The sequence below is a fragment of the Argiope bruennichi genome, chromosome 3, assembly GCF_947563725.1.
Source record: "Argiope bruennichi chromosome 3, qqArgBrue1.1, whole genome shotgun sequence".
Lineage (NCBI taxonomy): Eukaryota > Metazoa > Arthropoda > Arachnida > Araneae > Araneidae > Argiope > Argiope bruennichi.
Genome location: NC_079153.1, coordinates 20,632,305 through 20,704,393, shown reverse-complemented (window position 1 = coordinate 20,704,393; position 72,089 = coordinate 20,632,305). Strand labels below are relative to the sequence as shown.

Here is a 72,089-nt window from a genome sequence, read left to right as displayed (position 1 = left end):
CTGAATAGGTAGTTTGAACGCTTTTTTTGACGACAGAATAGAAGCAAAATGTGACTTTGAACTACAGTTGTAGTCAGATGATAATATACCGAATTTTGTTGACTAAGCCTTTTCATTTTTGAGTTATTGTATTTTGACGCGCATTAAACAGACAGATATTTAACCGCGTAACTGTTCTGTCCGAGTGCCATACGTACATCGATTTATCGAATTTTGATAGTTGTGAGCTAAAAAATAAACCATTTATAACAATTATAATACATATCTTTGACGCTAACCTTTTTACAAAATTTTTCCTGAATAGGTAGTTTGAACGCTTTTTTTGACGACAGAATAGAAGCAAAATGTGACTTTGAACTACAGTTGTAGTCAGATGATAATATACCGAATTTTGTTGACTAAGCCTTTTCATTTTTGAGTTATTGTATTTTGACGCGCATTAAACAGACAGATATTTAACCGCGTAACTGTTCTGTCCGAGTGCCATACGTACATCGATTTATCGAATTTTGATAGTTGTGAGCTAAAAAATAAACCATTTATAACAATTATAATACATATCTTTGACGCTAACCTTTTTACAAAATTTTTCCTGAATAGGTAGTTTGAACGCTTTTTTTGACGACAGAATAGAAGCAAAATGTGACTTTGAACTACAGTTGTAGTCAGATGATAATATACCGAATTTTGTTGACTAAGCCTTTTCATTTTTGAGTTATTGTATTTTGACGCGCATTAAACAGACAGATATTTAACCGCGTAACTGTTCTGTCCGAGTGCCATACGTACATCGATTTATCGAATTTTGATAGTTGTGAGCTAAAAAATAAACCATTTATAACAATTATAATACATATCTTTGACGCTAACCGTTTTACAAAATTTTTCCTGAATAGGTAGTTTGAACGCTTTTTTTGACGACAGAATAGAAGCAAAATGTGACTTTGAACTACAGTTGTAGTCAGATGATAATATACCGAATTTTGTTGACTAAGCCTTTTCATTTTTGAGTTATTGTATTTTGACGCGCATTAAACAGACAGATATTTAACCGCGTAACTGTTCTGTCCGAGTGCCATACGTACATCGATTTATCGAATTTTGATAGTTGTGAGCTAAAAAATAAACCATTTATAACAATTATAATACATATCTTTGACGCTAACCTTTTTACAAAATTTTTCCTGAATAGGTAGTTTGAACGCTTTTTTTGACGACAGAATAGAAGCAAAATGTGACTTTGAACTACAGTTGTAGTCAGATGATAATATACCGAATTTTGTTGACTAAGCCTTTTCATTTTTGAGTTATTGTATTTTGACGCGCATTAAACAGACAGATATTTAACCGCGTAACTGTTCTGTCCGAGTGCCATACGTACATCGATTTATCGAATTTTGATAGTTGTGAGCTAAAAAATAAACCATTTATAACAATTATAATACATATCTTTGACGCTAACCTTTTTACAAAATTTTTCCTGAATAGGTAGTTTTGAACGCTTTTTTTGACGACAGAATAGAAGCAAAATGTGACTTTGAACTACAGTTGTAGTCAGATGATAAGATAATATACCGAATTTTGTTGACTAAGCCTTTTCATTTTTGAGTTATTGTATTTTGACGCGCATTAAACAGACAGATATTTAACCGCGTAACTGTTCTGTCCGAGTGCCATACGTACATCGATTTATCGAATTTTGATAGTTGTGAGCTAAAAAATAAACCATTTATAACAATTATAATACATATCTTTGACGCTAACCTTTTTACAAAATTTTTCCTGAATAGGTAGTTTGAACGCTTTTTTTGACGACAGAATAGAAGCAAAATGTGACTTTGAACTACAGTTGTAGTCAGATGATAATATACCGAATTTTGTTGACTAAGCCTTTTCATTTTTGAGTTATTGTATTTTGACGCGCATTAAACAGACAGATATTTAACCGCGTAACTGTTCTGTCCGAGTGCCATACGTACATCGATTTATCGAATTTTGATAGTTGTGAGCTAAAAAATAAACCATTTATAACAATTATAATACATATCTTTGACGCTAACCTTTTTACAAAATTTTTCCTGAATAGGTAGTTTGAACGCTTTTTTTGACGACAGAATAGAAGCAAAATGTGACTTTGAACTACAGTTGTAGTCAGATGATAATATACCGAATTTTGTTGACTAAGCCTTTTCATTTTTGAGTTATTGTATTTTGACGCGCATTAAACAGACAGATATTTAACCGCGTAACTGTTCTGTCCGAGTGCCATACGTACATCGATTTATCGAATTTTGATAGTTGTGAGCTAAAAAATAAACCATTTATAACAATTATAATACATATCTTTGACGCTAACCTTTTTACAAAATTTTTCCTGAATAGGTAGTTTGAACGCTTTTTTTGACGACAGAATAGAAGCAAAATGTGACTTTGAACTACAGTTGTAGTCAGATGATAATATACCGAATTTTGTTGACTAAGCCTTTTCATTTTTGAGTTATTGTATTTTGACGCGCATTAAACAGACAGATATTTAACCGCGTAACTGTTCTGTCCGAGTGCCATACGTACATCGATTTATCGAATTTTGATAGTTGTGAGCTAAAAAATAAACCATTTATAACAATTATAATACATATCTTTGACGCTAACCTTTTTACAAAATTTTTCCTGAATAGGTAGTTTGAACGCTTTTTTTGACGACAGAATAGAAGCAAAATGTGACTTTGAACTACAGTTGTAGTCAGATGATAATATACCGAATTTTGTTGACTAAGCCTTTTCATTTTTGAGTTATTGTATTTTGACGCGCATTAAACAGACAGATATTTAACCGCGTAACTGTTCTGTCCGAGTGCCATACGTACATCGATTTATCGAATTTTGATAGTTGTGAGCTAAAAAATAAACCATTTATAACAATTATAATACATATCTTTGACGCTAACCTTTTTACAAAATTTTTCCTGAATAGGTAGTTTGAACGCTTTTTTTGACGACAGAATAGAAGCAAAATGTGACTTTGAACTACAGTTGTAGTCAGATGATAATATACCGAATTTTGTTGACTAAGCCTTTTCATTTTTGAGTTATTGTATTTTGACGCGCATTAAACAGACAGATATTTAACCGCGTAACTGTTCTGTCCGAGTGCCATACGTACATCGATTTATCGAATTTTGATAGTTGTGAGCTAAAAAATAAACCATTTATAACAATTATAATACATATCTTTGACGCTAACCTTTTTACAAAATTTTTCCTGAATAGGTAGTTTGAACGCTTTTTTTGACGACAGAATAGAAGCAAAATGTGACTTTGAACTACAGTTGTAGTCAGATGATAATATACCGAATTTTGTTGACTAAGCCTTTTCATTTTTGAGTTATTGTATTTTGACGCGCATTAAACAGACAGATATTTAACCGCGTAACTGTTCTGTCCGAGTGCCATACGTACATCGATTTATCGAATTTTGATAGTTGTGAGCTAAAAAATAAACCATTTATAACAATTATAATACATATCTTTGACGCTAACCTTTTTACAAAATTTTTCCTGAATAGGTAGTTTGAACGCTTTTTTTGACGACAGAATAGAAGCAAAATGTGACTTTGAACTACAGTTGTAGTCAGATGATAATATACCGAATTTTGTTGACTAAGCCTTTTCATTTTTGAGTTATTGTATTTTGACGCGCATTAAACAGACAGATATTTAACCGCGTAACTGTTCTGTCCGAGTGCCATACGTACATCGATTTATCGAATTTTGATAGTTGTGAGCTAAAAAATAAACCATTTATAACAATTATAATACATATCTTTGACGCTAACCTTTTTACAAAATTTTTCCTGAATAGGTAGTTTGAACGCTTTTTTTGACGACAGAATAGAAGCAAAATGTGACTTTGAACTACAGTTGTAGTCAGATGATAATATACCGAATTTTGTTGACTAAGCCTTTTCATTTTTGAGTTATTGTATTTTGACGCGCATTAAACAGACAGATATTTAACCGCGTAACTGTTCTGTCCGAGTGCCATACGTACATCGATTTATCGAATTTTGATAGTTGTGAGCTAAAAAATAAACCATTTATAACAATTATAATACATATCTTTGACGCTAACCTTTTTACAAAATTTTTCCTGAATAGGTAGTTTGAACGCTTTTTTTGACGACAGAATAGAAGCAAAATGTGACTTTGAACTACAGTTGTAGTCAGATGATAATATACCGAATTTTGTTGACTAAGCCTTTTCATTTTTGAGTTATTGTATTTTGACGCGCATTAAACAGACAGATATTTAACCGCGTAACTGTTCTGTCCGAGTGCCATACGTACATCGATTTATCGAATTTTGATAGTTGTGAGCTAAAAAATAAACCATTTATAACAATTATAATACATATCTTTGACGCTAACCTTTTTACAAAATTTTTCCTGAATAGGTAGTTTGAACGCTTTTTTTGACGACAGAATAGAAGCAAAATGTGACTTTGAACTACAGTTGTAGTCAGATGATAATATACCGAATTTTGTTGACTAAGCCTTTTCATTTTTGAGTTATTGTATTTTGACGCGCATTAAACAGACAGATATTTAACCGCGTAACTGTTCTGTCCGAGTGCCATACGTACATCGATTTATCGAATTTTGATAGTTGTGAGCTAAAAAATAAACCATTTATAACAATTATAATACATATCTTTGACGCTAACCTTTTTACAAAATTTTTCCTGAATAGGTAGTTTGAACGCTTTTTTTGACGACAGAATAGAAGCAAAATGTGACTTTGAACTACAGTTGTAGTCAGATGATAATATACCGAATTTTGTTGACTAAGCCTTTTCATTTTTGAGTTATTGTATTTTGACGCGCATTAAACAGACAGATATTTAACCGCGTAACTGTTCTGTCCGAGTGCCATACGTACATCGATTTATCGAATTTTGATAGTTGTGAGCTAAAAAATAAACCATTTATAACAATTATAATACATATCTTTGACGCTAACCTTTTTACAAAATTTTTCCTGAATAGGTAGTTTGAACGCTTTTTTTGACGACAGAATAGAAGCAAAATGTGACTTTGAACTACAGTTGTAGTCAGATGATAATATACCGAATTTTGTTGACTAAGCCTTTTCATTTTTGAGTTATTGTATTTTGACGCGCATTAAACAGACAGATATTTAACCGCGTAACTGTTCTGTCCGAGTGCCATACGTACATCGATTTATCGAATTTTGATAGTTGTGAGCTAAAAAATAAACCATTTATAACAATTATAATACATATCTTTGACGCTAACCTTTTTACAAAATTTTTCCTGAATAGGTAGTTTGAACGCTTTTTTTGACGACAGAATAGAAGCAAAATGTGACTTTGAACTACAGTTGTAGTCAGATGATAATATACCGAATTTTGTTGACTAAGCCTTTTCATTTTTGAGTTATTGTATTTTGACGCGCATTAAACAGACAGATATTTAACCGCGTAACTGTTCTGTCCGAGTGCCATACGTACATCGATTTATCGAATTTTGATAGTTGTGAGCTAAAAAATAAACCATTTATAACAATTATAATACATATCTTTGACGCTAACCTTTTTACAAAATTTTTCCTGAATAGGTAGTTTGAACGCTTTTTTTGACGACAGAATAGAAGCAAAATGTGACTTTGAACTACAGTTGTAGTCAGATGATAATATACCGAATTTTGTTGACTAAGCCTTTTCATTTTTGAGTTATTGTATTTTGACGCGCATTAAACAGACAGATATTTAACCGCGTAACTGTTCTGTCCGAGTGCCATACGTACATCGATTTATCGAATTTTGATAGTTGTGAGCTAAAAAATAAACCATTTATAACAATTATAATACATATCTTTGACGCTAACCTTTTTACAAAATTTTTCCTGAATAGGTAGTTTGAACGCTTTTTTTGACGACAGAATAGAAGCAAAATGTGACTTTGAACTACAGTTGTAGTCAGATGATAATATACCGAATTTTGTTGACTAAGCCTTTTCATTTTTGAGTTATTGTATTTTGACGCGCATTAAACAGACAGATATTTAACCGCGTAACTGTTCTGTCCGAGTGCCATACGTACATCGATTTATCGAATTTTGATAGTTGTGAGCTAAAAAATAAACCATTTATAACAATTATAATACATATCTTTGACGCTAACCTTTTTACAAAATTTTTCCTGAATAGGTAGTTTGAACGCTTTTTTTGACGACAGAATAGAAGCAAAATGTGACTTTGAACTACAGTTGTAGTCAGATGATAATATACCGAATTTTGTTGACTAAGCCTTTTCATTTTTGAGTTATTGTATTTTGACGCGCATTAAACAGACAGATATTTAACCGCGTAACTGTTCTGTCCGAGTGCCATACGTACATCGATTTATCGAATTTTGATAGTTGTGAGCTAAAAAATAAACCATTTATAACAATTATAATACATATCTTTGACGCTAACCTTTTTACAAAATTTTTCCTGAATAGGTAGTTTGAACGCTTTTTTTGACGACAGAATAGAAGCAAAATGTGACTTTGAACTACAGTTGTAGTCAGATGATAATATACCGAATTTTGTTGACTAAGCCTTTTCATTTTTGAGTTATTGTATTTTGACGCGCATTAAACAGACAGATATTTAACCGCGTAACTGTTCTGTCCGAGTGCCATACGTACATCGATTTATCGAATTTTGATAGTTGTGAGCTAAAAAATAAACCATTTATAACAATTATAATACATATCTTTGACGCTAACCTTTTTACAAAATTTTTCCTGAATAGGTAGTTTGAACGCTTTTTTTGACGACAGAATAGAAGCAAAATGTGACTTTGAACTACAGTTGTAGTCAGATGATAATATACCGAATTTTGTTGACTAAGCCTTTTCATTTTTGAGTTATTGTATTTTGACGCGCATTAAACAGACAGATATTTAACCGCGTAACTGTTCTGCCCGAGTGCCATACGTACATCGATTTATCGAATTTTGATAGTTGTGAGCTAAAAAATAAACCATTTATAACAATTATAATACATATCTTTGACGCTAACCTTTTTACAAAATTTTTCCTGAATAGGTAGTTTGAACGCTTTTTTTGACGACAGAATAGAAGCAAAATGTGACTTTGAACTACAGTTGTAGTCAGATGATAATATACCGAATTTTGTTGACTAAGCCTTTTCATTTTTGAGTTATTGTATTTTGACGCGCATTAAACAGACAGATATTTAACCGCGTAACTGTTCTGTCCGAGTGCCATACGTACATCGATTTATCGAATTTTGATAGTTGTGAGCTAAAAAATAAACCATTTATAACAATTATAATACATATCTTTGACGCTAACCTTTTTACAAAATTTTTCCTGAATAGGTAGTTTGAACGCTTTTTTTGACGACAGAATAGAAGCAAAATGTGACTTTGAACTACAGTTGTAGTCAGATGATAATATACCGAATTTTGTTGACTAAGCCTTTTCATTTTTGAGTTATTGTATTTTGACGCGCATTAAACAGACAGATATTTAACCGCTTAACTGTTCTGCCCGAGTGCCATACGTACATCGATTTATCGAATTTTGATAGTTGTGAGCTAAAAAATAAACAATTTATAACAATTATAATACATATCTTTGACGCTAACCTTTTTACAAAATTTTTCCTGAATATGTAGTTTGAACGCTTTTTTTGACGACAGAATAGAAGCAAAATGTGACTTTGAACTACAGTTGTAGTCAGATGATAATATATCGAATTTTGTTGACTAAGCCTTTTCATTTTTGAGTTATTGTATTTTGACGTGCATTAAACAGACAGATATTTAACCGCTTAACTGTTCTGCCCGAGTGCCATACGTACATCGATTTATCGAATTTTGATAGTTGTGAGCTAAAAAATAAACCATTTATAACAATTATAATACATATCTTTGACGCTAACCTTTTTACAAAATTTTTCCTGAATAGGTAGTTTGAACGCTTTTTTTGACGACAGAATAGAAGCAAAATGTGACTTTGAACTACAGTTGTAGTCAGATGATAATATACCGAATTTTGTTGACTAAGCCTTTTCATTTTTGAGTTATTGTATTTTGACGCGCATTAAACAGACAGATATTTAACCGCTTAACTGTTCTGCCCGAGTGCCATACGTACATCGATTTATCGAATTTTGATAGTTGTGAGCTAAAAAATAAACCATTTATAACAATTATAATACATATCTTTGACTCTAACCTTTTTACAAAATTTTTCCTGAATAGGTAGTTTGAACGCTTTTTTTGACGACAGAATAGAAGCAAAATGTGACTTTGAACTACAGTTGTAGTCAGATGATAATATACCGAATTTTGTTGACTAAGCCTTTTCATTTTTGAGTTATTGTATTTTGACGCGCATTAAACAGACAGATATTTAACCGCGTAACTGTTCTGCCCGAGTGCCATACGTACATCGATTTATCGAATTTTGATAGTTGTGAGCTAAAAAATAAACCATTGATAACAATTATAATACATATCTTTGACGCTAACCTTTTTACAAAATTTTTCCTGAATATGTAGTTTGAACGCTTTTTTTGACGACAGAATAGAAGCAAAATGTGACTTTGAACTACAGTTGTAGTCAGATGATAATATACCGAATTTTGTTGACTAAGCCTTTTCATTTTTGAGTTATTGTATTTTGACGCGCATTAAACAGACAGATATTTAACCGCGTAACTGTTCTGTCCGAGTGCCATACGTACATCGATTTATCGAATTTTGATAGTTGTGAGCTAAAAAATAAACCATTTATAACAATTATAATACATATCTTTGACGCTAACCTTTTTACAAAATTTTTCCTGAATAGGTAGTTTGAACGCTTTTTTTGACGACAGAATAGAAGCAAAATGTGACTTTGAACTACAGTTGTAGTCAGATGATAATATACCGAATTTTGTTGACTAAGCCTTTTCATTTTTGAGTTATTGTATTTTGACGCGCATTAAACAGACAGATATTTAACCGCGTAACTGTTCTGTCCGAGTGCCATACGTACATCGATTTATCGAATTTTGATAGTTGTGAGCTAAAAAATAAACCATTTATAACAATTATAATACATATCTTTGACGCTAACCTTTTTACAAAATTTTTCCTGAATAGGTAGTTTGAACGCTTTTTTTGACGACAGAATAGAAGCAAAATGTGACTTTGAACTACAGTTGTAGTCAGATGATAATATACCGAATTTTGTTGACTAAGCCTTTTCATTTTTGAGTTATTGTATTTTGACGCGCATTAAACAGACAGATATTTAACCGCTTAACTGTTCTGCCCGAGTGCCATACGTACATCGATTTATCGAATTTTGATAGTTGTGAGCTAAAAAATAAACCATTTATAACAATTATAATACATATCTTTGACGCTAACCTTTTTACAAAATTTTTCCTGAATATGTAGTTTGAACGCTTTTTTTGACGACAGAATAGAAGCAAAATGTGACTTTGAACTACAGTTGTAGTCAGATGATAATATATCGAATTTTGTTGACTAAGCCTTTTCATTTTTGAGTTATTGTATTTTGACGTGCATTAAACAGACAGATATTTAACCGCTTAACTGTTCTGCCCGAGTGCCATACGTACATCGATTTATCGAATTTTGATAGTTGTGAGCTAAAAAATAAACCATTTATAACAATTATAATACATATCTTTGACGCTAACCTTTTTACAAAATTTTTCCTGAATAGGTAGTTTGAACGCTTTTTTTGACGACAGAATAGAAGCAAAATGTGACTTTGAACTACAGTTGTAGTCAGATGATAATATACCGAATTTTGTTGACTAAGCCTTTTCATTTTTGAGTTATTGTATTTTGACGCGCATTAAACAGACAGATATTTAACCGCTTAACTGTTCTGCCCGAGTGCCATACGTACATCGATTTATCGAATTTTGATAGTTGTGAGCTAAAAAATAAACCATTTATAACAATTATAATACATATCTTTGACGCTAACCTTTTTACAAAATTTTTCCTGAATAGGTAGTTTGAACGCTTTTTTTGACGACAGAATAGAAGCAAAATGTGACTTTGAACTACAGTTGTAGTCAGATGATAATATACCGAATTTTGTTGACTAAGCCTTTTCATTTTTGAGTTATTGTATTTTGACGCGCATTAAACAGACAGATATTTAACCGCGTAACTGTTCTGTCCGAGTGCCATACGTACATCGATTTATCGAATTTTGATAGTTGTGAGCTAAAAAATAAACCATTTATAACAATTATAATACATATCTTTGACGCTAACCTTTTTACAAAATTTTTCCTTAATAGGTAGTTTGAACGCTTTTTTTGACGACAGAATAGAAGCAAAATGTGACTTTGAACTACAGTTGTAGTCAGATGATAATATACCGAATTTTGTTGACTAAGCCTTTTCATTTTTGAGTTATTGTATTTTGACGCGCATTAAACAGACAGATATTTAACCGCTTAACTGTTCTGCCCGAGTGCCATACGTACATCGATTTATCGAATTTTGATAGTTGTGAGCTAAAAAATAAACCATTTATAACAATTATAATACATATCTTTGACGCTAACCGTTTTACAAAATTTTTCCTGAATATGTAGTTTGAACGCTTTTTTTGACGACAGAATAGAAGCAAAATGTGACTTTGAACTACAGTTGTAGTCAGATGATAATATATCGAATTTTGTTGACTAAGCCTTTTCATTTTTGAGTTATTGTATTTTGACGTGCATTAAACAGACAGATATTTAACCGCTTAACTGTTCTGCCCGAGTGCCATACGTACATCGATTTATCGAATTTTGATAGTTGTGAGCTAAAAAATAAACCATTTATAACAATTATAATACATATCTTTGACGCTAACCTTTTTACAAAATTTTTCCTGAATAGGTAGTTTGAACGCTTTTTTTGACGACAGAATAGAAGCAAAATGTGACTTTGAACTACAGTTGTAGTCAGATGATAATATACCGAATTTTGTTGACTAAGCCTTTTCATTTTTGAGTTATTGTATTTTGACGCGCATTAAACAGACAGATATTTAACCGCTTAACTGTTCTGCCCGAGTGCCATACGTACATCGATTTATCGAATTTTGATAGTTGTGAGCTAAAAAATAAACCATTTATAACAATTATAATACATATCTTTGACGCTAACCTTTTTACAAAATTTTTCCTGAATAGGTAGTTTGAACGCTTTTTTTGACGACAGAATAGAAGCAAAATGTGACTTTGAACTACAGTTGTAGTCAGATGATAATATACCGAATTTTGTTGACTAAGCCTTTTCATTTTTGAGTTATTGTATTTTGACGCGCATTAAACAGACAGATATTTAACCGCGTAACTGTTCTGTCCGAGTGCCATACGTACATCGATTTATCGAATTTTGATAGTTGTGAGCTAAAAAATAAACCATTTATAACAATTATAATACATATCTTTGACGCTAACCTTTTTACAAAATTTTTCCTGAATAGGTAGTTTGAACGCTTTTTTTGACGACAGAATAGAAGCAAAATGTGACTTTGAACTACAGTTGTAGTCAGATGATAATATACCGAATTTTGTTGACTAAGCCTTTTCATTTTTGAGTTATTGTATTTTGACGCGCATTAAACAGACAGATATTTAACCGCTTAACTGTTCTGCCCGAGTGCCATACGTACATCGATTTATCGAATTTTGATAGTTGTGAGCTAAAAAATAAACCATTTATAACAATTATAATACATATCTTTGACGCTAACCATTTTACAAAATTTTTCCTGAATATGTAGTTTGAACGCTTTTTTTGACGACAGAATAGAAGCAAAATGTGACTTTGAACTACAGTTGTAGTCAGATGATAATATACCGAATTTTGTTGACTAAGCCTTTTCATTTTTGAGTTATTGTATTTTGACGCGCATTAAACAGACAGATATTTAACCGCGTAACTGTTCTGTCCGAGTGCCATACGTACATCGATTTATCGAATTTTGATAGTTGTGAGCTAAAAAATAAACCATTTATAACAATTATAATACATATCTTTGACGCTAACATTTTTACAAAAATTTTCCTGAATAGGTAGTTTGAACGCTTTTTTTGACGACAGAATAGAAGCAAAATGTGACTTTGAACTACAGTTGTAGTCAGATGATAATATACCGAATTTTGTTGACTAAGCCTTTTCATTTTTGAGTTATTGTATTTTGACGCGCATTAAACAGACAGATATTTAACCGCGTAACTGTTCTGCCCGAGTGCCATACGTACATCGATTTATCGAATTTTGATAGTTGTGAGCTAAAAAATAAACCATTTATAACAATTATAATACATATCTTTGACGCTAACATTTTTACAAAAATTTTCCTGAATAGGTAGTTTGAACGCTTTTTTTGACGACAGAATAGAAGCAAAATGTGACTTTGAACTACAGTTGTAGTCAGATGATAATATACCGAATTTTGTTGACTAAGCCTTTTCATTTTTGAGTTATTGTATTTTGACGTGCATTAAACAGACAGATATTTAACCGCTTAACTGTTCTGCCCGAGTGCCATACGTACATCGATTTATCGAATTTTGATAGTTGTGAGCTAAAAAATAAACCATTTATAACAATTATAATACATATCTTTGACGCTAACCTTTTTACAAAATTTTTCCTGAATATGTAGTTTGAACGCTTTTTTTGACCACAGAATAGAAGCAAAATGTGACTTTGAACTACAGTTGTAGTCAGATGATAATATACCGAATTTTGTTGACTAAGCCTTTTCATTTTTGAGTTATTGTATTTTGACGTGCATTAAACAGACAGATATTTAACCGCTTAACTGTTCTGCCCGAGTGCCATACGTACATCGATTTATCGAATTTTGATAGTTCTGAGCTAAAAAATAAACCATTTATAACAATTATAATACAGATCTTTGACGCTAACCTTTTTACAAAATTTTTCCTGAATAGGTAGTTTGAACGCTTTTTTTGACGACAAAATAGAAGCAAAATGTGACTTTGAACTACAGTTGTAGTCAGATGATAATATACCGAATTTTGTTGACTAAGCCTTTTCATTTTTGAGTTATTGTATTTTGACGTGCATTAAACAGACAGATATTTAACCGCTTAACTGTTCTGCCCGAGTGCCATACGTACATCGATTTATCGAATTTTGATAGTTCTGAGCTAAAAAATAAACCATTTATAACAATTATAATACAGATCTTTGACGCTAACCTTTTTACAAAATTTTTCCTGAATAGGTAGTTTGAACGCTTTTTTTGACGACAAAATAGAAGCAAAATGTGACTTTGAACTACAGTTGTAGTCAGATGATAATATACCGAATTTTGTTGACTAAGCCTTTTCATTTTTGAGTTATTGTATTTTGACGTGCATTAAACAGACAGATATTTAACCGCTTAACTGTTCTGCCCGAGTGCCATACGTACATCGATTTATCGAATTTTGATAGTTCTGAGCTAAAAAATAAACCATTTATAACAATTATAATACAGATCTTTGACGCTAACCTTTTTACAAAATTTTTCCTGAATAGGTAGTTTGAACGCTTTTTTTGACGACAAAATAGAAGCAAAATGTGACTTTGAACTACAGTTGTAGTCAGATGATAATATACCGAATTTTGTTGACTAAGCCTTTTCATTTTTGAGTTATTGTATTTTGACGTGCATTAAACAGACAGATATTTAACCGCGTAACTGTTCTGCCCGAGTGCCATACGTACATCGATTTATCGAATTTTGATAGTTGTGAGCTAAAAAATAATCCATTTATAACAATTATAATACAGATCTTTGACGCTAACATTTTTACAAAATTTTTCCTGAATATGTAGTTTGAACGCTTTTTTTGACGACAGAATAGAAGCAAAATGTGACTTTGAACTACAGTTGTAGTCAGATGATAATATACCGAATTTTGTTGACTAAGCCTTTTCATTTTTGAGTTATTGTATTTTGACGTGCATTAAACAGACAGATATTTAACCGCGTAACTGTTCTGCCCGAGTGCCATACGTACATCGATTTATCGAATTTTGATAGTTGTGAGCTAAAAAATAATCCATTTATAACAATTATAATACAGATCTTTGACGCTAACATTTTTACAAAATTTTTCCTGAATATGTAGTTTGAACGCTTTTTTTGACGACAGAATAGAAGCAAAATGTGACTTTGAACTACAGTTGTAGTCAGATGATAATATACCGAATTTTGTTGACTAAGCCTTTTCATTTTTGAGTTATTGTATTTTGACGTGCATTAAACAGACAGATATTTAACCGCTTAACTGTTCTGCCCGAGTGCCATACGTACATCGATTTATCGAATTTTGATAGTTCTGAGCTAAAAAATAATCCATTTATAACAATTATAATACAGATCTTTGACGCTAACATTTTTACAAAATTTTTCCTGAATATGTAGTTTGAACGCTTTTTTTGACGACAGAATAGAAGCAAAATGTGACTTTGAACTACAGTTGTAGTCAGATGATAATATACCGAATTTTGTTGACTAAGCCTTTTCATTTTTGAGTTATTGTATTTTGACGTGCATTAAACAGACAGATATTTAACCGCTTAACTGTTCTGCCCGAGTGCCATACGTACATCGATTTATCGAATTTTGATAGTTCTGAGCTAAAAAATAAACCATTTATAACAATTATAATACAGATCTTTGACGCTAACCTTTTTACAAAATTTTTCCTGAATAGGTAGTTTGAACGCTTTTTTTGACGACAAAATAGAAGCAAAATGTGACTTTGAACTACAGTTGTAGTCAGATGATAATATACCGAATTTTGTTGACTAAGCCTTTTCATTTTTGAGTTATTGTATTTTGACGTGCATTAAACAGACAGATATTTAACCGCTTAACTGTTCTGCCCGAGTGCCATACGTACATCGATTTATCGAATTTTGATAGTTCTGAGCTAAAAAATAAACCATTTATAACAATTATAATACAGATCTTTGACGCTAACCTTTTTACAAAATTTTTCCTGAATAGGTAGTTTGAACGCTTTTTTTGACGACAAAATAGAAGCAAAATGTGACTTTGAACTACAGTTGTAGTCAGATGATAATATACCGAATTTTGTTGACTAAGCCTTTTCATTTTTGAGTTATTGTATTTTGACGTGCATTAAACAGACAGATATTTAACGGCGTAACTGTTCTGCCCGAGTGCCATACGTACATCGATTTATCGAATTTTGATAGTTGTGAGCTAAAAAATAATCCATTTATAACAATTATAATACAGATCTTTGACGCTAACATTTTTACAAAATTTTTCCTGAATATGTAGTTTGAACGCTTTTTTTGACGACAGAATAGAAGCAAAATGTGACTTTGAACTACAGTTGTAGTCAGATGATAATATACCGAATTTTGTTGACTAAGCCTTTTCATTTTTGAGTTATTGTATTTTGACGTGCATTAAACAGACAGATATTTAACCGCGTAACTGTTCTGCCCGAGTGCCATACGTACATCGATTTATCGAATTTTGATAGTTGTGAGCTAAAAAATAATCCATTTATAACAATTATAATACAGATCTTTGACGCTAACATTTTTACAAAATTTTTCCTGAATATGTAGTTTGAACGCTTTTTTTGACGACAGAATAGAAGCAAAATGTGACTTTGAACTACAGTTGTAGTCAGATGATAATATACCGAATTTTGTTGACTAAGCCTTTTCATTTTTGAGTTATTGTATTTTGACGTGCATTAAACAGACAGATATTTAACCGCTTAACTGTTCTGCCCGAGTGCCATACGTACATCGATTTATCGAATTTTGATAGTTCTGAGCTAAAAAATAATCCATTTATAACAATTATAATACAGATCTTTGACGCTAACATTTTTACAAAATTTTTCCTGAATATGTAGTTTGAACGCTTTTTTTGACGACAGAATAGAAGCAAAATGTGACTTTGAACTACAGTTGTAGTCAGATGATAATATACCGAATTTTGTTGACTAAGCCTTTTCATTTTTGAGTTATTGTATTTTGACGTGCATTAAACAGACAGATATTTAACCGCTTAACTGTTCTGCCCGAGTGCCATACGTACATCGATTTATCGAATTTTGATAGTTCTGAGCTAAAAAATAAACCATTTATAACAATTATAATACAGATCTTTGACGCTAACCTTTTTACAAAATTTTTCCTGAATAGGTAGTTTGAACGCTTTTTTTGACGACAAAATAGAAGCAAAATGTGACTTTGAACTACAGTTGTTGTCAGATGATAATATACCGAATTTTGTTGACTAAGCCTTTTCATTTTTGAGTTATTGTATTTTGACGTGCATTAAACAGACAGATATTTAACCGCTTAACTGTTCTGCCCGAGTGCCATACGTACATCGCTTTATCGAATTTTGATAGTTCTGAGCTAAAAAATAAACCATTTATAACAATTATAATACAGATCTTTGACGCTAACCTTTTTACAAAATTTTTCCTGAATAGGTAGTTTGAACGCTTTTTTTGACGACAAAATAGAAGCAAAATGTGACTTTGAACTACAGTTGTAGTCAGATGATAATATACCGAATTTTGTTGACTAAGCCTTTTCATTTTTGAGTTATTGTATTTTGACGTGCATTAAACAGACAGATATTTAACCGCGTAACTGTTCTGCCCGAGTGCCATACGTACATCGATTTATCGAATTTTGATAGTTGTGAGCTAAAAAATAATCCATTTATAACAATTATAATACAGATCTTTGACGCTAACCTTTTTACAAAATTTTTCCTGAATAGGTAGTTTGAACGCTTTTTTTGACGACAAAATAGAAGCAAAATGTGACTTTGAACTACAGTTGTAGTCAGATGATAATATACCGAATTTTGTTGACTAAGCCTTTTCATTTTTGAGTTATTGTATTTTGACGTGCATTAAACAGACAGATATTTAACCGCGTAACTGTTCTGCCCGAGTGCCATACGTACATCGATTTATCGAATTTTGATAGTTGTGAGCTAAAAAATAATCCATTTATAACAATTATAATACAGATCTTTGACGCTAACATTTTTACAAAATTTTTCCTGAATATGTAGTTTGAACGCTTTTTTTGACGACAGAATAGAAGCAAAATGTGACTTTGAACTACAGTTGTAGTCAGATGATAATATACCGAATTTTGTTGACTAAGCCTTTTCATTTTTGAGTTATTGTATTTTGACGTGCATTAAACAGACAGATATTTAACCGCTTAACTGTTCTGCCCGAGTGCCATACGTACATCGATTTATCGAATTTTGATAGTTGTGAGCTAAAAAATAATCCATTTATAACAATTATAATACAGATCTTTGACGCTAACATTTTTACAAAATTTTTCCTGAATAGGTAGTTTGAACGCTTTTTTTGAAGACAGAATAGAAGCAAAATGTGACTTTGAACTACAGTTGTAGTCAGATGATAATATACCGAATTTTGTTGACTAAGCCTTTTCATTTTTGAGTTATTGTATTTTGACGTGCATTAAACAGACAGATATTTAACCGCGTAACTGTTCTGCCCGAGTGCCATACGTACATCGATTTATCGAATTTTGATAGTTCTGAGCTAAAAAATAAACCATTTATAACAATTATAATACAGATCTTTGACGCTAACCTTTTTACAAAATTTTTCCTGAATAGGTAGTTTGAACGCTTTTTTTGACGACAAAATAGAAGCAAAATGTGACTTTGAACTACAGTTGTAGTCAGATGATAATATACCGAATTTTGTTGACTAAGCCTTTTCATTTTTGAGTTATTGTATTTTGACGTGCATTAAACAGACAGATATTTAACCGCTTAACTGTTCTGCCCGAGTGCCATACGTACATCGATTTATCGAATTTTGATAGTTGTGAGCTAAAAAATAATCCATTTATAACAATTATAATACAGATCTTTGACGCTAACCTTTTTACAAAATTTTTCCTGAATAGGTAGTTTGAACGCTTTTTTTGACGACAAAATAGAAGCAAAATGTGACTTTGAACTACAGTTGTAGTCAGATGATAATATACCGAATTTTGTTGACTAAGCCTTTTCATTTTTGAGTTATTGTATTTTGACGTGCATTAAACAGACAGATATTTAACCGCGTAACTGTTCTGCCCGAGTGCCATACGTACATCGATTTATCGAATTTTGATAGTTCTGAGCTAAAAAATAAACCATTTATAACAATTATAATACAGATCTTTGACGCTAACCTTTTTACAAAATTTTTCCTGAATAGGTAGTTTGAACGCTTTTTTTGACGACAAAATAGAAGCAAAATGTGACTTTGAACTACAGTTGTAGTCAGATTATAATATACCGAATTTTGTTGACTAAGCCTTTTCATTTTTGAGTTATTGTATTTTGACGTGCATTAAACAGACAGATATTTAACCGCGTAACTGTTCTGCCCGAGTGCCATACGTACATCGATTTATCGAATTTTGATAGTTGTGAGCTAAAAAATAATCCATTTATAACAATTATAATACAGATCTTTGACGCTAACATTTTTACAAAATTTTTCCTGAATATGTAGTTTGAACGCTTTTTTTGACGACAGAATAGAAGCAAAATGTGACTTTGAACTACAGTTGTAGTCAGATGATAATATACCGAATTTTGTTGACTAAGCCTTTTCATTTTTGAGTTATTGTATTTTGACGTGCATTAAACAGACAGATATTTAACCGCTTAACTGTTCTGCCCGAGTGCCATACGTACATCGATTTATCGAATTTTGATAGTTCTGAGCTAAAAAATAAACCATTTATAACAATTATAATACAGATCTTTGACGCTAACCTTTTTACAAAATTTTTCCTGAATAGGTAGTTTGAACGCTTTTTTTGACGACAAAATAGAAGCAAAATGTGACTTTGAACTACAGTTTTAGTCAGATGATAATATACCGAATTTTGTTGACTAAGCCTTTTCATTTTTGAGTTATTGTATTTTGACGTGCATTAAACAGACAGATATTTAACCGCGTAACTGTTCTGCCCGAGTGCCATACGTACATCGATTTATCGAATTTTGATAGTTCTGAGCTAAAAAATAATCCATTTATAACAATTATAATACAGATCTTTGACGCTAACCTTTTTACAAAATTTTTCCTGAATATGTAGTTTGAACGCTTTTTTTGACGACAGAATAGAAGCAAAATGTGACTTTGAACTACAGTTGTAGTCAGATGATAATATACCGAATTTTGTTGACTAAGCCTTTTCATTTTTGAGTTATTGTATTTTGACGTGCATTAAACAGACAGATATTTAACCGCTTAACTGTTCTGCCCGAGTGCCATACGTACATCGATTTATCGAATTTTGATAGTTCTGAGCTAAAAAATAAACCATTTATAACAATTATAATACAGATCTTTGACGCTAACCTTTTTACAAAATTTTTCCTGAATATGTAGTTTGAACGCTTTTTTTGACGACAGAATAGAAGCAAAATGTGACTTTGAACTACAGTTGTAGTCAGATGATAATATACCGAATTTTGTTGACTAAGCCTTTTCATTTTTGAGTTATTGTATTTTGACGTGCATTAAACAGACAGATATTTAACCGCTTAACTGTTCTGCCCGAGTGCCATACGTACATCGATTTATCGAATTTTGATAGTTGTGAGCTAAAAAATAATCCATTTATAACAATTATAATACAGATCTTTGACGCTAACATTTTTACAAAATTTTTCCTGAATATGTAGTTTGAACGCTTTTTTTGACGACAGAATAGAAGCAAAATGTGACTTTGAACTACAGTTGTAGTCAGATGATAATATACCGAATTTTGTTGACTAAGCCTTTTCATTTTTGAGTTATTGTATTTTGACGTGCATTAAACAGACAGATATTTAACCGCTTAACTGTTCTGCCCGAGTGCCATACGTACATCGATTTATCGAATTTTGATAGTTCTGAGCTAAAAAATAAACCATTTATAACAATTATAATACAGATCTTTGACGCTAACATTTTTACAAAATTTTTCCTGAATAGGTAGTTTGAACGCTTTTTTTGACGACAAAATAGAAGCAAAATGTGACTTTGAACTACAGTTGTAGTCAGATGATAATATACCGAATTTTGTTGACTAAGCCTTTTCATTTTTGAGTTATTGTATTTTGACGTGCATTAAACAGACAGATATTTAACCGCGTAACTGTTCTGCCCGAGTGCCATACGTACATCGATTTATCGAATTTTGATAGTTCTGAGCTAAAAAATAAACCATTTATAACAATTATAATACAGATCTTTGACGCTAACCTTTTTACAAAATTTTTCCTGAATAGGTAGTTTGAACGCTTTTTTTGACGACAGAATAGAAGCAAAATGTGACTTTGAACTACAGTTGTAGTCAGATGATAATATACCGAATTTTGTTGACTAAGCCTTTTCATTTTTGAGTTATTGTATTTTGACGTGCATTAAACAGACAGATATTTAACCGCTTAACTGTTCTGCCCGAGTGCCATACGTACATCGATTTATCGAATTTTGATAGTTGTGAGCTAAAAAATAATCCATTTATAACAATTATAATACAGATCTTTGACGCTAACATTTTTACAAAATTTTTCCTGAATATGTAGTTTGAACGCTTTTTTTGACGACAGAATAGAAGCAAAATGTGACTTTGAACTACAGTTGTAGTCAGATGATAATATACCGAATTTTGTTGACTAAGCCTTTTCATTTTTGAGTTATTGTATTTTGACGTGCATTAAACAGACAGATATTTAACCGCGTAACTGTTCTGCCCGAGTGCCATACGTACATCGATTTATCGAATTTTGATAGTTCTGAGCTAAAAAATAAACCATTTATAACAATTATAATACAGATCTTTGACGCTAACCTTTTTACAAAATTTTTCCTGAATAGGTAGTTTGAACGCTTTTTTTGACGACAAAATAGAAGCAAAATGTGACTTTGAACTACAGTTGTAGTCAGATGATAATATACCGAATTTTGTTGACTAAGCCTTTTCATTTTTGAGTTATTGTATTTTGACGTGCATTAAACAGACAGATATTTAACCGCTTAACTGTTCTGCCCGAGTGCCATACGTACATCGATTTATCGAATTTTGATAGTTGTGAGCTAAAAAATAATCCATTTATAACAATTATAATACAGATCTTTGACGCTAACATTTTTACAAAATTTTTCCTGAATATGTAGTTTGAACGCTTTTTTTGACGACAGAATAGAAGCAAAATGTGACTTTGAACTACACTTGTAGTCAGATGATAATATACCGAATTTTGTTGACTAAGCCTTTTCATTTTTGAGTTATTGTATTTTGACGTGCATTAAACAGACATATATTTAACCGCTTAACTGTTCTGCCCGAGTGCCATACGTACATCGATTTATCGAATTTTGATAGTTGTGAGCTAAAAAATAATCCATTTATAACAATTATAATACAGATCTTTGACGCTAACATTTTTACAAAATTTTTCCTGAATATGTAGTTTGAACGCTTTTTTTGACGACAGAATAGAAGCAAAATGTGACTTTGAACTACAGTTGTAGTCAGATGATAATATACCGAATTTTGTTGACTAAGCCTTTTCATTTTTTAGTTATTGTATTTTGACGTGCATTAAACAGACAGATATTTAACCGCTTAACTGTTCTGCCCGAGTGCCATACGTACATCGATTTATCGAATTTTGATAGTTGTGAGCTAAAAAATAAACCATTTATAACAATTATAATACATATCATTGACGCTAACCTTTTTACAAAATTTTTCCTGAATATGTAGTTTGAACGCTTTTTTTGACCACAGAATAGAAGCAAAATGTGACTTTGAACTACAGTTGTAGTCAGATGATAATATACCGAATTTTGTTGACTAAGCCTTTTCATTTTTGATTTATTGTATTTTGACGTGCATTAAACAGACAGATATTTAACCGCTTAACTGTTCTGCCCGAGTGCCATACGTACATCGATTTATCGAATTTTGATAGTTCTGAGCTAAAAAATAAACCATTTATAACAATTATAATACAGATCTTTGACGCTAACCTTTTTACAAAATTTTTCCTGAATAGGTAGTTTGAACGCTTTTTTTGACGACAAAATAGAAGCAAAATGTGACTTTGAACTACAGTTGTAGTCAGATGATAATATACCGAATTTTGTTGACTAAGCCTTTTCATTTTTGAGTTATTGTATTTTGACGTGCATTAAACAGACAGATATTTAACCGCTTAACTGTTCTGCCCGAGTGCCATACGTACATCGATTTATCGAATTTTGATAGTTCTGAGCTAAAAAATAAACCATTTATAACAATTATAATACAGATCTTTGACGCTAACCTTTTTACAAAATTTTTCCTGAATATGTAGTTTGAACGCTTTTTTTGACGACAAAATAGAAGCAAAATGTGACTTTGAACTACAGTTGTAGTCAGATGATAATATACCGAATTTTGTTGACTAAGCCTTTTCATTTTTGAGTTATTGTATTTTGACGTGCATTAAACAGACAGATATTTAACCGCTTAACTGTTCTGCCCGAGTGCCATACGTACATCGATTTATCGAATTTTGATAGTTCTGAGCTAAAAAATAAACCATTTATAACAATTATAATACAGATCTTTGACGCTAACCTTTTTACAAAATTTTTCCTGAATAGGTAGTTTGAACGCTTTTTTTGACGACAAAATAGAAGCAAAATGTGACTTTGAACTACAGTTGTAGTCAGATGATAATATACCGAATTTTGTTGACTAAGCCTTTTCATTTTTGAGTTATTGTATTTTGACGTGCATTAAACAGACAGATATTTAACCGCGTAACTGTTCTGCCCGAGTGCCATACGTACATCGATTTATCGAATTTTGATAGTTCTGAGCTAAAAAATAAACCATTTATAACAATTATAATACAGATCTTTGACGCTAACCTTTTTACAAAATTTTTCCTGAATAGGTAGTTTGAACGCTTTTTTTGACGACAAAATAGAAGCAAAATGTGACTTTGAACTACAGTTGTAGTCAGATGATAATATACCGAATTTTGTTGACTAAGCCTTTTCATTTTTGAGTTATTGTATTTTGACGTGCATTAAACAGACAGATATTTAACCGCGTAACTGTTCTGCCCGAGTGCCATACGTACATCGATTTATCGAATTTTGATAGTTCTGAGCTAAAAAATAAACCATTTATAACAATTATAATACAGATCTTTGACGCTAACCTTTTTACAAAATTTTTCCTGAATAGGTAGTTTGAACGCTTTTTTTGACGACAAAATAGAAGCAAAATGTGACTTTGAACTACAGTTGTAGTCAGATGATAATATACCGAATTTTGTTGACTAAGCCTTTTCATTTTTGAGTTATTGTATTTTGACGTGCATTAAACAGACAGATATTTAACCGCTTAACTGTTCTGCCCGAGTGCCATACGTACATCGATTTATCGAATTTTGATAGTTCTGAGCTAAAAAATAAACCATTTATAACAATTATAATACAGATCTTTGACGCTAACCTTTTTACAAAATTTTTCCTGAATAGGTAGTTTGAACGCTTTTTTTGACGACAAAATAGAAGCAAAATGTGACTTTGAACTACAGTTGTAGTCAGATGATAATATACCGAATTTTGTTGACTAAGCCTTTTCATTTTTGAGTTATTGTATTTTGACGTGCATTAAACAGACAGATATTTAACCGCGTAACTGTTCTGCCCGAGTGCCATACGTACATCGATTTATCGAATTTTGATAGTTCTGAGCTAAAAAATAAACCATTTATAACAATTATAATACAGATCTTTGACGCTAACCTTTTTACAAAATTTTTCCTGAATAGGTAGTTTGAACGCTTTTTTTGACGACAAAATAGAAGCAAAATGTGACTTTGAACTACAGTTGTAGTCAGATGATAATATACCGAATTTTGTTGACTAAGCCTTTTCATTTTTGAGTTATTGTATTTTGACGTGCATTAAACAGACAGATATTTAACCGCTTAACTGTTCTGCCCGAGTGCCATACGTACATCGATTTATCGAATTTTGATAGTTCTGAGCTAAAAAATAAACCATTTATAACAATTATAATACAGATCTTTGACGCTAACCTTTTTACAAAATTTTTCCTGAATAGGTAGTTTGAACGCTTTTTTTGACGACAAAATAGAAGCAAAATGTGACTTTGAACTACAGTTGTAGTCAGATGATAATATACCGAATTTTGTTGACTAAGCCTTTTCATTTTTGAGTTATTGTATTTTGACGTGCATTAAACAGACAGATATTTAACCGCGTAACTGTTCTGCCCGAGTGCCATACGTACATCGATTTATCGAATTTTGATAGTTCTGAGCTAAAAAATAAACCATTTATAACAATTATAATACAGATCTTTGACGCTAACCTTTTTACAAAATTTTTCCTGAATAGGTAGTTTGAACGCTTTTTTTGACGACAAAATAGAAGCAAAATGTGACTTTGAACTACAGTTGTAGTCAGATGATAATATACCGAATTTTGTTGACTAAGCCTTTTCATTTTTGAGTTATTGTATTTTGACGTGCATTAAACAGACAGATATTTAACCGCTTAACTGTTCTGCCCGAGTGCCATACGTACATCGATTTATCGAATTTTGATAGTTCTGAGCTAAAAAATAAACCATTTATAACAATTATAATACAGATCTTTGACGCTAACCTTTTTACAAAATTTTTCCTGAATAGGTAGTTTGAACGCTTTTTTTGACGACAAAATAGAAGCAAAATGTGACTTTGAACTACAGTTGTAGTCAGATGATAATATACCGAATTTTGTTGACTAAGCCTTTTCATTTTTGAGTTATTGTATTTTGACGTGCATTAAACAGACAGATATTTAACCGCTTAACTGTTCTGCTCGAGTGCCATACGTACATCGATTTATCGAATTTTGATAGTTGTGAGCTAAAAAATAAACCATTTATAACAATTATAATTCAATATTAAAATGACGTTGAATACATAGATAAGTCAAGTATTCAATGGATTTCCATTTGAATCAAAATAAGAAAATATTCCCAAAATAGAAGGTGTCATCTTATTAGATAGTAAAGAAAATAAAACAGTTAAGGGGTTAACCATTTGACAGATTTGGTGCAAAATTTGATAAGAGTCTATATGTTAGATGCTAAACTTGAAAACCAAATTTTATCTGTGTAGCTTTTCAGAGATTTAGAGTTATAGCGTTCCCTTGTCATTGAGCAGCCCGGAAGACAGATTTCATGTAAACAAATTTCGTTCAGATTTTGTGGGAAACCTACAAATTTGGTCCTTATGTTAAATTTCATGTTCAATCTCAAAAAGGTTTTGAGTTATCGTGTTCACAGACATACAGAAAAACTGACAGACATAATGCCAAGAAAGATTCCCCCATATTCTCCATTTTAAATTTTTTTGGTGAGTACAATATTTCATCTATATTACGTATTAAAGAAAGTAAAAAGCTATCGTATTATCCTGCATTTCATAATGCATTTATATAATGGGTTCTTCCAAATATGAAATTTGGCGGACAATTTCCAAATGGAATAATTTACCAAATATTAATTGGAATGTATCAGTTTCATGGCATATTAGTATTGTATTGTGTAGATTAATAGATAATTCCAAACAATTTAAATGTATTCTGAGTGGAATATAGATCGTATTGCTCATCATGTTATTTCTGGCATCGTAACTATGAAGATGTCCAAATGGAATCAGCACCTGTATTGAAGCCATGGATTTGCTGTAACTTATATTACAATACATAGTGAAACTTTTCAACAAAAGTTAAATTTCCATATTTTAATTTTTTTTAAAATTATATAATTATTAATTAAAAAAAGAATAATTTGAAGCAGTTAAGTTTTCAAGAAGGAATTGTGACTAAGCAATTATTTCAAAATAAATTTTCTTAATTTTATATAATGTAATCCTTATTTTCGTTTATGAAAACAAATGCGATTGAACTATAAGAAAATCATGAAAAGGTTGAGTTAAAATAAGTTGGTATGTGATTTTCTATTTAACATATAAATTTTGTAGATAAATGTTTTAAACCAGTTTTCATTCATCATTAATAATTCTTCATTTTTTTTTTCATTTATTTCATTAAGTTTTAAGCTTAAAAATTTTTCCCCAGTGGGACCTAGTTTAAACAAATTAGCACCTCTCTAAAATCTTCGTATTGTTTTGATATCTTCTATCTTCTTTCTTTCAAAAAAAAAAAAAAAATGGTCATGCATTTGCAACGAATGCTCTTGATTAATGCGCATGCGCATGCGTTGCAGCAAGAATGAATATCGAGCTAAAAGACAGTTTTTAAAAAAATCTGATGTCTTTCTGTTTTACTTTTTGAATTTCTGTTTATTTATTATTTTTTTCTCTTTCTGAGATATAAGCTTTTCGGCAATTCCCAGTCTTCTCTGCTGGGTGGTTTTTAATTTTTTGGAAAGTGTTGAATGTTTGAATTATTTATTTGGTTCTTCTATTGAGTGGGGTTTTTTTTTCTTGGCGTCACTGACGAAGTTGAAAAATTTTTTTATATGCTGTAAATAGATAATGATTGTTATAACCATATTGACTGTGAATGTGTTAATAATAACTTTAACAAGCACAACAAATTATTAAGTGATTTAACAAAATTTAATTTTAATAAAACAACAAAAGTTAAAGAAACAGTGTTATTTCTATTAAGTTAATTCAAAAATAAATAGACAAATACAAGATGTATTTTTACATTCTTAATTTTAATTGGTAGCTAAATTTATTAGTTAAACTTAACATAATTTCGATAAAATAGAGTCTATAAAAGGGTTGAATTATGCCTTAAATATGATTGAAAATTCCTTTAAAAATTAATAAAAAGTAGGCATCTATCATAAATAACCTAAATTCTAATTAATGTTATATTATTCAATCTATATATTATTAGTATATAGGTTATTAATGGTATATAAATTGAAGGAATAATTTGTGTAATAATATCCTTTTCCTATTATAATTTCAGATCAAATTTCCTCTCACAGTCCAGATATATCTCCATGGCACCTTCTACATTTTTCGCCATCACCCTCTACTGTTTCTTTGGCTTGGTGATAAGTCAAAATTGGTCCAAAGAACACAGGGTAGATCACCAACCTGAACATGTGACCCACTGGATACCTCTGCATTATTTAGCCAACCGGAAGACGAATGACCATGGAACATCTAATGAGCACCACTTGTTGCTGGACGCCTCGAAAAGAGGAATTATTCTTTTCAGGCACAGAGATGACGATTCTCTGAGCAGAAGTTTCCGAGGAAGAATGAACAAAGTTAGAAAACTTAGTCAAATGAGTCGACCCAGGGGTCATCCACTTCGATGGGGATGAGCTAGCTAGTTAATAATAGAAAATTCTATGAGATATGTAAAAACTCTATAGGGTTCTAACAGTTCATTTGATCAATAGTTGAAACTTTTTCTTCGATGTTGAGTGTTATAAGATGCAATACATTACTGTGTTCGTGGCATATTACGAATTGAAATATCATTAGTGTATTGCTACAAAATGTGAGATTTTTTTTGTTTCAATTTCCTACGTTGTGATAATAAAGGATGTTATAAAAAATTGACCAGATATTTTCAGATAAGAAACTAATATAAAATATCACATTAAAGACATTTATTTATTTATTTTATTCAGCATGATGAAATACAATAAATATAATAAATCAAAATGCAATTCATGCATTCAGGTGCATGTCTTATATTTTATACGACCTCCATTCAATTTCAACCACTCGATATGCATTCTTTTCTCAAATAAAGAAAAATATAAAACTAAATTTAATTAATTGTTGGCCACCATTTTTAATCATTTTCAGTTTATTGAATATGTATGAAACAATCGCGTTAATAATTAAAATAAGTAATTAAGTTAGGTAAGGAAGTGCATAATTAATGTAAGTAGTTAAGTAAGTTGCTATATATGATTTTGTTTTTATTGTTTTCTCTAAGTAGTGTATTTATATAAACAAAATTTTTCTATAATGAAAAATGTAGAAAAAAAATGAAGCAATAAAAATTGGTGGAAATCATTTATCATATTTCGGAAAGGCTTTAGTAAGAAACAGTTTAATATCTTCAAGTAATATTTTGATATTTGGACTTCCCGATAAATAAAACCATTAGTTTTTTGCAAGAAATATCATTAATCTCGGCTCTACATATTTCAATACATTTTGAAACAAAAAAAGTTAAGGGGATTTTTTTCTCAAACTGGACTGCTGATTTTTGACAGGAAAAAAGTGACAAATCTAGGAGAAATGAGTGAAAATTTACATGACAAATTCTTTGACACTTTTGAGAAAAGAATTCAATTGCAGACGATATACACTATTAATATATGATTAGAATTCGAATCAATATACACGAGTAGATTACTAAAATTGCTTACAATTATATGACATACAATGATATTTATGAAGAATATTTAAATGAATAATCTATATTCATTGTGATTTTAGATAATTAAACTTATGAAACTATCATTTATATTTTCTTTTCATTTACAGATTCTTATCAACTAACTATTTTTAATTGACCATAAATGGACATTAATATTTATAAACCAGGATTTTCATTTTGATATGTAGAATTATTCTTGAATTGATATCAAACCAGAAAAGCGATTTCTTGTGTATGATATTTTGATAGATAAAGAATTCAGCTATTCTGTTCAGAGTTAATCAAGGTTAATTAACAGATTTGAGTATTATTATCTTACACATTTTATTAAATAAATTTTTTTGCTTATTAAATCACAAACAAATAAATATCCCCCCCCCCTTTAACGTCTTGTATTAAAGACTTAAATAAAATGTCTCCACTACGAAGATGATCAATATTTTCAATCCATCATAACTACAAAACTGTTTTTTTATTCTATTTGAAGCATTTCTATACTATAGTATTCAATTCTTTCTGAAATATTATAAATAATTATTAACAAATCATGTATGATAATTAATTAGTTATTATTTTATGTATTAATTGGCGTTTACGACGTTTATTTTACAGAGTTTCATTAATTTTAAATAAACATTTACAATTTTACTCCTCTAATTAATAAAATCAGTAATGTATCTACATAATTTATTTTTATACTTGCCATGCAGTTTGTGGCCAAACAAGTAAATAAAAATGAATTAAAAAGCGAACATTTCTTAAAATTTTAAAAAATAAAAAAATATTTTGTTGATTTAATTGTTTTGTATATTTTGTTTACATTTTTCTTATAAAGATTTTAACAGCCCTAACCTAAATTAACTGACGAATCTATCATGACATTATAACAGATATAGCGATTTATGCAGGATTTAAAACAAAATGAGAAGGAAATAAAATAACTCGGATATAAACAATCGAACCTCTATATATCGAATTGAAAAATTCCTAGAGAAAAATTCAATGTATAGAAAATTTGATAAATAGAAATAAAAACTGCACATCATATTACTTTCTTATTAAAACAATTATGTTTAATTAATTTTGGAGAGTTAAATGGAATTAATTAAATTAAAAAAGAGGGTTTTTTTTTGAAAAAAAATATACAAAATTGCTCATAATGCATTAAAAAAAATGAATGTTTGTATTGAGTATATGAAACACAAAACGAAATTTTTTATTTATTTTTTTGGATAAAGTAGTCTTTAATGTCTTTTTAAAAATAATTTTTTACAGAAGACTTTTAAAAATAATTTTCACTTATATTCGGAAATTTAAAAATTTCTTCAGGAACGTTTGGATTAAATTAAATCTCATTCCTATAGCATGGATAGAAATCCTTATATAATATATTTTTTAGATGGTTTTTCAATTAAATCATCTTCGTTGCTCTTTTGGATGATCTGGAACGAACTAACCATCCGATACCCATCCAGATCAGTGAGGTAAACAAACATATTTAAATTCTCGTCTTTGTGTTAGAATAAAAAAGTGTACATTAATTTTGAAGGAAACTCTCTTTTTGTTCGATATAGAAAAATTTTATTCGATATACAGAAACTGTTTTTCTAATGAAAGTACTAGATTCCAGAAAAAATTCGATTCATAGATGTTTTCGATAAATAGGGATTTGACTTTATATTCTGTTTATGCTTTGATAATGAAAAGAAATGTCTCAATATTATTTCGAATACTTGTCAGTAGAATTCAAATAGCAGTCATTCAAAAACTTAAGTATGTTCAAACTGAAACTAAGAAATACAGACTTACATTCAAATTTAAGAGAATTAAATTAGAATAGTTTAATTAAATACAAAATCTATCTATTATTTTGAAATAATTGACAGTCAGGCATTTTAGAAATTTTGCAATAGAGACTTCAATGCCTATCTATAACACACATAACGATTGGATAAAATAAATAAAAATACACAAGATAGGCGATGTTCTAACCCCACCGAAGGGGTCTAGGTCTGTCGAATGTATACCTAGACAAGCCAAAATGGCCTCTGACATAGGTATTGAGGAATTCCGAACTTCCGGTATTCGAATTGGGCTTGACATACAGACTTGGTCTTCCCTTGGTGAAGACTCCCAACACTTTCTTCGATCTTTTCCAGAAGGGCCTCATCTTTTCTCTGTTGTCTGGGAGGACAGGTAGATGCCAGCGATAACTTCCGAGGCCACCATCATTGAAGAATGTTCGAACCGAATCATCACTAGCGCCTTCGGGAGGTTCAACAGGTAGCAGGTTGTTGCTAATGATTAAGTAATCCTCTGGAGGTGGACTGGAGTCGTAGTCATCAGGATGGAGGTGAATGCTTTGCATTAAACAGGTGAAAGTTGCAGCAAGGAGAAGATATCCAGTAAAGTGCATTTCTGGAAAAAAATAGATTTTCTGTTATTGAAGAAATAAATATTCAGATTTTAATGGCAGAAGTTTATATAGCAAGAGAAATATATGTTTAGCTTCCTAGAGTAGCAATTAGATTCAAAGTTAGATACTATCTCATTGCCAAGCTGGCCAAACTTTTGCCAAATCGCCAAATGCCAATTATCTTATGGCAGAAAACGAAGTTTCATTTGCAGAGGCCATTTGTCATTTATATGGCATAAATCTGATTTTAACTAAAACTTTCGCGCATATCTTCTAATAAAGGTGTTATCCCAGAGAATGCCTTGCATGCCATGGGCGTATAATAATACAAAATATTAACTTTTGGCGGAACTATAGCATTTTTTACTGAATCTATTGTGTAATCCTTGGCGAGTTATTTGTCGATTAATCCCTGACATACGGTTAGGAGTATCCAAACATCGAATTTGTGTTTTAGATGCATTTTTCCCAACGGATTGAAACAAAAATTTGACACAGAACTAAAATTGTAGCCACAAAATCCTGTTCTAAATATGATACATTTAAATCATTATGTCTTTGAGTTATCACATTTACATGTTTCTGAAAGTAAAGACAGACCGACAGTCAGTCCCTTGTTGGATTTAGCACAAAATTTGAAAGGTGTCTAGAGAATATATGTTTATTCTGTGTATCGAATTTTATCTATCTAGCTATCTTTATTTTGTAGTTATCTTGTTAAATAACATTCGAACAGCCAGACAAATAGACATCCTCTCAGCGAACTTTGCTTAAATTTTGATAGAAATCTACAAATTTGGTATAAAGACAGTCTATCAAATTTCAATCTTCGAGGTCTAAGCGTTTTTGAGTCATCTTTGTCGACAGACAGACAATTTTCAAAAATCTGTTTTCAAACACAAGAAAGTCTAAAACGCAGAGATTCGTCAAAATCTCAAGTTCAAATTTTTTGACGATTACTATACTTTCTCCATACTATATGAACAAGGAAGTAAAAAGTGTTCAATTTTATGTGTTGGCAAGTTTCTGCTTGATAAAAATTAAACCTTATTATAAAGTGCATCTTGTGAGACGTAGAAGATTAATACGCTATAAATGCCTTTTCATTTTTCGCTTGCCCCCTTCCCTCTCTTCTCTTCCAATTTTGGAAAAAAAAATTAAACCTTATTATAAAGTGCATCTTGTGAGACGTAGCAGATTAATACGCCATAAATGCCTTTTCATGTTTCGCTTGCCCCCTTCCCTCTCTTCTCTTCCTATTTTGGAAAAAAAAAATTAAACCTTATTATAAAGTGCATCTTGTGAGACGTAGAAGATTAATACGCCATAAATGCCTTTTCATTTTTCGCTTGCCCCCTTCCCTCTCTTCTCTTCCTATTTTGGAAAAAAAATTAAACCTTATTATAAAGTGCATCTGTTAGATATTGTGAGACGTAGAAGATTAATACGCCATAAATGCCTTTTTATTTTTCGCTTGGCATTGCGTAGTTGCCCCCTTCCCTCTCTTCTCTTCCTATTTTGGAAAAAAAAATTGAACCTTATTATAAAGTGCATCTGTTAGATATTGTGAGACGGAGAAGATTAATACGCCATAAATGCCTTTTCATTTTTCGCTTGGCATTGCGTAGTTGCCCCCTTCCCTCGCTTCTCTTCCTATTTTGGAAAAAAAAAATGCACGTCACATGTTTTTCATTCAAAAAAAAAAAAAAAAAACGAAGAAAAAAATGCTTTGATCATGTTTTTGATTCCGAAAAAATGAGAAAATAAACGATCACCTGTCTCTTGTAAGGCATATGTTTGAAATATCATTTTCTTGCTCGGATTTTTTTATATAAAACTAGTTAACTTCGCCCCCCCCCCCCCTGCGAATGAAAGCGAGCAGGGGAAGTTCGCAGATATTGTCCAGTATTGTACGCTATATTCTTCAGTTCCTTTTAGCAAGTTTTTAAACTCATCTGTTCATTGGTTCAGTGCTGGAAACTTAATTTTTCCATAATTAGGAATATATTTTCCGATCTGCAAGCTTCTAATTCAAAATTCAAAGCCCTATAGTGAGAGCATTCTTTTCTTATATCTCAAATATTTAAATATTGAATATATTTTCGCCAACTTTCGCCAATACATTTATCGCCAACTTAGCTGCTTCACGATCAGTTTTTCTTTTCCAATTAGCATCGGCTCGGTCTTTCTTCGTATTTTAATTCATCTGATATCGCTGGACGTCCCACTACTATTTAAAAAAAACAATGCAAAGTTAACATGTGCATTGTTTAGATATTCAGATGATTGCTAACCGAGAAACAACAACAAAAAAAAAAAATCCGTTACTCGTTTATTTGTTTGAATGAGGGGGATAAAGGGATTTTTAGCTACAAAGGCTGTCATCCCAATCCGTTACTCGAAAAACCGGAAATTTATTCATTAGTGTTGCCAAAGACGCTGTGTCTAAAAGTAGAATTAACAAATAACATAGTTGTAAACTCGTTTGTTGTTAATTTGGTGTTAATTAAAGCTTTATTTTCTCTTTTTTGTAGTCATTTTACCGTGAAATGCAATATAAATACTTATTATGACGTATAGTAATTTTGATTGAATGTTTCAACAATACTGTCAAAACAAACCTCAAATGTCATAGGTTATGTGACTCGCTATCTACCAATCATTTAGCGAATAGCATATTCTCACATATTTATTTCATTTTATACAGATATGTACTAAAAATTGCAATTTTCTAGATTTAGTTTGTAATGAGAGTTGACTAAGTCTTTTCAGTTTGAGCTTTTGTCAACATGATGACATGGCGTTGATTGAAGCTAATTTTTCTTATGCACACGTAACGGGCTTTTGCAAATCAAATTTAATTTTTTTTTATTTTATATCAAGTATCTTGATAAAAATTATCCTTAAAATATTTTTTGAAAATTAATTAAGAATAGAGGAAAAGAATACACACACACACACACACACACACACACACACACACACACACACACACACACACACACACACACACACACACACACACACACACACACACACACACACACACACACACACACAGTTTCACTATTCATATATATATATATATATATATATATATATATGAATACTGAAGTAAAAATCAATTTTTTATTGCTATACTTTTGGAAGTTATCGCAAAAAAAAATAAACCTCAATTTTGAATGATTTTTAACTAATTAGTATAAGAATTTCAAAAAAAAAAAATCGCCCTTAGATTCACATTTTCAGCTTCCAAAGTATGTATCTGCCATGTTTGGTATCTCTAAATCAAATGGTTTGGCATGAAAAGCGCCAACACATTGCCACAAACACTTTCATTTTATTATAAGTGGGAAAGACAAGAGAAAAAAAAAGCTGTTAATTTTACAAAGTGTAAAATTAATTAGCAGTTCAATAATTTAGAAATTAATAAAAAAATTCCATCTTTTTTTTACAGTAACTTTGGTGTAAACTATTCCTCAAGATATATTTCCATACCATCTGAAAATTTAAAATTGGGAATTTTAATACCAATTTTATTTCTGTGCACTTTTTTCAATTTTTATTAATTTTTCAAAATGTAATATATTATTGAATAGATAGCAAATGAATATAAAATAAGTACATTAATAAACATGTAGTCGCTTTTAAAAATTGTTTGGTTCCATTGATATTTTTTTTTTAATCAAAAAAAAAATATCAGACGATAAAAGGATTTCGTGTATTATACTATTTTATAGAAAAGTAATATCTAAATTTAAAACGTTAAACATGAAATTTTTTAAACCCTAAGCTTTGCTAGTTTCAAATAAAGGGAATCATAATTCAGTATCTTTCTAAAACGCTGGAGACCTCATCTTACGTATTCGAATAAAAAAGAAAAACATTTTAAGTATTAAGGGTAGGATTTTTATGTAATCGTTAGACTGCCTGCTGATATATAAATCGAATCGCTATGCAGGAGTTGATATCGTGCTGTGTCATATAGAGATGTCAATTTGTAAGTATTGATGGATTGCTTATATCCGAACCCTGGACAATTTTATTCCTTTCTTAAAGTTTCCTAGAATTTAATAATAATTCATTTTTTTAAATTGTTTATCGGTTGGAAACTATCTGTAAATTGAGTGACCGTCATTCAAAAGTTTTTTTAAAACGCTCATAAGGACAAACTATCTATAGTTACCGAATTTTGCATGCAATTTATTATATCTCCTGGAATATATTCAAAAACAAAATTTCTCAATATGGCATGCATTAAATAATAAAAATTTTAAAAAATTGACTAGATTTTTATTTAATTAAATTTTTATCAGAATTATACAGTTTTCTCTGGAATTATATTATTACAGATTAAAATTTTAAGGACTACTTTTCAATGATATCATTTTTGTTGACATACTATTTATTTAATAAAATTTAAAAAATATTTTAAAATATATTTTTACATTTTATTTTAAAATATATTTTTCATTATTTTAATTGTCCGATTAATACTCACATGAATTTTGATGCTGTGAAATATATTTGTTACTGTGCCAATTATCGATGTTATATTATTGGGCATAAATTTTTAAAATAAAATAAATTTAGACAAATCAATATTAAAATGCAAAAGTCAAATTAATCTTTATCCTGCTTAGGCCTGGAATTCCGAATTTACATTATACTTTTCCTTATGTTTTATGGAAAATGTCTAAGAATTTTTGACATTTTAAAAACATATCTTAAAAACATAAAATTTTTTTTCGTCTTGAGAAAATATAAATATAATTTTAAGATTCCAAATAGTAAGGTAATGTTCGTCTCAATTCCTCATATCAATTAAACTCAGAATTAAGCGATAATTTGGTTTTTCTCCAGTACAAATGACACTCCGATGCTATAAAGAATTCAAGTTCCCTTTCTTCCTTTCGCTTCTCTCCTAAATTATTACATCCTATGATAAATATCAACTATTTCAAACTTGTTTTATCTTTGGTATTAAATATTACTTTGCGATGATCATGCTGTTTGCAAATTGAAATTAATCTTAATGTTAGAATAATGGGTAGTACTCCAATAAAAGTTCCGCCCCTCGTTTTAAGTTGTGGTACAAACTATTTTCAAGGTCTCAAAATCTAATGTAATCATATAAATCCATTTTAAACTAATATTATAAAGCAGATCAAATCGTTCTAAATAATTTTAGGAAATTCTTTAAAAAAAGGTACTGTTGGCCGCTAATCTATTTTAAATTAATCTATTCAATCTATTTTAAATTAATATTTTAAAGCAGATCAAATCGTTCTAAATAATTTTAGAAAATTCTTTAGAAAAGGTAATATTGGCCGCTAACAAATTGATTTGAAATTCGCTCACCTTGAAATTGATGATAAGTAATGTAACATAGCGAAAATAGAATAAATATTTTTATTTGATATCTAGTACGTGCTAACGCGTTTTTGGTAGTATCAATGTGCAAATTCATTATTTCGAATGATATTTTCTTAATTATATAAGATATTTAATAATATGATGCAGGAAGTAAGTTATTGTTTGTGACATTTTCCATTTTATCATTAAAATTTTGAAAGTTTAATAAATTGTGTTATATAGAAAACTATCAAAACCTCTGGTACTTTGCTATTTTTATGAAGTTGAATTATTAAAGCCTAATAGCATTTGGATAATGACATCGAAACATTTATATTATCATCTCCCATCAAAATTCCTTCCTGTCTAAGATAAAATATAGAGGTCATTTGGGCATTCGACATGAATTCTCTTCGACGAAACAAACAACATATATCTTTTTCTGAAAGGCAATTATTCCATCTCGTTCGCTTTTCAAGCAAAATTAGGTTGTTGGAAATAACTCGCCATCATCAAATGAATTGTCTCCAATGAGCTAATTACAAGGAACGATATTTCTTTTACAGGCTAATTTGTTTCTTTTTGTTAGGCATTTGTCACCTGATAGTTTATTCATTTTTACTTTTCTGTAGAGGAAATATCCAAAGGGAAAAAATTGTAGTCATCGAAGAATTCGGAAGCGAGTTTGTGATTAATTATCACACTTTAGACTTTAGGAGGACCGAGAAGCAGATTTTTTGAGATTTTGCATATCTGCACCCCCGGGGGGGGCACCTCGAAATGAGGATGAGATGCTGCCGGCATGGTGGTTGGATCTCGCTACCCTGGAGTGTACTCTAATAGGTGGGGGATCTGATTCCTCCCATCGATGACGGGACTTACCTCCTTTGGGGAGGGTTGTACCGTGGCCGGTGACGGCCCTTAGGACTCAACCACAGTTCCCGCCAATGTTGCTGTTACGGCGGTCCGGTCATTCAGTTTTTATGGTTTAAATCTGTGTGCCTTCGTGGCGGGTCGGAGAGTTGGATGACTGACTGACTTATGTATATCTGCCAGTTTGTCAATCTGAGAAAACGTTTGCTCAAAAAAAAATTCAGATAGAGGAATAAAACTTGATGTGCGAATTATAAGTCAAATTAGTAAATGTCTATCGAATTTTGAATGAAATTCATTCAATGGAAGTATGTTCTGCCTGGCTGTTCGATTCTAATGAGCTCAATAATTACAAAACTTTAAAACTAGATATATAAAATTTGATGTACATATTCAGCGTTTAAAATATAGTTACGTATTCAATTTTAAACTAAATACATCAAGGGGTTGACAGTATATCAGACTGTACTTTTAAAAGAATGCAAATGCGATGGGTGAAAAACGCAATAGAATTTCATACTCAGTTTTAGCCTTTTGTATCAAATTTTATTCTTAAACCTTCAAGGATGGACCATCTTTCGATCTGTAGCTCCGTATACGTTTAAAAACCCGATAATGCGAACCCAACTAATAAATGAAATTAGTACTTTTCATTTAATCGGGAGAAGCGAAAAGTTGTTAATAATTTAGACCTGCGCTTAAAAATAAAAACAAATTAAAATGAAATCTACGATCGCAAATTACAAGTTATCATGTCAGAACATTATTATTTTTTAAGTACTGGTTAATGATTTGTCATTAAGTTAAGTTAAGTTAAGTTTAAACCGGTTTGAAACCATCACGAGACTTCTCTATCAGTCTCTCTCTCTCTCTCTCTCTCTCTCTCTATATATATATATATATATATATGATAATTTTTTTACTTTTCATTTTAAATTTTTCCAGCTGGCAAACAAAGTTTTGGATCTCGACCGATTTTGAGATGAAATAACAGCTATGATGCCATAGTTCTACGTCAACCTTTTAAAAACGCATCTGCTGTCAAAGAAGCATACGTAATAATAATGCAATACTGGTAAAAGCAGGTCAATTTTTTAAAAACGCATCTACTTCCACAGAAACATACATAATAATAATGTAATACTGTTAAAAGCAGGTAAAACATACAAGCGATTAAAAGGTGATGATGGAAATTGCCATTTATGCTTTATTCATTGCTACACGCTTTCGAGCTTCAAAACCCCGTAACCAAAACAACATCATGTTCTCACATGATAGTAAATAAATAATAAATAAAAACGTGGACCCCAATTAGTTGTAGTGTTAGGTTTGCATGCAAGTTGGCGCAGGTACTGGGGCTTTTTTTTTTTTTTTTTTTTTTTTTTTGCCAAATTTCGGTTTTAATCGATGGGGGGGGGGGGGGAAATCGGGAGTTTGAATATTCAGTTTTGTTTAACAAATTACAAAACACATATTCTCATGTGTTGGATTTGGAAAATAAAAATCTTATAAAAAATGTATATATTAAAAAATGAAAATCCCATTATGGAATGAATGATTGGCAAAAGCAAAAAATTAAATGTTTTGATAGATGAGTTTGAATTCCATTATAGCATTTAAAAATGCTAAGTATTAAATTATATTATTAATACTATCTAAATTAAGAGAAAATATTATATAGAAATGAAACTGATATCATTAATAAGTTTTTTTTTTACTCTTAAAATAATACAAGGACAAATTTTGTATTATAATTGTTTAGGAATACATGGTCATCAATTTCCATTTTTAACTCGTAGCGATTACTTATCTAAGACAGTTAAGCCTATTTTCCACTCAATTAAACTTTCTGTTTTAAAGCCTAATTCTTGATTTATTTTATATTTTTCTGACTGAATGGGCTTTTTGGTGATACTATGAACCTTCTCCTGAGCATTCATAATAATATTTTTCACCTCCATTCATTCGTTGTGTGAGACTTTGAATGCAGTAGTAAAAAAAGCTCAATGAAGAAGTGTGAAATTCATATGATGGTTTGTTTACATTGTATAGGTAATATACACTGCGTAAAAAAAGTAGAAGGACAGTGTCTTTTTGCCAATTAATATCTCTGATTTTCTCCTAACTACCAGATATTTAGGCAGATTTGGTTTAATGACCCTTGTTTTCATTTTAGGGAAAAATTAAACATCTACCACTAATATTATTAAGAAAATTAGTATATATAATTTCCGATGCGTAAAAAAAGTAGAAGGACACTTGCTAATATGTTTAATTTAGTGAGTTGTTCTTTATTTAAATAGTGATTTTGTACTTTGTTTATCCTTTCCTGTCAAAAAAAAATTTAATTTGTTTAAAAGTTACGTTGTTTCTCCGTTCTCAGAAATGCCTAAAGGAATACCTTTGAACGATTTGCAAAAAAGACAAATTTCCGCATATCAAAATGATGGTAAAGGTGTCAGAGAGATTGCTCAATTGTTGCAGGTGAGCCCCAATACAGTTTCAAACCTTATCTGAAATCTTTATAAAAATGGAAATAAAAAGAAGACTGGTAGACCGAAGAAGTTAACACCACGTTATGAAAGAAAACTTCCTCGTGTGCTGAAGAAGAACAAAGGAAGTGTTTCAAAGGTAAGAAATCAGCAGGACTCAATCATGTGACGAAACAAACAGTTTACAACTATATTAAATGATTTTAAAAATTCATTTTCAAAAAACGGAAACATCATCCTAAGTGGAAACAAGCTCACATTGATAACCGTTTAGCGTGGGCTAAGGAGCACATGTCCTGGACTACAAAATGGACTTCTGCGATATTTTCCGATGAAAAGAAATTTAACTTAGACGGTCCAGACGGATATCAGCACTACTGGCATTGTCTGGGGACTGAATGCGAATACTATTCAACACGACAAATGGGAGGAGGGAGTTTAATGGTTTGGTTGGCTGTTGGATGCGGAGGAAGGACAAGTCTGGTTTTCTTAAATGGTAGGCACAAACATACAGACTACATTCAAGTGCTGAATTCCGAGCTTCTTCCTTATGCCTCTGACATGGGGGGTGAAGAGTGGAAGTTTCAGCAAGACGGAGCTTCCATTCACACCGCGACTGGAGTCAAAAATTGGTTCCTAACAAATAATGTGGATGTTTTACCATGGCCAGCCAAAAGTCCTGACCTTAATATAGTGGAAAACATCTGGGCGATGCTAGTTCGTCGAGTTTATGCTGATGGAAGGCAATTTAATTCGCAAACTCAGCTTCGAGAAGACTTTAATGACTTGTGGGACAATTTTTGTCAAACTGAAATTCAAACTCTATACAATTCACTTCCAAACAGAATATTTGAAGTTATAAAGGCCAATGGGAAGACCATTCCTTATTAAAGTCACTATTTTTTCATTCATTATAACGCTGTCCTTCTACTTTTTTTACAAAGTTTCAAAAAAGAGAAACTATTTTTGTTGCCATTAATATTTTATGTTTGAACATCATAATTCTAATGTTAACATTGTATTTTTGAAATATTTGTTAAATGTTTCTAATAAAAGATTTTAGTAAAAATAAAATATTTTTCGGTTATTGTTACAAAATCAAGTGTCCTTCTACTTTTTTTACGCAGTGTATGAGCGAATTATGTACTTCGTACAATTGTGTTTTATCTATTTAAATAAATAAGGAGATCCCATTTGAAATTATTTCTTGTGGAATTTTCAATAACAGAGAGCACACAAATTGTATTGCGTTATCGAACCCTCTGTCAATGTTTTTAATAGAGCCATGTTGTTATGGAACTAGTTTCCATTAGAGAAGTCTATAGACACAATGAACGAAAGAAAACTAAAGCAATTAAAGAAGCATGCATTTAATGTCTGCCAGTTTGACAGATCAGGGTTAGGAAATGATATCTTAACGATTTAATTTGAAATGATAGCTATCGACCAACCGCTATTTTGTCATAAGACTGGTCTCCATTATAAAGGTCCATGCATACAATGAACCAAAGATATGTAAAGTAACTAAAATAACGCGGATTTAATGTCTGTCAGTTTTATAGAATCATAGTCATGAAATAATATCTTTAATTTGAAATTATATATTACCAATATCCTTCGCTAACCAACGCGAGTTCGCAAATTGTACAGACTAAGTCTATGGCAAAGGATACCGACGTGCTCTGATTGGTTTAAGCCTTGGCATCTTTTTGGCAATGTTTTGCCAAAAAGATGCCATACCGAAATATATTTTTATAAAAATAAATAAAATCTGTAAATTTAAACCCCCTCCTCTCCTATTTTTTACGGTTTATATGTAATATTAATCTGGAACACGTATACAGCAGAAGAGATCAAATCATGAAACCTAAATTCAGGAAATATAAAAATAACAATTTATTAAAAATATTTTTTTGTGTGTTTCTTCTTAATATTATTTTGATATAACTAAAAGAATTAGCTATGAAATCACATATTCCGTTAAAGCTTACATATTTATACGTTTAGGGCATTAGGTAATCATGTCCCCATATGTAGTTGATGGGAAAGTAACAAACGTGCAGCAACAAGTTTCAATGACTGCATAAATTATCTAATAAAGGAAGGAAAATCATAGAAAAATAAGAATTATTTGATTGCTGCATCATATGATGAGTAATTACTTTCATATAGTTTTTATACTTCTGTGCATAAACAACATTAGTTACTTGTATTACTAGTATTATTAGTAATATTTATTATTATTATTAATTAGTATTAGTAGTATTACTAGTAATATTTAGAGAAAACAATTATATTAATAAAAATTAGATCGTGTTGATATTCACTCGTATCTTCCATAAAACTAATGAAAGGTACAAGGTTTGGGCCAAATAAGCAAAAACTACACTATTATGAGTGCAAAACATTGCCAAAAAGATGCCAAGGCTTAAACCAATCAGAGCACGTCGGTATCCTTTGCCATAGACTTAGTCTGTATAATTTGCGAACTCACCTAACCAACTGGTTGCCGAAGACGGCTAGTTATTAATAATAACCGATTAACCATCTTGACCATAACTGTAAATACTTTCATGATTTTTTTATATGAATATTTTATATCAGACGAGGTTCTTGGAATAAATATTTTTTTTCTTTCATGTAACCTTGCATATTTCTGTTATATTTTTCCTGTTGATCTTTAAGGTATTAAAAACTTAGAACGAATCGACTCATCTGGGTTTGAAAAAAAATATTGATTACTTACTTATCTTATAAAATAAGGTTAGGTTAAATATGGTACATTAGAAAGTAAGAGTCATTATTAACGAGTAAATTTTATCCGGCACTAAACAATTAATTGCGAATTTTATATGATTACTTTATCTTTCCTAGGTTACCGATAAATTCTTTTCATCAAAACGAAAATTATCAGAAATATATTGCAATTGATTAAAATATTTTTCCCCATTTATTATACTCGAAACTATTTGACCCAGAAGGAACTATCAGAAAAATAAAATAGCGTTTCTACTTTTGGAAAGCAATGAAAGGACAAATTTAAAAACATCATCTTCGGAAATCTTAAGTTAATTAAAGCTTCGTGAATGAATAAACGAAAACGCTGATATACGCTAGCTTAAACTATGCCAAACATTTTTAATTACGCTGATTTTTCATAGGCTTATGTTATTTCGGTGTTTCCTCTCAAGAAAAAGAAAAGAAAAGAAAAAAAAAAACTTTTCGGAAGAGATAAACGCTCCTCCTACAACTTGGATCCATCGATTTGATTAGAATCTTTAGTTTCAAAGGAGATTCAACTCTTTTTATTATAAAAAGATCTTTAGTTATATTAGCATATTATGATTGTTAAAAAAAATATTAACTGTTATGTAATTGTTTCATTTAAATACCACGGCGCCTCTTTAGAGTTGAAAGAAATCCAGATGCAATCTATTTTAGCAATTGCCATTTAATTTCTAAAAATTCAAATCTATTTATTCAATACAGCACGTTAGGAAAGAGATAACATTTGATCCTGGTAGATTTAGCTCGGATTAAACTCATATATACAACAACACAACAAAAAAACCTTTCATGTAACACGAATTAAATTGACATATAATTTATATATTATATGTTGCAAGAACAGTAGATATTCTAATATCATTCCCAGCCAAATTTAGTAATATTTCAATTAGAATGAATTTTCGAACAATATTCTTAATTTTATAATAATTTAAATCTTTTAATCAAAAATAAAGATTTTTAACATATTATAACTTTTAATACAATCCAATAATTTTTTTCTGTCGATTATATCATATCTAATTTCTTATGTAATTGTTCGATTTTTGATTAAAAAAATGTTGTTTTCTATATTTTATTGCTATAAAAAAGCAGTGTTTAAAATATTTTTAATCATTATTTTTTGTCTTAACTATATTTAATTATGCATAATTAAAAATATCAGTGAAACTAACATTCGTTTCTCAAATTAATATCTAGATGCCGTTGCATCGTTAAATTAGTTTTTCAACTAGATTAATATAATTGATGATTAAGAGCTCTAAAGATATTAAAATATTCGCTTGTCATCGTGAACCAATAACATTACAAAATTTCAGAACATCACTAAAGACGAAATGAATGAAAATCGGTTGCAATATGCCATCCATATAAATACGAACATATGAAATTAAATAAAAGCATTAAAAAAATATTTAAATCAGTAATTTACAACTTTTTGATAGGATTGCACTATTGTATAATGTTTAAAAATTTTCACATTAAGAATATTATTCATTAAATACTTTTTTTCTATTCTTTTCAATATAAAAGATTTTATTTGTAAAAAAAGGAAAATTAATTTATTTCAAAGTTAATTAAACTTATAACAATACTTGTTAATTTCTTTGCGAAATTGCCTTTTGAAGTTTAAATCGTGGAAACGATTTATCCATTTTTTCCCCCTTGCTTCTAAGGAGAAATACCTTAATTTTTTATTTATTTATTCTTTTAGAAAAATTTAGAGATTTCCATTAATTAAACTATGATACATAATATACTTTTTCTGACACATATTCTATGCTTTTATTTATTTATTTTGAAATTAAAAGTGACTCAGTAGTAATAGATAAAATCTCTTCTAAATGATTCAAAATGCAGTCTTTGAATAGCGTTTAATATCTTTTTTTGATTCTATTCATTTAATAAAACATTTTCTTCATAATCTTCTTTAAAGATAATTAAAAGCTTTATACTCTTAATTTGAGTAAATATTTGAGTATATAATGGAATTCTAACATATATTTTAATGCTGTTGTGACTTATTTATGATTTAATCAACTTTCATGAGTCCGAATGCTTTCAAACGGAAAACCAAGCTATTGTTATCTTATCTCAGTTCATTGTTAGTTTCCTTTTTGTTTTAAACATTGGGAATTGATCAATGAACTATAGTTAACGAATATGGCATTATTTTAATACTTTCTAGACAATTTTTTTAAGGTTTTTATACGCCTACTGTTTCGATCTGTTTGATAAAGATTTATGCGTGGGTTTTCAATAAGTACAAGTTGCAATAGCAAAACAAGCGAATTTAAGATGTAAATTTATTCACAACAACATAATATGTAGTAAAATTAAATAAATCATTTTCAATTTGCATTTTATTAAAAGTGTCATACAAATTAAAACGGGCATTTAGAAAGGTCATTGACAAAAAAAAAAAAAAAAAAAAAAAAGGAATTCTGATAAAAATTGTTTTGATTTTTGGTAATTACAGCCTTTTTTATTTTCCTCCCTAATTTTCATACCATAAATAATTTTTAAGAAGTTTCTAACCCCATTTGTTGACCATCTTGTTTGCTTTGAATGTTTAAATTTTTTAAGCTTATTAACTATTTTCTCACTATTAGGCTATTAATATGGAATGAATTTATTTATAAATTTATCTTAGTGTTTAATGATTAAAAAATATGAATTTAATCGAATCAATTTATTTACTATAGATTACTGTGTGGGCAAATTAAAAAAAAAAATGTATGTGTTCAGGAATATAAACGGGAATGAAAATGATACACAAAGAAAGTAATTTTTTCATCTTCATCTATATCTATATCTATATATACTTATAATAAAGCTCAATGTGTGTGTGTGTGTGTGTGTGTGTGTGTGTGTGTGTGTGTGTGTGTGTGTGTGTGTGTGTGTGTATGTTGGCGCTCTACAGGCCAGACCGTTTGACATACAGCTACCAAATTTGGTACATGTATACCTTGGAGGTTAGGAATGTGCACCTGGGGTTTCTTTTTTCGAATTTTTAATTAGAATTTTAATTATTAATTAAAAACTAACTTTCCCGCCAAAAAAATCTTCCATTTTCCCCACCGCCAACTTTTCCGCCAAAAAAATCTTCCATTATCCCCAGCGCCAAACGAGAAAGGCTTCAGTTTTTTTTTTCTTCCAACAGTAATGAGGCTAGGGTTAAAATTTTTCGGCGGTATATTTCAATCGGTTCTGTTTATTTTCTTAATGTTTGATGCATTTAAAATTAAACATTGTTAATGAATCAATCTTTCAGATTCATTCTGAAGTACTTTTGAATTAAAATAAAACAGAATAAAGGAAATTAAAAATTTATAATCCGCATAGCGTTACCCCAACTGGCGTAGAAAAAATCACGTATTTGCGTTACGTAACCGGCGAAGAAAATTCACGCATGCGCATTCTGTTCTTATTGTTGCCATGACAACGGTATCAATGGATGATTTAAATTATTTTTGGGTTAGTTGCATGCTTTTGTAAGTAAATTGTATTAATGTTAGTTATATATTTTTTGTATATGCTTATAGTTTTAAGTACATCGTTTTTTAAGTAGTTTTTTTAAAACCTGTTTTCAACCGTTTATTTTAAACGATTCGTTTTATTTTCTTAGTGTTTGATGCATTTAAATTTAAACATTGTTAATGAATCGATCTGCTCATAATGAATCTAAGAAAATTTTGTTGACCAACTCTTGAGATATTACATAAATTTAAAAAGATATTCTTTAATGCCCATAAAGTTTAAACGCTGAGTGACTCTATTTTCAGTAATCAGATTATAAAAAAATGCTTTGTTTCAGTAAAAAATATTATTATATTAATTGAAGATAAATTCTTTCCACTTTAATTTAAAGCATTAATTCTACCGTTTTCAACCGTTTATTTTAAACGATTCGTTTTATTTTCTTAGTGTTTGATGCATTTAAATTTAAACATTGTTAATGAATCGATCTGCTCATAATGAATCTAAGAAAATTTTGTTGACCAACTCTTGAGATATTACATAAATTTAAAAAGATATTCTTTAATGCCCATAAAGTTTAAACGCTGAGTGACTCTATTTTCAGTAATCAGATTATAAAAAAATGCTTTGTTTCAGTAAAAAATATTATTATATTAATTGAAGATAAATTCTTTCCACTTTAATTTAAAGCATTAATTCTACCGTTTTCAACCGTTTATTTTAAACAATTCGTTTTATTTTCTTAGTGTTTGATGCATTTAAATTTAAACATTGTTAATTAATCGATCTGCTCATAATGAATCTAAGAAAATTTTGTTGACCAACTCTTGAGATATTACATAAATTTAAAAAGATATTCTTTAGTGCCCATAAAGTTTAAACGCTGAGTGACTCTATTTTCAGTAATCAGATTATAAAAAAATGCTTTGTTTCAGTAAAAAATATTATTATATTAATTGAAGATAAATTCTTTCCACTTTAATTCAAAGCATAAATTCTACGGGTGCTAACAGAAAATGAGAGAGATACATATTACATTATGACTGAAGGCCTTTATAATATTATGAATGAATTATATGATAATCAAAATTTGAAGTTTTAAAATATTTTGATGAAGAAGCTATTAAAGTAGAAATAGCATAAAATATTTAATTATTAAAATTTTAACGAACATTAAGATTGGCTAACCGGCTGGTCGCCAAAGGCGGCTATTTAATAATAAAGATGACTATGTAATGAGACTGGAGAGATGAGAGGTTGAGGCTTGTTTGAAAGGGTCACTTATGCAGTGAGCGGAACATATGTAAAGTAATTAAAATAAAACGACTTCTAATAATTGGCAATAACATGTCTATTCGATTTAAATAAAATTAAATGTAACTAATATTTTTGGCGAACAACTAGTCGCCAAAGATGAATATATATCTTTTTTCGGTAGGAAAAGGACTCGATAGCGTCACATAACATTTACAAGAACTATTTAAAAATCTTTGAAAATTAAACGATACACCCTACAATATTTAAAACAGCGTCTTAAAAAAATAAGTATTTACATTTTAAGCTGGCATATAAAATACTTTTGTGCATTTTTTTTTTCATAAATTGTAAGTTTACTGGTCTTGTTAGAAAGGTTTACATACACAATAAGCAGAGCGTATGAAAGAAATTAAAATAATACTTTTATAGCATCTGACAATTTGAGGGTATCATAAGCATGGAGTTGTACCTAAAGATTTACTTGAAATTAAATATAGCAAATATAGTCGGCAATATGAGATCATCCTCATAGTCGACTAGATTTCAGTTATTAACATTAGAATTCAGTAATATTTAGAATTCTGTAACATTAAGTGTCTTATACTAAGAAGGACGATTAAAAAATCAATGAATATTAAATCTATAATATTCATTGATTTCATCCAATAATATTTAAACCAAAGTCTTTGAAAATTAGAATATTTAACTTTAAGCTGGCATATAAAACAGCTTTTTTTATACCAGCTTATTTGAAAAGTTGCAAGGTGAAGTAAAAAAGTAAGTCAAAAGTAAAAAAGTCAAGCTACTATACTAAAACTCGGTATATATATATTTATTATTTTAGTAAATATTTTAAGAGATAATTAATAAAAAAATAAAAAATAGCAAAAAAATCACAGTTACCTAGAAATGCACCTCAGAATGGAAAGTGCAAATTCCATGTAGTAAATGTGTATTAATGTAAAAGTATTTTGTTGGGTAAATCATGAAAACATAGTTTCACAAAATTATTAATTTTTAGCAACTATTAATCCCGGTGAGCCAGTTTGTCGCCAACGGGACTAGTAATATAACAAAATCAAGCAATAACACCATTGGAACACCAAAATGAAGTAGAAGAATACGAAGATGCAGAAATGATAAGCCAATAGTGGGTGAGATCCCAGATCTACAATATTGTTCAAGAGCCATATTATAAATTTCATTCATCTCAGCCTTTGCATTTTTGAGTTATCATGTTTACATTCATGCTAATGTACACACCGACGCAAGGTTAACCCTTTAATTGATTGAGTTAAAAATCTGACATTATCTAAAACTGCAAAACTGTACGCCGAATTCTACAGGTTGTCTCACAAGGTATGCAGCGTATAATATTTACAAATTCGGATGGAACAAGTCAAGAGGAGTATTTTGATGTATAACTTGTGGGGTCCCCGAATATAGCGCCACATTAATGTGTGAAACTTGTTTTATGGAAACTTCAAGAAATGAGTATGTGGTGGTAACTTCATAAACCAGATAACAAGCTCCGGAAAGATGTGTATACTTTTGTCTAGTGGTCTTGTTACTCGGCTATGAACCCTAATACAATTCGAAAATGTAAAACAGAAATTTGATTTTCGGATATATTAACCATATGCCAGGGATTAATAGCCAAATAACTCGCCATTGATCTCACAATAGAGTGAGTAAAAATGATAAATACACGCCAAAGGTTAATATGTCATAATTATTGTAAGCCAATGTCATGCAAGGGACTCTCTGGGATAAAAATTCTATTAGAGAGCATGCGAGAAAATTTTGAAAAAACCCCTTTAGTTTTTTTTTTTTTAGTTTTTTTTTTTTTTTTTTTCATTATCTGGGGGCACGGCAGTGCCACCGCCAAGTCGAGCAAAAACAAGCGGCACGGCCGTACCATCCTTTCCTTGAAGTAGTTCAGGCCATTTTCGACTCCCTATAACTTCGTTGTGGATAAAACTAGAAGCCTGAATTTTCAGTAACCAAGCAGGCATTATATAAACATGGTATATTTCAAATTTCATTAAATTTGAACCAGTAGTTTAAGAATTATAACTAGTCAAAGTTTGTGAATTTTGTCACTGACTGACTGATCATCAAAACTCTAAGGCACTTCTAGCAGACATAGAAACTTCAAATTTAGAATACAATTAGTGTTTAGTATATAAATCGAGGAAAAATTAAAATATGCGTGTAATAATGGACGAATCGATAAATTTCTCGAAGTTTCGAGCATTATCCATTTTGTCGGCAAATTCGTCGCCAAGTCGCCAAATGGTCGCCATGTATGTCATCAAGCTCTGGGATCACTGGCTCGGCATCCGACAGCCGGATGCCGAGATAACTGTTAAACAGTCTTTCTTATGATGACACTATTTGTGCTGACAAGCAAAATTACAGGTTTGTAACAATATCTAATTTGAAATAATTCAATTTGAAGCTGTGGAAGCTGCAAACGCAATGGGTGACTTTCAGAGAATCAATCTGGTAGAAGAGCAAACTGATCTTCAAAGTATGATCGCAAAACTCAATGCCGATCAAAAAAAGAGTCTTCGATATGATCACAAATAAAATGGACATAACTGATAATAATGCTGACGTTTTATACTGTTTTGTGAGTAGAACTGGTGGCACTGGAAAGAGCTTTTTAATAAAAACTCTGAAAGTTTGGGTTAAGACGTATTTAAACAAAAAATTGGTAGTTAGTGCTCCAACAGAAATAACTGCATTCAATGTGAATGGATTGACTAAACATAGACTATTTGTAGCTGCCTGTAGAACACAAGAAAACACCGAAGTACAAGCCACTTTTTGATGAAATGCTCCAAGTTCTGAGATCAGATTTGAAAGAAGTAGCTTTGCTTATCATAGACGAAGTGTCGATGATATCCAATGTTGCTTTGACATATATTCATTTACGCTTATGTGAAATATTCGACACAAGCGACGATCAGAATAGGTGGTTTGGAAAAAAACATCGTGTAGTTTTCGGAGATCTCTTACAGCTTCCGCTTGTAATAGATAAGTCACCTTTTGAAAAACTATCAACTGCTTAAACTAACAAGTTGTTAGGTTCCCTCAGTATACCGAATCTGTGGATTGAACTATTCATATACGATGAACTTACAATTAACATGTGACAACTCAATGATTCTGACTTTGTTGAAATGCTAAATAGAATAAGATTAGATGTGACTACACAAAAGGACCGCGACTTACTCTCGACTAGATTAATAACTCTAAAATACAATTCAAATGAAAACAGGTTAATTGAAATAATTGAACACCTCTCGAAACTTCCTGATGATACCGTTTGCTTATTACCTACAAAAAACATGTGTCAACAATTAAATACTGCAATGCTTAAATTTTTTCCACATCCCGAAATAAAACTTACAGCATAATTGGCCCAGATACGTAACAAAACCGTCCAGACTTGTCAAAAATTGTAACATCAAAGCTTACGAGAAAAACCCATAGAGACAGGGAGTGGGCTTTGAGAAAAACTGTAGCTGAAGTTCAACAAGTAGTACCGGAAAAGAAAAAGAGGAAGTCTAAATAAGACAAGGACATACAAAAATAAGAAAAGGACTATCTACAAAAAGAAATGAAATGCCATCAAAAACATAACTTGTAAAAAAAACCAAGTCTCGATACTCAGTTCTGTCGTAAAAAGTTGCGAGATCCATGTAATACCAAGTCGGTCCATTTATTCAGTTCCTACTTAAGGGTCCTTCTGTCTTAAGTTATTACGTAATTAGCTAACCTAACAACATCTTATAGTGACCATATCAATATAAAAAAATCTTTTATGGTTTAAATAAATAGATTGACTTGGCAATCGCACTAAACAATCTAATTTAATATAGTATGTTAATGTAATCGAATTTAATGTAAAGATACATTGTGTTTTCATGCGATGGCCAAGTCCATCTATTTATTTAAACCATAAAAGATTTTTTATATTGATATGGTCACTATAAGATGTTGTTAGGTTAGCTAATTAAGTAATAACTTAAGACAGAAAGACCCTTAAGTAGGGACTGAATAAATTGACCGACTTGGTATTACATGGATCTCGCAACTTTTTACAACAGAACTGAGTAGCGAGACTTGGTTTTTTTTACAAATTATGTTTTTGATGGCATTATTATTCCGCTAACATACAGAAAGGAATATATCTTGAAATTATCTCTAAAATTCATATATTGAGACGTCAAAAACCCATTTGTCGAAAAGTAGTCATCATTCCGAGCAAAGTTTTTGGTTCCAAAAATGTCCAAAAATAAAATTGAAGAATGCTGTAAAACTCTCCAAAGCAATAACTTGAAGAAAATCTTCAACAACTCGTTTCACCTCTAAAAAGAATCACCTCATTCTAAAAACCGATTTAACCTACTTAGAGCATCGTTTCTCTAAAAATCGTTGGGCTCTCTAAAACGAACTCTTGCTCACATTACGGAGCGCAAATGGTTAAAGAATAGCTATTATCCGTTGCTTAAGAAGTTCTTTCCCTCTTCTAACTGAAATAAACTTCGCAGTCTTCAGAAATTCATTTATATTGCATTACAGCCGATTAAAATTGGCGTTTGAAGAGCTTTTTTACTAAACACCTTTATTTATCGTCACATGTATCAGATATGCAAAGATGGAATAATGTATATTTGGAAGATTTTTCACTCATTTCCTGGTGTTCTATAGTTTTTAAATTATATAAAATTCAGTTTCTCGATTTCAGTATGCCATTTTAATGCTTTTAGAAATTGATTATAGTTAATCGGAGAATTTAATGGAAATTTGAATATATTGAAAAGCGCCATCTGGTAACGAGTTTGAGAAAAATTAATTTCACGTTTGCATAATATTTATGAAAATGAATAAGAAATTAAAGACTAAAATGTCGAAAATATTTTAAATAAAAAAGCTAATATTTTAGCATATTTATAATATATTTCTTTAATTTAATTAAGTCCAACGAGCTAGGTAAGCGGATAACAATTATTTTTTTATGAAAATATGAAGGACAGTTAGCAAAAAAAAGAGGAAGTATATTGAGAATAATAAGTGGAGACACTAACCCACAAGCCGACAGCAAATCGCTAAACAGAAAACAAATGAGAGCAAACAACTAGAAGGCTCGCTCTGAGATCAACACTCCAAAGAAAGAATTCATTTTATATGTGAGTACTTCGCCTTTTATAGTCTCTCAAAGAGTGGGGAATTTCCTCGATCCTATTGAGACATTTCCATAATTCTTATATTCTCGAAAACTTTCATTTTTTTTTTCATAAAAATCACTAAATTCTTCGACAAGTAGCCAATTATTCGCTAAGGCCAGAGTCATTAGCCTAGCATCGATTAAGAATATGTGTAAATCACTCTTTTCAGCGACGATAGGACATTGAAAAAAAGCTATATCACAGATTCGTAATAAAGTTTTAATATATCAAATATAAAATAGGATGAATCACACTTTCAAATTTTTATATTAGAAGAGTCAAAAGTTTCGGAATGCAATATTCCAATGCGAATTTGCTTTTTAAAAGCGATTAGCGTTTGTTCTCTTCAATCTACAAGAAAATACAATTTGTTTAATATATTTTGCCCATCTAAACACGCAATCATGTTAAGGCAAATACCCCTTTCTTATCAAATTCAAGAAAACTGGAATGATGCTAACTTACCATCGGGGCACAGACATGCTATTCCTTACAACAAAATTACAGATCTATTCATAATTTTTAAGAAATATTTAGATTTCTTCAGGAAACTACAAAGGCCTTTTTACATTCGTATTTTTATTGATTGAAAATTCAATGACGAAAGTTTTTGGTTGAAATAAAATTTTACTTAATGAAATATTTCCTTGGCGATACATTTTCTAAATGCTTTCTTGAATGTGATATTATATATGGTAACTTTACGATTATTTGAATTATTTTTATTGAGTATTTTAAGACGAACAGCTTCAACAGATTCTGCTTTTTTTATACGCCTGGACACAAAAAAAATGATAAAGTGGCATTGTAATGTTTTATATCACTATTGCCTGCTAATACTCATGGAAATCAACGCTACCAGAAAGAGACTCGTAGAGTTTGAGATCTATTGATTGTCCAGATTAGGTAAACTGGACATCACGTGGAAAATTTATGTAATTTATTAAAATCTCATTATCTTCTCCTTAATAGCATATAGTCGTCTCTATCTAATATATATATATCTACTAGCCGTCTCTGGCGACCAACCGGTTCGCCAATCTTAATGTTCGTTTAAATTTTAATAATTAAATATTTTACGCAATTCCAACTTTAATAGATTCTTCAAAATATTTTAAAACTTCAAATTTTGATAGTCATATAATTCACTCATAATATTATAAAGGCCTTCAGTCATAACGCAATATTATCTCTTTAATTTTCTGTTAACTCTCGTAGAACTTATGCTTTAAATTAAAGTGGAAAAAAATAATCTGCAATTAATATAATAATATTTTTTACTGAAACAAAGCATTTTTTTATAATATGATTACTGATAACAGAGTCACTGAGCGTTCATAAGATCGTGATACTTTATCCTTTGCAACGTATCAAATTTATTGTATGCATTAAAAAATAATTGTGGAAAATGATATCTTATTCCTGAGAAACGTTTTCGGATAGGATCATAAATAATTCGAACATTCGGATTCGAAACGTAACGCAAATGCGTGAGTTTTTCTACGCCAGTTGGGGTAACGCTATGCAGATTATAAATTTTTAATTTCCTTTATTCGGTTTTATTTTAATTCAAAAGTACTTCATGCATTTAAAACTAAACATTTTTAATTAATCTGAAAGATCGATTAATTAACAATGTTTAATTTTAAATGCATCAAACATTAAGAAAATAAATAGAATCGTTTCAAATAATCAGCCGAAAAATCTTAAGCCTAGCCTCATGACTGTTGGGAAAAAAAACTGAAGCCGTACTCATTTGGCGATGGGAAAAATGAAAATATTTTTTCGGCGGGAAAGTTAGTTTTTAATTAATAATTAAAATTCTAATTAAAAATTCAAAAAAAGGGCTATCCTATCTTTTAAGTTAGATCAAACTGCACACGGTGTGCAAATTTGATTAAAATCGGTTTAGTAGTTTAGGAGTCCATCGCGGACAAACAACGTGACACGTAATTTATATATATTAAGATATATATATGCAGAAGTGATAACATGTTATCTACATAAGTGCAAAGGAAATTCAAATTATACTTGGTCCTGTTACGTGTTTGATTTAAAATAGTGATGAAATTGACATTTCGCTCATCAACAAGAAATAAGGGGATCGATCGCTGCAAATCTTTCTCGCTAATTCTCTAATAAATGGGTTATCTCATTCCCTTACCATAAAATTTTGGGCTTTGGTAAGACAGTAAATCGCTTACACGTCATTGGCGAAAAATATTTTTGAAATATAAATATTTAGCTTGCTTGAATCTAGAGTTCTTATTAAATCCAGTATGGGATATTTGGCGATTCTTTGCTCTCACTCTTTTAACACACAAATACATGAAAATTAAATTTGTATTTTAGACACCATTTTTCAGACAGATTTAAACCAAAATTTAAAAAAAAAATTACAATTGCAATAAAAAATTAGACAGTAAATCGCTTACACGTCATTGGCGAAAAATATTTTTGAAATATAAATATTTAGCTTGCTTGAATCTAGAGTTCTTATTAAATCCAGTATGGGATATTTGGCGATTCTTTGCTCTCACTCTTTTAAGACACAAATACATGAAAATTAAATTTGTATTTTAGACACCATTTTTCAAACCGATTTAAACCAAAATTAAAAAAAAAAAAAATTACAATTGCAATAAAAAATTAGACAGTAAATCGCTTACACGTCATTGGCGAAAAATATTTTTGAAATATAAATATTTAGCTTGCTTGAATCTAGAGTTCTTATTAAATCCAGTATGGGATATTTGGCGATTCTTTGCTCTCACTCTTTTAAGACACAAATACATGAAAATTAAATTTGTATTTTAGACACCATTTTTCAGACCGATTTAAACCAAAATTTAAAAAAAAAAATTACAATTGCAATAAAAAATTAGACAGTAAATCGCTTACACGTCATTGGCGAAAAATATTTTTGAAATATAAATATTTAGCTTGCTTGAATCTAGAGTTCTTATTAAATCCAGTATGGGATATTTGGCGATTCTTTGCTCTCACTCTTTTAAGACACAAATACATGAAAATTAAATTTGTATTTTAGACACCATTTTTCAGACCGATTTAAACCAAAATTTTAAAAAAAAATTACAATTGCAATAAAAAATTAGACAGTAAATCGCTTACACGTCATTGGCGAAAAATATTTTTGAAATATAAATATTTAGCTTGCTTGAATCTAGAGTTCTTATTAAATCCAGTATGGGATATTTGGCGATTCATTGCTGTCACTCTTTTAATACACAAATACATGAAAATTAAATTTGTATTTTAGACACCATTTTTCCGACCGATTTAAACTAAAATTTAAAAAAAAAATTACATTTACAGTAAAAAATTAGACAGTAAATCGCTTACACGTCATTGGCGAAAAATATTTTTGAAATATAAATATTTAGCTTGCTTGAATCTAGAGTTCTTATTAAATCCAGTATGGGATATTTGGCGATTCATTGCTCTCACTCTTTTAATACACAAATACCTGAAAATTAAATTTATATTTTAGACACCATTTTTCCGACCGATTTAAACCAAAATTTAAAAAAAATACAATTGCAATAAAAAATTATGTAACACATTTCATTTATTTAAATTATTGCGTTTTTGAGTTATCGCATTTTCATGCATATGAAAGAAAGGACCGACAGGTAATCAATTACTGATCAGAATTTGCCCAAGATTTAATAAAACTCTTCACTTTAGGTACTAACACTGGGAATCAAATTTCCTTTATCAAAGTGACTTGCTGAATTTTAGTTGCTTGCTTGCCCGAACTACCGCGTTTACATTTATACAAAAGTTCATCAACCCCTTTACCAATTTAGTTCCAAGTTTAATGCAGATCTATATCTTAGATTCCAAACCTGTGTACAAAATTTTACTTGCTTAGCTTTTTACCTTTTGTGATAATCGTGCTCACTTATACGCGGTCAGCTTAACTTTCTCTGAAAGGATTTCATTCAAAATTTGATAAATTTATATAATATTTTTGGCAGATTTGGATAAAATCATACAAAATTCACATTACGTTTCTTCCATCCAGCTGAAGTCGTTCTTGCCTTATTGTGTTTACAGATAAACATATATAACCCCCAAAATGTATTTTATAGACTCTGGGAGTCTGAAAAGTGGGTTTTTGTCAGAATCTTGAGTAACAATTTTTTGGCGATTGCAATACTTTCTCATTGTATACTTCTTACACGAGAAATTAAAAAGGGTACATAAAATATTAAATGCAATTGTATATATCTAAAATAATCTGCAAATAATTATTTATTGTAAAATTAAAATATAGGGAAAAAAATCTTTAAGCAGCTAGCCCGCATACGTTAAAGAATTTAAGATTCAAGTTATTGAGCATATAGAAAGGATTCAAAACATTTATGTCTCTTTTTATAAGTTTAACCTCATTACTTTCTCGTATAGGAAGAGATAATATTATAATCCTCGATACCTTCAAACCCAGAAATTAGAAAAATCAAATTTTCTGCATAGTTTTGATACCAAAATAGAAAATCTACACCCAAATTTAGATCCAGTCGCTAAACATGAGATTTTTTTTATGACTTCCAGGTTTATTTGGCGATTTCAATTTACGCCAAGATTGCTAAATTAGTGGATTTAATTCGCGGTTTTCAGATTTTACTAAGATAGCCAAAATATTGGATTTACCTAGAGATTTTCAAATTAAGCCATGATTGCCAAGATAATGAATTTACTTGGAGATTTTCGGGTTACGCCAAGATTGCCAAGATAATGAATTTACTTGGCGATTTTCAGGTTAAGCCAAGATCGTGGATTTAATTGGAGATTTTCAGGCTACGCCAATATTGCCGAAATAGTCTGTTTATTTGGCAACCAGATTATGCCAAAATCTTCCAGTTCTATCATATACAAGATGAGAAGATTTCGCCAAAATGGATGGTAATGGTTTGCATTTTTTTTTTTTTTTTTTTTTTGGCGATCTATCTCAGAAGCCTTAAAAATAAACAGACCAAATATACAGCATGTTCACAATGCATATTCGATTCTCTTGACTATGTGAAAGCTAAACACAGCATCTTATTATAAAAGCATATTAAAAAAAGTGGGAGAAGCCAATCTTAATTTTTTTTATGAAAACCTGCAATATTTTATGATATGTGAAAACTTTTTAAGCCTTTATTTTTCTTTCTCAGAATATTATTTTTATTTCGAAAATTATTTACCTACATATGAAATATATGAATAGAAATAGATTACTTGAAGTTTTTCGATTAAAACGAGGTCGAAATGTTCTTTGAGATTTATTTAAATATCTTTATTATCAATTTGTACGTTTTGGATCACGTATGTGGTGTTTTCTATTCTTTGACCAAGACTGAATTAAAGGTGGTGAGGACTTTAAGCTTCTTTTTTCAAAACCATATTTTTTTTAAATAATTTTAATTTTAAATATGTATAAATCGTTTGTAGCCAGCAAATATTACAAAATAATTAATTGCGCATAACCTGCAAGAGAACAGATTTCGATAATTTCAAAAGATAATGAAAATTAAGCGTAATGCAAGTTCATTTTAAGTAATTTTTTAAGTGTATTCTAAAGTTTTATATATAAATTTCGGTGGAGTTGTTATTCTGTAAGTAAGACAAGAAAATTTATATATAAAAGGAAATAAAATTGACCATAATGTTCTCCAAACAATTTTGCAAATATATATATAAAAAAAATTATTAAGAACTATGCTCCAAGATTTAAAAGATACTTGGTTGAATTGGTTTTAACTTGAATAACTTCGAGTATACGCTGTAAATTAAATGAAAGAATACATTAGATTGCTTTCAAAATACTGTAAAAAAGTCTCAAAACTCAGTGAGCATCTGAAAGTTGCGAGGCTCCTAGCAATTACCTGCTTTGCCTTTTGATGATTTGATAATTGCCTTCAAACTTTATCTTCTAGTCACGACTAAACAGCGTTTCGAGAGTAAATAGCGATGATTTGTCTTCAAGATTGAACTATTGCAGTTGATGCAAATTTACTAACTTAAGAAAAGTACGATTTATATGCTCAGAGAAAATTCCAAAAATCAACTTCAATCAGAAAAATCGAAGTGTTTTGAAATAAAAAATTTCAAAAATAGGTTCAAATCATGTATTTAAAGAAATATGACAATGGCAGTGGATATAATAAAGTTTTTTTTTTTTCTTGAATTGTATATTTTTGATATAATTCTTTTATTTCATTGAAAAATTTTCAGCTAGAAATTTTTTTTATTGTTCCTTCCGTTACTTATTATATTAAGTAAAAACATTAAAGCAAAAGAAAAGAAAACTGTTAAAATGAATGAGAATGTACATTAAATATAAACAAACGAATTGCGATAACATGAAAAAAATTGCTAATGATGGTAATTTGAAACACTAAGATACATTATATGCCTACTTTATGTCAGAAACATATATTCTTTTGAGTATTTTCTCTTGAAAAAAATTTAGCAGGCTTGTTTTCTTTCTGGAAATGGAAAGGAAATGGAAATTTTCGGATCGTGACATTTCACATTTAGAGAAGAACATATCTTTTTACTTCATTTTAAATGTGTATGAGCAATGATACTCTACTCTTTTTATTAATTAATTTTCTTGAAATTTTTGGGATTGAATACCAGGTTTTGAGATTAGTCTTCGAAATATCATTTACGGATACTTTCAGGTGCATTTCTTTGAAATATATTTTCTAATTTCAACATATTTTAGTTTTTGTCAGCTCTCACAGAATAAAACTTGTTTTGAGTTAACGGAAGCGTTTGCAAAAGAGAAAAGAAACTCGGTACGTCGTTGGCATTTTTTAAAAATTATTTTTTGAAAAGATATACATCGTTTTCTTTCCCTTTTTTTATCCCTTTCTTCCTTTCTTTTCTTTTTCTCCCCCCCCCCCTCTACCTTTTTGCTGATTGGTGGGAGGATAGGTGAAATTCACGAAATCAAAATTCTTGTTCTGGTATAACATTTGAATAGGAGAAAAATTGGCTTGACAATGACATTACGAATCAATAGGATTGTGTTTTGAAAATTTGATAATACATAGTAATTACTAAAATTTAATCAAAAATAAAATATGAAATAAATAAGTGGAAGAATGATTTTCGCATTATGAAATGAATCAATAAGTTTGGGTCACACACGTAAGTTGGTGGGATGTAGTAGCAAATTAATGGTGGCTAAATATAAATAGATTGCCAAAGTCTGCAGATGTTTGGGGGATGTTTGGAATCATTGGTTTACATCTATTTAACTGCGACATTGCTGCATTTATCAAGATTATCAAAAGATTTTGTAGAGAGTTTTTATAAGGGAATTCGTTGATGGTGGAGAGTTAAAAGGTCTTTGCAAATATCGCTGTTTCAACCAAACCACGAAATGTTGCTAATTTGCCATATCATCTTGTGAGTCTTTTGACTGCAGTCACCCAAGAGGCAGAGCATACGAAATTTGTTTAGTTCAGTTATATTAACTTCCCGTTTTAAAGAAACACTACTGCTATTTTGGGAAGGAGATTCCTAATTTTGAGCCGTGGTCAGATGACAAAATCAACGCCTGAGCTGGCTCCCCTACCCCCTCCAAACTCTCAAGCCCCATCAGCGGGATGACATTTGGCTACTTCCAGAAAATAATACTTGTAAACACTAATACAACAAGCAGACAGCAAATCGCTAAATAGAAAACAAATGAGCACAAACAACTAGAAAGCTCGCTCTGAGATCAACACTTTAAAGAAAGAATTCATTTTTTATGTGAGTGCTTCGCTTTTTATAGTCTCCCAAAGTGTATGGAATTTTCTCGGTGCTATTGAGTCATCTCCATAATTCTTATATTCTCGAAAACTTTCATTTTTTTTTTCATAAAAATCACTAAATTCTTCGACAAGTTGCCAACTATTCGTTAAGGCCGGAGTCATTAGCCTAGCATCGATTAAGAATATGTGTAAATCATTCTTTTCAGCGACGATAGGACATTGAAAAAAAGCTATATCACAGATTCGTAACTAAGTTTTAGTATATGAGATATAAAACAGGGTGAGTCACACTTATTGAATACTCCTTATCCTACGTCTGAAAAGTTAATGAATGTGTAGTTAAAAATTAAAAGAATGCTCTAATGTTATAATGTAAGATATTTAGATCTGCATAAATTAATAAAATAAATTTAATAAAAACAACTATTAGCATTCAAAAAATGGAAATATTCTATATCATTGATTGGTATTTATAATTTATAATTATTATTAATTCTTCAAGCTAGGTGCCAACGTTAAAAAGTAGATTTTTTGTGAAACTATTAGTTTTTTTTTTTAATTTAATATTCTTAATGTTTGAATGGGTGTCTTTATTTCTAAGTCTATTTTGGGGGAAGTTACATTGTTTTTTATATTGCATTTATATAAGCTTCAATGACATTTTGCATCTTTAAGTGCTTTTTTTCCCAAACTGTGATTTTTGAAAGCATTTTTATTTACAAAAAAATCTCAAAAATTAAAATCTAATACATATTTTTTTTTTCAAATTTGAAGTAATAATTTCTCATTTTGTTTTGCATTTCCTAAACTAAAGAATAACTAAAATATTCATTTAATAATATTTTAGACTTGTTTTAATATTTACTTCATAATGTGAAAAAAAATTGAAAAATTCGTGCTATTTATCATTCGAAATCTAATATTTAAAGAGTGGATAGAAATAAGGATTATTTTTCATTTCAGGAACTAGATAATATTTCTTATTAAGCTATCTGCGAAATTTTAAGAAAATCATTTGATAACATTTTAAATTAAGAGATTTTTTTTATTTATACATCATTTTAGCCACAAAAAAAAGCCCTTTTCCTAATTTTAAAAAACTTTTATCACTTGTCTGATACATTTTGGTTTTATAGATATTTTTTAATCTTTTTTATCCTAAAATTCAAATATGTACCAATTTTAGAGCGTTTTTCAAAAAAATTTATATCGAACGCCATCGCATACCTTAATTTTATAATTCACCATTGGAGATAGGATCGAATTGGAGATTTTTTCAGATTTTTATCATTAGATGAATTTTTTGAAAAAATAATTAATTAAACAATTTTCTGATAATGAAGTTCTGAAACGGTTAAAATACAAACATTTGCAGGTAAATTTGAAGAACTTTTTAATTTGCTCTTTTTTTAATTTCTCTCAAACTTTGTGATAACTTTATTTATTTATTTATTGAAATTCTATAATGTTAAAAAACACTCAAATTCTCATTATATTTACATACATTCACGTTTTAGGAAATTCATAATGCTAAAGGCAATTTAAATATATATATATATATATTTTGCACAGCATCTTGAATTTTTCTGGTATTTTTTACGGTTAAGTTTACAAAAGTTCAGTTTTATTCAAATATGTAGGTAATTTAAAACGCTACATTTTTTTATAAATATCCAATCATATAGCTATAATACGATGTAGCTTGATACATTCGAATAAAATGGCTACAGAATTAAATATATATAAAATAAGACACTCCTACAGAGTAGCTCAAATTAAACTTCACAAAGTTAATGAATTCTGAAAGACATTTTGTTTGCCTAAATAATACAAAATTTGAATGATAAATGTTGCAAGCATCTAATGCCCTCGCCATTAAAAAAAATACAAAAATCCGATCAAAGATTTAAAAAAATAAGACAGAGATGTAAGATATCTACTATAAGCCTACTCGTTTCGGAAGTCACATGGAATATGGTCAAAATAGCAATGAGATCAAGCTATTGCGAATTCACTTCTACTCACCCATTCATATATAAAAACGGGTTTTAACAATTAAGGAATCTGTGAGGGATATACTATTTCGCATAAATATTGTTACGGAAATCGCCCGATGGTTGTACAGGAGGAAAAGTCTCCAACAAGTTCGGCAGCGGATTGAGACGTTTCATTTGTAGAAAAACACAGGTTGTACATGTAGCAAGTACATAGTAGCGGCGTTCAGAAGAAAAACGCTTGTGGACATTAACAACACAAGCAAATAACAAATTACCAAAGAGAAAAATATCTCACCGTAAGCAATTAGAAACTCATTTTGCGATAAGTATTTCCAAAGTGAAAATTAGACACATCATTATCGCCAAATAAATTTGTAGCACACACAGCTACTGAATAATCCTTCTCAGCATCCGATGCAATAATTTCTTGTGCTTTCAACATCTCCCTTTTTTCTCTGGTAAGTTGTTGCTCTGTTGCTTCCTTATTTCTGACCAAATCTCCATTGCAGTCTTTTGTGTGAAACAGAATTCAGCTCCATAAGCTCTTCGGTAGATCTGGCTATGTTTTTTCGCCAGCTCATTGATACCATTTCTTTCTCCAATAGCCCCGTAATGATCCAGAGATACAATGACGCCATTTATGGTTCCACAGGCACTTACTCAAACCTCTCATCTGGTGAAGGCATCTCCAATTTTGAAAGAAATAAGAGTTCTCTTCAAGCAAGCTCACATAACTTCGCTCGTTAAGAAAACTTCAAGTTCATTTTTTTTTTGTTTGCTTATCATGGCGAATCATTCGTTAATGAGATATAACTGTATTTCTCTTCACACTAAATCTTTCAAGTACAATAAGACCAATGGTATTTAGATTACAGTTTGTCTTCTGGTCATTATTGTTGCTTCAAAGATAATGCCATGTAGGCGTAATTCACTCTGCATTTTGGAACTTTGGTTGGTATAGTTAAAAATTTCTGAAATAGGATGGTTGCTCAGGTATCATCCTCTTCGATTAAATACGACATCTATATTCAATAGTCCTGAATTAACTTCATAACAAGTTATTAATTTAGGAAATGAAATTTTTCAATGTATAGTATGTACAACGATGGACAAAACATCATCCGCTGAATCTCAATAAAATAATTTACGATTACAAAAAATTCTGAAAATAATTTTTACCAATTAGTATACATGTATCTATTAGTCTGTTTATTGGCCAACATGAAAATTCTATAACTTTCAAAAACACATCAATCTAGATGAATGATATCTTGTTTGTAATTTTGACACTAAAATTATTGATGCGTCTTGAATTTTGGATCCCATCGATCAAAGGCAATAAAAATAAAATACTTCATGTATTTCAATATACCATTAAGCTAAACATAAATCTGGCCTTATTGAGAAAATATACTTACAAATCTATAATATCGCTTTCCTGTATAGGTAGTTTCATTGTAAAGACGATAGATTTGCTGATATTCTTAATAGGTACTGACGGATGCAGCATCACACATCTTATTACTACAAATTAGGCAATCATTTGGCGACTTTGGCTACATAAATGAAGGCTGTAGAAAAAGCAAGAATTATGGCCTTATCTTTATTAGGAAATGAGATCAGAAGCTTCTTCTAGAGAATATTAGACCTTATTAAGAGATATAGAAAGTGAAATGATTACATGAAGAGTCAATTCTCGTCGTTAGCTATTGTGTTTATTGAACACAGGGTAACAGGTAACGCTTTAACAGGGTACTGTGAGCACTAATACTGTTTTCAAATTAACGATTTACTGTATTCTTGTTTTGGGAATTTCTGTGAATGTTGATTTTTGTGTATGTCTCGGCTTTCTGTTTACGATCTGTATTTCATGTTTTTCTCATAGAATAAAAACATTATTTCCCGTTACCTAACATTTCGGATTTCTTTTATAATACATCAACCGGACAATTTTCGCCATAATATACTTTCATTAAAAAAGCAACTGTTTCTAGAGAGATATCTTAGTCCAGATCCATTTTTCTTCTTTTGGATTGCCCATTTTAAGAACAAAATTGACAAAAATGCGGCTTTTGCATTCTCATTCGATAATAAAAATGGCAATCTCAAACATGAACTGTAACCGCCACAGACTTTCGCATACATTGTTCAGCATAAAAGCCAAACTACTTCATGGACGGCGTGGGACGTCAGAAAGCAATAAAATCGGGTGATTTCGTGCAAATTGAAATTTTATTGCTCTTTACGTGGAAATAACAGCCTACACGAGATTAATCACATTAAAGGAGAATCGTGGTTTTGTCAAAACAACGCCTGAAAGACCAATCTTTAACAGAATTGGATGTTGATACTTAAAATTCCTTTCTTTATTATGCTAAAATATTAACAAATGAATTTTTTTTTTAAATAACTTAAATGAACAATCAAAGGAAAAAATTTTAAAATCTTATAATTTTTTTTGAAGATTATTATTATAAATAAACGATATTTGATGCAAAATGCACTGAAATTTGTGGCAATAAATTCCAAATAATTGTACTAAGGTATGATTTTTTTAAATCAAAATTAGCTTTGTCGCAAGTTTAACAGCCATACTCTGATCCTTTGAAGTCTAGTAGAAGTGGACTTCCTGAACTTGAACACATATTTTCTAAGAAATGCACTTGTGTGTAACCACATGCCATTGGCGAACAAAAGTTACGAAGTAGCCTATTAGTGCGTGGTATTTGTCGATAAATTGTTGAGCTGCGGTTAATATACAAACGCCAAAAAGCCGATTATGAGTTTTAAGCACCTTTTTTTTCCAACCGATCGAAGCCAAAATTCGACACAGGACTATAATTGTTGTCACGAAATCACATACCAAATTTCATTAATTTAAATCTTTGTCTTCAGTAAAATCGAGTGCATGCTTGCAAAACTACAAATCGACCCTTTGAGAGATTAAGTTCAAAAATTGACACTTATCAAATTAATTGTTAAATATCAGTACCAAGTTTTATCCATTTAGCTTTTTAGATTTGGTAGATATAGTGTTACATTCAGATAGGCAGATTGACAGACTTCTTCTGAATGGTTTTGTTAAAAATTTGATAGAAAGCTACAGATTTAGCGTAAAGACAATAAACCAAATTTCATCTATTTAGTGTTTTTGAGTTATCGAGTTCACAATTAGACATACATGTGGTTGTTGGACGCAGGAAAGTTTGATACGTGAAGATTCGTCAAAATTTTGAGCTTAAATTTTTCGAAGGTTACAATATTTTCTGTTTGTATATTTCGTATACGAGAAAGTAAAAATGGAAAGAAATCGGAATCTTTTGTTCGGAAAACTAAAGAAGGATAATATTTTAGGCTTAATTATTAATTAATCAGGGCATAATATTATCGATAGGCAGGCATAGATTATTAGGCTTATTAATTAATCAGGGCATAATATTATCGATAGGCAGGCATAGATTATTAGGCTTATTAATTAATCAGGGCATAATATTATCGATAGGCAGGCATAGATTATTAGGCTTATTAATTAATCAGGGCATAATATTATCGATAGGCAGGCATAGATTATTAGGCTTATTAATTAATCAGGGCATAATATTATAGATAGGCAGGCATAGATTATTAGGTTTATTAATTAATCAGGGCATAATATTATCGATAAGCAGGCATAGATTATTAGGCTTATTAATTAATCAGGGCATAATATTATCGATAAGCAGGCATAGATTATTAGGCTTATTAATTAATCAGGGTATAATATTATCGATAGGCAGGCATAGATTATTAGGCTTATTAATTAATCAGGGCATAATATTATCGATAGGCAGGCATAGATTATTAGGCTTATTAATTAATCAGGGCATAATATTATCGATAGGCAGGCATAGATTATTAGGCTTATTAATTAATCAGGGCATAATATTATAGATAGGCAGGCATAGATTATTAGACTTATTAATTAATTAGGACACAATATTAGCGATAGGCAGGCATAGAGTATTAGGCTTATTAATTAATGAGGGCATAATATTATCGATAGGCAGGCATAGATTATTAGGTTTATTAATTAATCAGGGCATAATATTATCGATAAGCAGGCATAGATTATTAGGCTTATTAATTAATCAGGGCATAATATTATCGATAGGCAGGCACATATTTTTTGGCTTATTAATTAATCAGGGCATAATATTATCGATAGGCAGGCATAGATTATTAGGCTTATTAATTAATCAGGGTATAATATTATCGATAGGCAGGCATAGATTATTAGGCTTATTAATTAATCAGGGCATAATATTATCGATAGGCAGGCACATATTTTTTGGCTTATTAATTAATCAGGGCATAATATTATAGATAGGCAGGCATAGATTATTAGACTTATTAATTAATTAGGACACAATATTATCGATAGGCAGGCATAGAGTATTAGGCTTATTAATTAATGAGGGCATAATATTATCGATAGGCAGGCACATATTTTTTGGCTTATTAATTAATCAGGGCATAATATTATCGATAGGTAGGCATAGATTATTAGGTTTATTAATTAATCAGGGCATAATATTATCGATAGGCAGGCATAGATTATTAGGCTTATTAATTAATCAGGGCATAATATTATCGATAGGTAGGCACATATTTTTTGGCTTATTAATTAATCAGGACATAATATTATAGATAGGCAGGCATAGATTATTAGACTTATTAATTAATTAGGACACAATATTATCGATCGGCAGGCATAGAGTATTAGGCTTATTAATTAATGAGGACATAATATTATCGATAGGCAGGAATAGATTATTAGGCTTATTAATTAATCAGGACATAATATTAGATAGGTAGGCATAGATTATTAGGCTTATAAATTAATGAGGGATAATATAATAGATAAGCAGGCATAGATTTTTAGACTTATTAATTAATTGGGGCATAATATTATAAATAGGCAGGCATAGATTACTAGGCTTAATTATTATGCCCCTCGTATATTTGGGGTGTACTTCATATTTTTAAATGTATAGAAATGTTAATACATGTTTCAAACGAAACAAAAATGGTCATCGGAGTAGTAGTTGGGGTTTAGAAACTAGTTCTTTGATTTAATATTATGCATATTATATAAATGGCAATGATTATAGGCTGATATACTGTCTGTAAGTAGCGGCAAGTATTTTGAAGAAAAAAAAAAACGTTTTTTATTTTTAATTCAAAATTTAGTTATTCAAAACTTTAACATTATTCCTTAATAGCTTTGAAATATAACATGGAAAAATAATTTTACACTCTTTTAAGAAAATAAATGTTTTAGTGATGCCAATTTTATAAATAAATATAGAATTATTAATGAATTATATAAATTTAAAAAAATGTTTACAAGTATAATTTATAACAATATTCGTAATTGATTTAGTTACTAGATTTACTCACACCGGTACTGCGATGAAATTAAATACATTTTTTTTTGGTTCTCATTATCATTGCTATGTTATTAATAGTATTTTTTTAATAAATAAAATTTTAAAAAAAGAAGAATCAAGCCATTATTGACTTACAATAAAGATTTAAAACTTTCAAATCTTATCTTGGATAAAATGACTATTTTACCTCCCTCATCCCCCATTTTTTTTCTTGGGGGGGGGTCACATTCTTTTGCAGCTATGTGATATAATTTCACTGAGAAATTCCGAAGGAATTCTAAAAAAATTATAACTGCATTTACAATAATTTAAATTCGTCTTTAAAGCAGATAATTTTTTTAAAATCAGGCATTAAATTGTAAAAAAATATTTAATATTTTTATTTAAAAAATCAATTTATTTTTACTATCATTTACCAAACGGTTAAAAGTAAGCTAACAGAAGTTGCGAAATCCTTAAAATATTATTTTCTTATCAGCTGTTATGATTTTAGATGTCAACATTTCAAACCGACAACTGATCGGAAAATTTTTCTTCAAAGTTTAAATGAAAAATAATTTTTAGATTGCTCGTTCTTCGAATACAAAAGAAGAAAAAAAGCTTACCTTTTAATGCTGAGTTGACCGACAATTTTTAGTGAAGTTTTGTTCCAAATGAAGAAATAAATAATTGCTTTAATTAAAACAAAGCACACATTCTTCGCTAGCTTCAGACGGAAGTTATGAAGAATCCGACGGTCCTTAATTGAATCGCATTCAGGTAGCACCGCCCTCTTTACTACGTCATTTTCTTCTCAACCAATGGGAAGACGATTCAAGTGATTAGTTCATGGTGGCGCGAAATGGCGAATGGCTGATATATTGTCTTCGTTTCCATGTTTTAATGATATGAAAGACAAAAACAGTAAATTGAAGAAATGTCAAAAGCTTAGGTTTGTTGATTTCACGAATATTTGGAATGAAATTTTGTAAGGACAGATCACAAAGGAATTTTTTTTGCAGATATGATATTTAATTTGATAGATATTTTAAAAGGTTATTTTTTAATATGCATTTTATTAGACCCACAAATGTTTAATTTTTTTATACTAATAAAATCTAAAATATTTCGTGCTTTGTAAAAATCTAGGCTAGTAGATTTTAGCTGAAATTTTGCCCACAAATTCAAGACAATTTACTATACAGTTTAATTTTTATATGTTAAATATTATTTCCCATATGTAAAAAAAAAAAAAAAAAAAAAAAAAAATGTTACTATAGGATGAAACCTCCGGGGTGGCACCTCGAAAAGAGAATGAGATGCTTCCGGTATGGTGGTTGGATTTCGCCACTCTGGAAGTTACACAAAAATGTGTGTGTGTGTGTGTGGGGGGGTCTGCCTCCTCCCATCGATGACGGAACGCACTTCTTTCAGGAAGGGTTGTACCGTGGCCGGTGATGGCCCTTAGGACTCAACCACAGTTCCTGCCATTGTTGTTGCTGTGGCGGTCCAGTCATTCAGTTTCTTTATCCGTCTGCCTTCGGGGGGGGGTCTAAGTATAGTAAGACGATGACGCTAATCGCAATCTATTTATTGCAAACAACTGGGGGGGGGGGGTAGTGTCCTAGTCCTAATCGCCAGTCCGATTTCGTCATTCCGTTTTTTATAAATGTTCGTAATTTTAAGGTTTGTCATCAACAGTCATCTTACTTCCTGCACTACCACGAAAAAAAATTGATAGAGCCCCACCACTCAAACCATTTGTCCGATTTCACCAATTTTTATTCATGTGAGGTCTTATTACTCCTGCCTATATCATCAATGTTCGTCTGACCACATGCTCTCTATCCCATTTTGGTAGATTTCAACTCATTGATCATTTAATATGGGAGTAAAGGTGACAATATCCATCACCTTAATCATTGTTAATCATTGATTTCGTCCATATTTGAAAGCCCATGAGATTCACCGGTTGTAATGTCTTTTTGAATGATGTTGTAAAATAAAAGGCAAAACGCAATTTAAGTGTATTTGTATAAATTTTCAATCTAAGCAGATAGAACAGCTAAGACGTTCGCTCTATTATAAACCCACCAAAGAGAGATTAATGCATGTGTGAATGTTTATTTAGTCTCCACGGCAAATTTCAATTTTTTTAAAAATGATTTCTAAATCTCGATTTCTAATTAAAATACCGCCATAATTCTTGTAGTTTCTAGAACCTTCCTTTTTGTTGCTCAAGATACGGATCTTGACCCAACATCCCTTCAAGATATCTGTAAATCCTTCTTCTTCGTTAGACAAACAGCGCAAGAAATGTAATATTACAGATTCATAACATGATATAGAAATAATGGGCGATGGGGTCCAATTATGGTAACCCACCCCTAGAGTCACAGATTACTAAAAAGCAGTGGGCAGTGAGATTCTAAACGATGTTAAGTGTGATAAAAATTCTTTTTTTTTTTTTTTTTTTTTTGCCTTAAAGTGCTGCTTGAGCAGCTTTATAATGTGATAAAAGCGAAAATAGCGATGTAATATTCTAATATTTCACAGATCAAAAATAAATCTTAAGTAGGCTGAATTTTTCAGTGACTAATGATGGCGGCAAATTTCAGCATTTTGTGGTCCTCTTCTATGTTTACTGTTATGAGAAGGGCTGCGTCGATTTTCAATTTATCGAAACAAATCGATATTTTCGAAAACTCGATTTCTCGATATCAGGTTCTGAAAAATATTTATTTATCGCTACAATGATCGTCAATCATGGTTCATGATGAATCCGGATTCAGTAAATCTGTACTCAAAATTAATTCTTGATTTCGTTTTGGTTTTCCTTAGTGTTTATTCTTGTTGCTCACCATTGTTTTTAAGTTTGTATATAATTTTTGTTAATATTTTTATAAATTCTGCCATATTGTGATAAATTGTTTCCTTTTCCTTAAACTGAAAGATAATATAAATAAATTTCTATTTAAATATCATGAAAGAATCATGCATCTTTTATTTTTAGATATATTTACAATTCAACTGAAATTTTTTTATGCTTTATTTGTTTTAAGCATCCGAAATATCATCCAGACATAATGATGTAACAATTTTGTAACTATTCTAATATTTTTATGATTTAAGTCATATAAATAACTGAACAGTAAATGCATCTGTTATGAAGAACATGCTATTATTTAATTTTAAATCATTTTTATAATCTTTATCCAATTAATTTATTAAGATATTATAGATCAATTAAAATATTTACTGACATTTACTGACATTTAAAATTATTACTGACATTTAGATATATTAGTTAAAATTTAAACTCGGAATAGATATGCTTAGTTCAATTGTTCCATCATTTTCCAAGCATTTTTTTTTTAAATTCTTTCTTTATGAGTTTTGTGAGTCAAAATTTCTTAATGCATTTCGAAAATTCACTTACGTATTAAAATAAATTTGCTATAAAATTCGATTTATACAAAAATCCTGTTTTTAATTTTTGATGTAAGATTTCTTTAAAATACAGAAAAATCTTAATTTAATATAATATAAATTTTGTATCATTTTTATTGTGAAAACTACCATTTTTTTTTTTTTAAATCTTTGCATTGTTGCTCCAGACAACCAATGGCATGGAGGCCACAACACAATATATAAATATTTTTATTAAACAGACTTGAAATAAAAATGCAACTTGTTTTAGTAAGGAATATATCTTACTGTAAGATAAATCTATTACTAATTAAATACAGTCAAGATTTGAAAAGTAATTGTTCCACACACACACACAAAAAAAAAAAAAAAATTGCACAAAATTACTATAAGAGATAGCTTATAAAATCTCTGTTCCATATGTGAACAAATATAAAAGCAACAGGCAAATTGAAATTTTCAGTAGTGCAATGAATTAAAAATTTTGTTTATGTATGAAATTATATGTAATCTCATACAATCTGGAGTATAAAATGTAACCCTCTTGTGTTTTTCAGATCTCTCTACAATAATACATTTAAAGGAGATTAGTATCAGCGATTTCAACGCAAGGCAGAATTAAAGTGCAAAACATTAATCTTCAGCTATAATATTCTTTCTACACGTATATCAAATGTTATGCACCTGCCATAACATGAGGTTTTCGCTTAAATGATAATAGCACAAGTGAAATGAAACTTTATGTAAATACCCCTTTTGTGAATGGGAATCAATTCCCCTCCACCTTAAGGGCACAAGAATGGACAGTAGAAAAGAAATCAACATCTCCCAAAACAATGACCTCCGAATTCCTACTTCTTTCAAAACTAGTTTGAATGTTCGATAGGTCTTAAATGAACTTCCGATACTTATTGAATTTTCGATAATTACCGAAATTTCGATACATATCGAATT

At 30.2% G+C, this 72,089-nt stretch overlaps 1 protein-coding gene across 1 annotated transcript; it reads right to left on the bottom strand.

Annotated features, from left to right (window-relative positions):
- Positions 1–30,597: 30,597 nt before the first annotated feature.
- Positions 30,598–68,464, bottom strand: LOC129963847 (uncharacterized). The gene is made up of 2 exons (XM_056078423.1): positions 68,333–68,464; positions 30,598–31,041 (listed from the first exon to the last, which is right to left on the bottom strand). Exon 2 carries the CDS (start codon positions 31,037–31,039, stop codon positions 30,611–30,613), a length of 429 nt encoding a protein of 142 aa, XP_055934398.1. The 5' UTR covers positions 31,040–31,041; positions 68,333–68,464; the 3' UTR covers positions 30,598–30,610.
- Positions 68,465–72,089: the final 3,625 nt, after the last annotated feature.

Coding starts and splice junctions, on each gene's coding strand:
- LOC129963847 (XM_056078423.1), bottom strand. CDS start 31,039: ATGCACTTTACTGGATATCTTCTCCTTGCTGCAACTTTCACCTGTTTA.